Source organism: Odocoileus virginianus, chromosome 22 (genome assembly GCF_023699985.2).
Source record: "Odocoileus virginianus isolate 20LAN1187 ecotype Illinois chromosome 22, Ovbor_1.2, whole genome shotgun sequence".
Taxonomy (NCBI): domain Eukaryota; kingdom Metazoa; phylum Chordata; class Mammalia; order Artiodactyla; family Cervidae; genus Odocoileus; species Odocoileus virginianus.
The window spans coordinates 55,403,614-55,458,662 of NC_069695.1; the positions used below are offsets into that span (position 1 = coordinate 55,403,614).

Consider the following 55,049-nt stretch of genomic DNA (forward strand, 5'->3'; position numbering starts at 1 on the left):
AAAAAGTCTCAGCGTTTCAGTCTGGGAAAACCGCTTGAAAGAACCCCGTTTGCCTTTGGGGAAGGGCGAGAGGGCGTGGCAGAGCCCTGATACCCCGCGCCGGAGCGCCTCTGTCCCCACCCCCATCCCGGCACAGTGCTGGACCAACTTCGCAGAGAAATTCGCTGAAGGAACGTCTCCATCTAGTGGCAGAGACCTGTCATTACAGCCGGAAGGCAGCTCTGGCTAAAAGGCGCCAGGGGTTTCCTTTGACGGGGGGCCGAGTTCTGGAGAGTGAGGATGGCTGCTTACCAAACTGAATATTCTAAAACCCTCTGAATTGTACACTTTAGAGGAGTGAATTGCCTGGTAAAAATTACATCTCAATTTTCAAAAGCAGAACGATTACGGGAGGATTCAATATGAACAGAAAGAGAAAACACTGCCTATGCCTTCTCCTGGTGAAATTATATCATCTGAAGCGTGGCAGTGAGGGCGTCATTTTCTTCGCTGTGTCTTGGGGATGTGAAGTTTACATCCAGGGGCCAGAAGTCTTACCAAAAATCGATTCTTTCATTTGTTTGTTTCATTTGTTTGTTTGTAAACCACAGCTGTAGCTCCTATTAAACACAATTTTCCCATGATTCCTTTAGCTGATATTCTAAAAAGTTGTCTCTCTTTAAGGCCGTTTTACCCTAAAAAGTGCTTTCAAGCTGCAATTACACAGATCTGAAATGTGCCTGTGCCTTCACATTCACTTCACAGTGGAGTTGGTGGGTGTGGTTAAATTATGATGTTTTATTCTAAGGGGAGGCTGAGAAACATCTGCTCCTTGATGGAAACCATGTGTTGTTGCAAGACACTACGTCAGGCAGTTTAATACGATGTATCCCTTAAAATTACAAGTGCTAAACAGAACCCGTTACAGAATTCCCACTCATGTTCTCGTCACACACCAACTCAAGAATCTTCCCCTGTAACTCGTAGGGGATTGATCAGTGCAATTATTTTGTAAAGGTCTTTGTCAGTGGATTCAAAATAACCAGAAACAGTAATTATTATTATTTAGGATTCAAGTGTTGATTTTCCAGCTGAGATGCAGCCTTAGCCTCACGCGGCTACAGGTGTGGATAAAGCAGATAGCAAACCCTTCTGTGTGCAGCACATTTTCTGGGAGGGCCTCTCACCCTGCCGGGCACATGCTCCCACTGCAGTGCGTAGGAAGGTGGTCCCAAGACTTCCAGACAAGCCAGCGTGAGCTCAGTTCCGCACCGGCCACAGCTCACGTCCTCACGCCCTAAGCAGGTCTCCCTCATTGGGAGGCTTGAGAGAAGGTGCCTTCCCCAGCCCACCCCCTTCCCCTCCTCCCCCCCCCCCCCACTCAGAGGGCTTTGCTTGCCCTGCTGCTGCAGGAGTGAGGCAGCCCCTCCAACCTCAGTGCCTCAGCCAGAGCTGTCAGGACAGGGGGAGAAGCCGGAGCAGCGTCTGGCAACAGCTCTCACAGCCCCAACTCCACTTCCCCCCACCTCAGTCCTGCTTCCTCTCCTCTCCTCTCACATCTCATACCCCGAGGCCCGTGTGCACATGATGTCTATAATGTACAGGAAGAATTATTTAGCCCAAAATGTCGTTAGTTCTCTAACTAAGTTGAGAGATCCGGAGCTAAACTGGCCAAGGAAAAAGAGAGGAGACAGTGAGCAAAATTGATAATGAAAGAGGAGCTTTCACAAGAAACCATGCCGGAAATAAATGTTACGATGAAATGGACAAATCCCTAGAAAGACACAAATGACCACAACTGACTCAAGAGGAAACAGACAACTGGAATGAACCCACAACAAGCAAAGAAATTCAATTGGTGATTGTAAGTCTTTCAACAAAGAAAAACTCAGTCCCATGTGGTTTCAATGGTGAATCCCATCATACATTAATATTTAGAGAAAAGCCATGAAATTAAAAGATGCTTGCTCCTCAGAAGAAAAGCTGTGACAAACCTAGACATAGGTTATTAAAAAGCAGAGACATCACTTTGCTGACAAAGGTCATTAGAGTCAAAGCTATGGTCTTTTCAGTTAGTCATGTATGGATGTGAGAGTTGGACCATAAAGAAGGCTGAGCACCAAAGAATTGATGCTTTCGAACTGTGATGCTGGAGAAGACTCTTGAGAACACTTGGACTGCAAGGAGATCAAGCCAGTCCATCCTAAAGGAAATCAACCCTGAATATTCATTGGAAGGACTGATGCTGGAGCTAAAGCTCCAATATTTTGGCCACCTGATGAGAAGAGCCGACTCACTGGAGAAGACCCTGATGCTGGGAAAGATTGAGGGCAGGAGGAGAAGGAAACAACCAAGGATGAGATGGTTGGATGGCATTACTGACTCAGTGGATATGAACTTGAGGAAACTCTGGGAGAGAGTGAAGGACAGGGAAACCTCGTGTGCTGCAGTCCATGGAGTTGCAAAGAGTCGGACACTACTTAGTGACTGAACAACTGTTGGGGAAGTCATATTAGGAATTTATATTTGATTATGACTCTTCGGGCTGTTTTGTGCTGTGTGTTCTTGCATGAGGGCTAGTGTCAGTTTAAGGACCCCACAAGCCACTTGGCCAAACAAAATGGGTGCTGAGATAGCAACAGTATGGAGTAGCTTCTATTTTATAAGAATACAGTATATAATACTTACAACGTACAAAATATGTATTAATCGACCAGTCGTGTTATCAGTAAAGCTTCCAATCAACCTTAGGCTTTCAGTAGTTAAGTTTGGGGAGTCAATAGTTATACACAGATTTTTGACTGCACAGAGGGGTCAGCGTCCTGTTCTTAAAAAGTCAAGTGTACTATCATCAAATAACCAGAAATGAAATTAAGAAAATAATTTTAAAAAAAAGAAAATAATTCCATGTAAATAGCATCAAAAAGAAATAAAGTACCTATCATTGAATGTAAAAAAAAAAAAGAAGTTCAAAATTTATTCACTGAAAACTATAAAATATCACTGAGAGAAATTATAGAAAACTTAAGTGGAGAGATATCCCATGCTCACGGATTGAAAGATTCAATATTATTTATATGTCAGTTCCCTACAAATTATAGAGAAACAGTGCAGTTATTATCAAAATTCCATCATGTTTTTGTAGAAATTGACAAACTGATCCTAGTAAATATGTGGACATGAAAAGGACCTAGACTAGCCAAAATAATTTTGACAAAGAACAAAGTTGGAGAACTTACACTATTGGATCTCAAACTCACTATAAAGCTACAGAAATCCAGATCAGCTAGTGTTAACATAAGGACAGACATAAAGATCAATGGAACAGAACTTGAAATTCTAGGATGTTCATGGTCTGTATCGTAAAATTTAACACAAAATAACATTTTAAAGAGTCATTGGAGAGAGATTTCTTCCTATTAAGGACGCTCTCAACCCCATAGTTTATTCTCATGTCTGTCTTGTGCTGGATTCAGAGCAGGGACCGGCAGGAGATGACTCCAACCCATTCTCTGCTGTGAATTACACGAACGTGATTGTCTTGGGACCTGCTTTTTAGAAACTCTCTCTCCAGCAGCTGTAATGGAAATTTGGTCATAAGATGAGAAGGAAATTAGGAGGTAATTTGTACATAAAATCATGTGGAATTCATGCAGGAACATTACTTCCTATCACACAACATCGTACTTTTTATTAGGAAAGTTTTCAGATATGCAAAAATACCAACGTTCCTGATATTCCTCTGATCAGGACAGAACCTACCTTGTTCAATCACACTTCCCATTCAGTAGGCCTGATTGATTAGAAATAAATCCCAGGTATCCTATTATTTCATCTGTAAATATTTCATCACACATCTTTAAATGATAAAGGTTGTTCTTAAAACGATACTCAAATAAATCACCAGTAATCTCCTATAGGTGGAGAAGGAAATGGCAACCCACTCCAGTATTGTTGCTGGAGAATCCCATGGAAGAGGAGCCTGGTGGGCTATAGTCCATGGGATTGCAGGAGAATTGGACACGACTTAGCGACTGAACAATCGTCTCCTACAGGAATTGAAACAGTAAAAGGAAGCAATCCTCTGTAAGCTGCACAGATTCTGCCTATAAAGTCTAGCTCTCTTTAAACAGCCTTTTTATACCCATCTGATGATGTAAAATCAAATGAGTCCCATGTTCATTTTTCCAAAAATAATAAACTTTTCCAAGCAGCACAGTAAACAGCAGAGCGTGCCGTGGTCCGGAGCCTGCTGTCCCAGGGGGACACAGCAGTGCCTGCCGACGCACCCCCTTCTATGGAGCACACCAGGCCCAGCTCGGAGGTAGGAAAGTGGACATGGCAACCCACTCCATATTCTTGCCTGGAAAATTCCGTAGACAGGGCTGGCGGGCTACAGTCTATGGGTTCGCCAAGAGCCATGAATTTCCATGCCAGCACCAGGTTTGAAGGAAGCAAGGGACATCCTGAAAGTGAAAGTTGCTCAGTCATGTCTGACTCTTTGCAACCCATGGACTATACAGTCCACTGAATTCTCCAGGGCAGAATACTGGAGTGGGTAGCCTTTCCCTTCTCCAGGGGATCTTCCCAACCCAGGGATCAAACCCAGGTCTCTAGCATTGCAGGCAGATTCTTTACCAGGGACATCCTGAAGTCTTTCAAACCGAGGAAATCCTTATGAACTTGACCCAGGGAGGGAAGTCCAGTAAGAAAATACAAGAAGCAGAGTGGCCCTCAGGGAACTTGCCAATATCACAACTACTGATTATATATTATGCAAATATTTCAGATATCCATCATGTGGTTGGACCTGTTTCTTTTCATTGGAATGTAGCTCTTTCATAATAATTACCCAAAAAAGGAAGCTATGAAATGTAAAAACAACGGTGAGAAACAAATCGGTTAATATGGTGGTAGTTCAGTCACTAAGTCGAGCCCATGGACTATAGCCCTCAGGCTCCTCTGTCCGTGGGATTTCCCAGGCAAGAATACTGGGGTGGATTGCCATTTCCTTCTCCAGAGGATCTTCTTGACCCAGGGATTGAACCTACATCTCCTGCATTGCAGGCAGATTCTCTACTGACTGAACCATCAATTGGTAAACATAGGTTAAAGAAAAACAGTCTATAAAACAATGACTAACTTGGGAGTTGTAAAAAAATGCAGAATTAAAATATTAGATAATTATAGTGTGTAAGTCTGAAGAACAGAGGTATAGTGTTTTGAGATCTATATGTTGTTTGGAAGGAAAGTGGAATATTAACTTTACATTTAGTAAGTTAGGAATGCAGGTTCTTTGGGTTCCTGAACTCAGTTCCAGTGTGTGTGTGTGTGTGTGTGTGTGTGTGTGTGTGCAGGCTTCCCTACATCAACAAGCAATTCTTGGATGCCAGCAGGATATCCAGGAATCCAACTCAGTCCTTATACTGTCTCCCTAGAGACAGAATCAGACTACAACTTAAAAGGCTCAGTCCCACAAGACAGCCCTCCACTTCAGACTCCAGTCGAAAGCCCGGGTTCTGTCCTTACAGACTCAACATCCCGAGGACTCCTCCAATCAGGATGTCAATCACAAGTCCAGTTGTCACGTGCACTTCTGACCAGCTGGCTAGAATCGGAGGTTCCCACAGCCCCCTCCTCAGGTTGGGTCAATTTGCTAGAACAGCTCACAGCACCTGGGAAAACCCATTTTCTTACTGGATTACCAGTTTGTTTTAGAAGGATGTGGCATCAGATGGAAGAGAGGCACAGGGTGAGGCATGGCGGGGGAGCAGGGGGTGTGAAGTTTGCATGCGCCCTGCAGGTATTAATATAAAACTTGGAAAGGAAGTAATTAAACAACAATTTGTAAATTATATGAAAACTCTAAAGAATCTACTGATATACTACTTAAAATAATTTATTAAAGTAAATGGATCATTGGACAAAAATCTGCATTTTTACATACCACCACCAGTCAATTAGAAAGTATCAATTTTTTAAAGTATCATGCATTGACAAAAGTATCAACAATGAAAAAAATGGACAAAAGTGTCAACAACAAAAAATAAAGTAACTAGAAATAAATGTAACCAATATACAAATCCTACATGCAGAAAATCATAAACTCTTATTGGAAGATTTTAAAGGGGACTGAAATAACTAGAATAAACTCCGGGAGTTGGTGATGGACAGGGAGGCCTGGCCTGCTGCAATTCATGGGGTCACAAAGAGTCGGATATGATTGAGTGACTGAACTGAACTGAACTGAACTAACTAGAGTGATATACTCTTTATAGATGGGGAGATTCAAATCACAAAGATGTCTCTTCTTCCCAACCAGAATTATAGATTCCATGTAGTTCTCAGCAAAACTCTTAACAGGTATAATCAATAAATTTGACACATTAATTTAAAAATTTATGAAGCAATGGCCAAGAATAGCCACAAAACTTCTTTCTAAATAAATATACTACTAGGGGCAATTGCCCTCACAAATAATATGTCTTACTATCACTCTATAGCAATGAAGACAAGGCAAGAACCCAAAATAGAAAGTCCAAAATAAGCCCATGTATTTATAGAGACTTACTGAGTATCAGAGGTGGCACTGCGCTCAGTGGGAACAAGACAAGCCTTTCAACAGCAGTAGGGCTGGTAGTAACAGCCAGTCAAGCTCAGATAACTGGTAACCCATATGGGAAAGAAGCCATATCCCTGCCTTACACCATATACAGAACCTCCATTTCTTATTAAAGACTGAGCTGTGAAAGGCAAACTCTTATAAAATTAAGGAGTAAAAAAGGAAGCTATCTTTATACTCTCAGGTTAGGGGATACATTCTTAAAATTAAAGACTTCTGTTCTCAAACGACCATGAAAAATACAAGTCAAAAACTGCTGGATGATATGGGTAACATAAACAATAAAAGATGTTTCAGGAACCACAAGAAACTAACACTGCTCAACAAGAAAAAGACAAACAACCCAACAGAAAAATGAGCGACAAACTTGAATAGACATTTTGCAGAAAACACAAAAGGCAAATTTATTTTAAAAAATAGGGAGATACTAAGTCAAAATGGCTAACAGATGAATACAAATTAAAACCACAGCTTCATTTTAACAATTTTCATTTAGATTGGCAAAGATTAAGTAGGATAAAGCAAGTCATTGAGAATGTGGTGAAAATATAAGCTGAGACAACAATTTTGACATATCTCATAAATCTGAACACTTGCATATCCTGATTCAGCAATTCCACATTACTATACATATTCTCAGATTTCAACTCATTATACTAAGAAACATGCAGAAATATGTTCATTGTAGCAATTTCCATATTACCAAAAAGGGAAAACGATCTAAATGTCCTTCTATAAAATAATGTATAGATGAATCCTGTAATATTCCCCCAATGAGCTATTATATAGAAGTCACAATAAACTGTACCCATATAAAATAATACAAATAAAATTTGGATACATAGTGATGAATGAAAAAACCATTCACAGATTTTAAAACATATGATGCATTTTTAACATCAAAAACAAGCATGACTAAACAGTATCCTTGTGCATGCTGCTGCTGCTGCTAAGTTACTTCAGTCGTTTCTGACTCTGTGTAACCCCATAGATGGCAGCCCACCAAGCTCCCCGTCCCTGGGATTCTCAAGCCAAGAACACTGGAGTGGGTTGCCATTTCCTTCTCCAATGCATGAAAGTGAAAAGTGAAAGTGAAGTCGCTCAGTCGTGTCCGACTCTTAGTGACCCCATGGACTGCAGCCCACCAGGCTCCTCTGTCCATGGGATTTTCCAGGCAAGAGTACTGGAGTGGGGTGCCATTGCCTTCTCTGATCTTTGTGCATACATTTATACAAATGCAGCAAAACATCATAAAACAGGAAAAAGACAAACATGAATTTGAGGATGGTCAATACTTCTGGTGGGGAATCAAGGGTATGAGATGGGATTGTAAGGAGCACATAGGTAGCTGTAACAATATTGGTCATGTTCAACATTTTCAGACCACGGATAGGTTCATTTTAGGATTACATCGTCTTTGGTATGTACATAATTTACAGTTATTAAATGAGGGGAGGGAAGAACAAAGGTCGAAAGAAATCCAACTAAAGACCATGACAGGTCTACCTTGGAGATATGAAGGGTTTGGTTCCAGACCACTGCAGTAAAAGTGAATATTGCTAGTCTCACAAATTTTTGGCTTCCCAATGCATATAAACATTATTTCTACATTATACTGTAGTCCATTACGGGTGCAATAGCATTGTGTTTATTTTAAAAAAAAGTGTACATACCTTAACTTAAAAATGCTTTATTGTTAAAAAATGCTAACCATCATCTGAGCCTTCAGTGAGTCGTAATATTTTTGCTGGTGGAGGGTCTTGCCTGGATGTTGATGGCTGCTGACTGATGACGGTGGTGGTTGCTGAAGGTTGGTGTGGCAATTTCTTAAAATAAGACAACAGGGATGTTTGCCACATCAATTGACTCTTCCTTTCATGAACAATTTCTCTGTAGCATGCAATGCTGTTTGACAGCATTTTACCCACAGTAGAACTTCTTTCAAAATTGGAGTCAATCCTCTCAAATCCTGCTGCTGCTTTATCAACTAAGTTTATGTAATATTCTAAGTCTTTTGTGGTCATTTCAACAATCTTCACAGCTTCCTCACCAGTAGATTCTGCCTCAGGTAACCACTTTCTTTGCTCATCCATGAGAAGCAACTCCTCATCTGTTAAAGTTTTATCATGTGATTGCAGCAACTCAATCACATCTTCAGGCTCCACTTCTAATTCTAGTTCTCTTGCTATTTCTACCACATCTGCAGCTACTTCCTCCACTGAAATCTTGAACCCCTCACAGTCATCTATGAGGGTTGGAATCAATTTCTTCCAAACTCCTGTTAATGTTGATATTTGAACCTCTTCCCATGAGTCACGAATGTTCTTAATGGCATCTAGAATAGTGAATCCTTTCCAGAAGATTTTTAGTTTACTGTGCCCAGATCTATCCAAGGAATCACTATCTATGGCAGCTAGAGCCTTTCGAAATGTATTTCTTAAATAATACAACTTGAAAGTTGAAATTACTCCTTGATTCATGGGCTGCAGAATGGACACTGTGTTAGAAGGTAGGAAAACAACATTAATCTCATTGTACATCTCCATTAGAGCTCTTGGGTGACCAGGTGAATTGTCAATAAGCAGCAATATTTTGAAAGGAATCTTTTTTTCTAAGCAGTAGTTCTCAACAGTGGGCTTAAAATACTCAGTAAACCATGTCGTAAAAAGATGTGCTGTCATCCAGGCTTTGTGGTTCCATTTATACAGCACAGGCAGAGTAGATTTTGCATAGTTCTTAAGGGCTCTAGGATTTTCAGAATGGTAAATGAGCATTGGCTTCAACTTTAAGTCACCAGCTGCATTAGCCCCTAACAAGAGAGTCAGCCTGTCCTTTGAAGCTTTGAAGCCAGGCATTGACTTCTCCTCTCTAGCTATGAAAGTCCTAGATGGCATCTTCTTCCAATATAAGGCTGTTTCATCAACATTGAAAATCTGTTGTGTAGTGTAGCCACCTTCCTTAATCATCTTAGCTAGATCTGGGTAACTTGTAGCTTCTGCATCAGCACTCACTGCTTCACCTTGCACTTTCACATTATGGAGATGGCTTCTTTCCTTAAACCTCATAAACCAACCTCTACTAGCTTCAAACTTTTCTTCTGCAGCTTCCGCACCTCTCTCAGCCTTCATAGAGTTGAAGAGAGTCAGGGCCTTGCTCCGGATCAGGCTTTGGCTTAAGGGCATGTTGTGGCTGGTCTGATCTTCTATCCAGACCACCAAAACTTTCTCCATATCAGCAATAAGGCTATTTCGCTTCCTTATCATTCGTGTGTTCACTGGAGTAGCACTTTTAATCTCCTGCAAGAACTTCTCCTTCGCGTTCACAACTTGGCTAACTGTTTGGCGCAAGAGGCCTAGCTTTCGGCCTATCTCAGCTTTCGACATGCCTTCCTCACTCAGCTTAATCATTTCTAGCTTTTGATTTAAAGTGAGAGATGTGCGACTCTTCCTTTCACCTGAACACTTAGAGGCCATTGTAAAGTTATTAACTGGCCTAATATCAATACTGTTGTGGCTTGGGGAACAGGGAGGCCAGAGGAACAGAGACAGGGTACACAGGTTGGTAGAGCAATCAGAACACACACGGCCGTTTATCAGTTAATTTCCCTGTCTTACCTGGGCGCAGCTGCCAGCACCCCAAAACAATTACAATTGCAACATCAAAGGCCATGAATCACAGATCATTGTAATAAATAAAACAAATATGTTTGAAATACTGTGAGAATTACCAAAATGTGACATTCAGACACAAAGTGAGCAAATGCTGTTGCAAAAATTGGTGCTGATAGACTCGCTCCATGCAGGCTAGCCACAAACCTCCAAGTGGTAAAACAAACAAACAAAAAACATGATCTGGGAAGCATAATAAAATGCATTAACAGTATGCGGATACTGAGTTGTCCGCATTTCTGAAATTGTGTCAGTTTTTGCTTCATGCACCTGCGGTGGGGGTGGGGGCTCTTGCTGTTGGGACAGGTGCTTCTGTCCAAATCTCAGCAGAGAAAAAGCAGAAATCGTATCAAGAAAGACCTTTTGAAGGCCTCCGCAAACGACTGCTCCCGGACTGAATCAGCTCGTCTCCGCGGCGGCTCCCGCTGTCTCCGGGCAGTGCACCAGGTCTCCCAAAGCGGGGTAAAGGCGAGGCGGACAGTGCGGTGAAGGTCCAGCCGGAAGAGACCCCAGAACACGCACTCCGGGGCGAGGAGGAGACCTGGCGACCAAGCCCCAACCTGGCGACCAAGCCCCAACCCGGCGACCAAGCCCCAACCCGGCGCCGCACGGGGCACGCTGGGCCAGCGGCCCACGACGCCCGCTCTGCACGCCGGGGTTCACAACGCAGCCCGGGATTCCCGGGGCAGCGGCACGCCGGGCATCGGACGACCGGACTCCGAGGGTGATGGGAGAAGTCGTGGGACGACGGCCGCTGCGGCGTGCCGGCACCCGCGGCGCCAAACGGGGCGAGTGCCGAGTGCCGGGTCTCCGGCCCCGCCGTCCTGAGACGCCAGCCAGCCCTCAGCGCGGAAAGGGCGGCGAGGAGCGCTGCATACTGGTACTTGTCGTTCTCCTGGCACCGTCCCCGAGCCTGCGATGGGGTCTGCGGGGCAGACACCCCTGTTGCATGCCGGCACTCCCGGCGCCAGATGGTGACTCGTGATCCCTAGGGGCGCGCTGCATGCTGGTACTTGTAGTTCTCCTGGCACCGGCCCCGAACCGGCGATGGGAGCTGCGGGACAGACACCCCTATTGCATGCCGGGACTCCCGGTGCCAGACGGGGATTCGTGATCCCGCGGGGCGCGCTGGACGCCGGGACTCGTAGTCCCAGGACTTACAGCCGCAGCGCCTGACACGCTTTGCGGCCCGGCGGCTCCGCTTTGCCTGCCGTCGCCAGTCCCGGATGCTGGTGCTCACGGGGTGAACGCAGCGAAGGTGCCTCGTTCCCAGCAGGGCCAGCCCCGCCCGCGCCCTCCAGGCAGCGGCCGGTTCCGGGGACCAGCCGGCCTCTCAGGCCCCGCGTGGCGTGCGCCCGCCACGGCCCCCGGCGCACGCGCGCGCGCGGCGACACGTGACTACGCACGCTGTCCCGGAAGTCGGCGCGGGACGGGCGGTGGGTGGAAGCCGGTGCGGGGCTGAGGATCGCAGCGTTACCGCCGTTGTCCCCTCCTGGGCCGGGGTCTCCCGCCCGCGGCGAGGGGCGCCGGGCCCTGAGCGTCTGCCGGCGCCCTTCCGTAGCGTCTCCGCCCGGCTGCGATGGAGGCGCCGCCCGGCGGCCGCCTTCCCGCCGAGGGCTCCCAGCCGCCGGCCGTAGCCGAGGTGCGCTGCCCCGGCCCCGGGCCGCTGCGCCTGCTCGAGTGGAGGGTGGCGGCTGGCACTGCCGTGCGCATCGGCTCTGTGCTGGCTGTGTGCGAGGCCGCCGCCTCCACGCAGCCCTCCGGGCCCGCCCCTGTCCGCACTGGCTCCGGAGGTTGCGTGCGCGCGGAGCGCAGGCTGAGGTCGGAGCGCGCGGGCGTGGTGCGAGAACTGTGCGCGCAGCCGGGCCAGGTGGTGGCCCCCGGGTGAGTGGTAACGGGGGAGGAAGCCAGGTCTGGAGGGAGCTCTGGGCCTGGGCCGGGAGGGGGACCTGGGCTAGGCACTGGGTGGGACAGGGTCTCCCGAGCTGCAGCTGAAGGGGCTACGCTCGGGGAGAACTTTGGAAGGTAGGGCGCACAGTTGCGCCTCTGCCTGTTTTTCGAAGGCTGGATGACAGTCCCTGCTAGTTATCTACTGATCGGAGGCAGCAAACTTGAAAAAAAAAAAAAAAAATCCCTGTGTCACCGAAATTGCACTTTTTGAAAGACAGTTGCATTCTTTTCTGTCTGTGACAGGTGTCTCCACCCAAGACTTCACGTTTATAAGTCAGGAAAACTAGGGGTCATAGCGCATACAGGAAGAAGCAGGCGTGCTCCTTGCTTGTTGTCACAGCGTTAATTGTTGGGAGGCGTGCACTTGTTAAGGTCCTAGTAAACCTTGTGAAGCGCGGTTGTAAAACCTGGCAGTTCTGCTTCATAGCTCAGGAAGGGGGTGCGGCTCTGGCAAGGTAGGTCAGGGCAAGCAGTAGTGTCTTCTCCTGCCATCGGCTCTTGCTGTCCTGCCCCTGTTATAACTTTGTGAAGGGATTTTTTTTTTCTTTTCTGAAGTGTATGAACCTCTTTATAAGTTGACCAGTGTTGTGCGCAAAGTTGTGTACACATGACTGGTGTTTCCGTTGCAGGGACGGAAACCTGGGGCAGGTGAGCATCCCTGCCTCCTGTTCCGTGGCTGGGGTGCAGTGTCCCTCTGTGGGGCCCAGTGCCCTGGGCACTCAGTTCCCTTTCTCCCCATCCTGGCCCTCCCCTGGAGAGGTGGGCCCCGGCCCCTGCTGCTCTCCCAGTGGCACAAGTTCATTCTCTGACTGTTGAACATTTTCCACCTGGTTCCACACGGCTAGAGCCTGCCTGCCTCGCAGTCCGGGGCACCTTATCCCGCGTCCAGTTCTCTTCTCTCATCTTTGGAGACGGAGCCAGGTCTTCAGCCATCTGTACCTGCCGCAGAGTGCAGGGGAGGTGGCTGGGCTGCACTCTCATCTGCCACCGCCAGAGCCATCCGCCTGGCCTTACGAGGGAGAGGCTTGCTGTGTGTGACACCCTGGTGTGCTTTCAGCATTGCTTTGAAGTCAGGTCTTCCTTGACCATTGCTTGGGCCCTGAGGAGCCTGTAAACCCACCACCTGGACAATGGACATGCTGTTTGATGTTGCTGTTTCACTGGGTAGAAAACCCTGAGGGAAAGACCTCTGCTCCATGTTGTTCTGTTACTCTGACTGCATGGAAACGACCCCGAGGCCCAGGCAGGCCGGTTACTGGTCACAGCAGCTAGTGAGCCTTCACGTGCAGCCGTCCTGCAGAGCAGAGGAGCCCAGTCAGGTAATGCCAGTCAGCCCAGTAGCTGGCCTAGTGATGAGGTCCCAGCTGTGGGTAATTTTCTCTTCTGTGTGTTTTTGGTGTTTCAGGTCTTGGGGTATCTTACTGCAGTGGTTCATCCCGGGGCCTTTTGAGACTCTGAGCAGTGGTAGCATTTCTCCTGGAACGCAGGTGTGAGAGGGTGTGTAAAGCACCAGCCCAGAGCCAGGCTCTGTGGCCGGAGTTGTCCTTGTGTTCGTCATCACTGTCACCAGCTGGCCTCCTCCTGACCACACCAGAGGTTGTTCTCCGGCAGGGAACAGTTCCAGGAACACAGAGACCTTGTCTCTGGATGTAGTGGAGATGGCAGACGCTCTTTTGACCTGTGATGGGATTGCGTGTTTCTGTAGCGCTCACACTGTCGGGGAGAGTGGGGATTGTTCTGACCTTTTAGACAGAGGAGGGGACGGGGTCCCAGCAGGTTCTGACACACCAGCCTGGTCCCTGCTGGGCTTCCCCGGGTCTCCTCCACACTGCTGTCTGCTTAGGCTGCATTTCACCCGGAGCATCCCCGTGCGGGAAGTAGATGGAATAAAAGTCTGTTTCTGTTCTCGTAATGCGTATTTATGTGGATTGAAATTATTTTGATTTGGAAATACTCTGACAAGGCACTGTTAGCAGAAAGTATTTCTGTTAATTATTTGTCCTTTCTTTTTACTTGTCTGCTTTTTTTTTCAATTCATGTGGATACATTGAAGTCTCCAAAGGAAAGGAAAATATACACATAAAATAATAAGAAAACAAGCCTGGTGATGGATAAGGACCGGCACAGGAGGAGGCTGTGTAGGTGCGTGCTTGCGTCTTTTCTTGACATCCAACTAGCATTATCTGTGCCCGGTAGCCTGTCTGTCTGAATCTCCTGTTTGTATCAGGATTGTACAGTGGTGATGTTTTTAATTCCTTCGTTTCTTCTTCCTTTCTTGGTTGGCTTTCTACTGTAAGAAAAAGTAACTTATTGGCGTGGACTCATGGGTGCTTATTCAGTGAATTATAGTCCATTCCAGTTACTTTCTCAACACGCAGATTATCCTGGACTAGGTAGCAGGCACCCTTCCAGGTCCTGTTTCCTGACACAGCCCTGGAATCAGCCTTTCTCAAGTCCTGCTTCCTTTCAGTGGAACTGTGGTCTGAATGTCTTGCCACCCAGTGCTCTTCAGTAGTCAGACATTTACCGCTCTGAAGAGGTCCCTTCACCCCTCACCCGTCTGACCCGCCCAGATCCAGTAGCTGGCAGCGCCCTGGGACCCACTCCCTGACGCTGCACTCCTTCCAACACAGCTGGTGCCCTCTGAGCTCCCCGTTAGAGCAGACAGACGCTCCTGAGCACAGAAACCTCCAGAGAGCTTGGTCCTTGTGTGCTGAGGGGAGTACCTTGTGTGGGGATTGCACTGATGATTGTCCTGTGGCCTCTCCTCAGGTACCTGCTGGGGAGGTTGGCCTGTGTTGGTGACTGGCTTGCCATTCTGAGGCTCGTCTCCCTGGTTGAAGTGTTTCTGGAGTTCACAGCACGTCAGTCCCTTGACTGTGCAGTGTATTGAGGGTAGAACGACCCTGCCCGTGGCAAGGTCTGCAGAGCTGAAGAGGGAGGACATCTCGTGCTAAAAGGATGTGGCTCTTGCTCCTGTCTGACCCCCTTTCCCTCTCTGGGGACTGCATCTCTTTGGGGGGATATTTTTTAAGCCCAAACAGAGATACAGAAGTCAGCTGGACAGATAGTGTCGTACCCAGCTCTGACCCTGGAGGGCAGATCTGAGTGGTCCTGTAATTTACAGCAAATGTAATCGGCCCTCCCTGTCCACAAGTTCCCCACTTGTGTGTTCAGCTGACTTTGGGTCAGAACATCTGAGCAGTGAGGGTAGGGATTCAGAAAGTTCCAAAAAGCAAAGCTTGAATTTGCCACATACCAGCAACTGTGATAGTGCTGACCTTGTGGTGGGTGTCACCAGTGACTGGGAGATGGTCCATGTACACAGGAGAGTATGTGTACACAGGAGGGTGTGTGGAAGTTGTGTGCACACACTGGGCTGTTTTCTGTAAGGGACTAGGGCACTCTCCGACTCTGGTACCTATGGGTCCTGGGAGCAGCCTCCCACAGATACACACAGGTGACTGTCAGGTTGGCTTCCCTCTAATGTGGGCTGGGCGTTCCTGCAACCTACTCAGCAAGTGTCAGCCCGAGCTGTGCATGCCGAGAGGAGCAGTGTGTCGGGGGCCCCCAGCCCGGGAGCCCACTGGCTGCTGTGTCCCTGTGGCCTCACGGGCAGCAGGTCTGTGGGGCCTGTGACCACAGCGTGAGCAGCATTGGCGACATGGTGGAAGAGCAGTTACTGTTTCTTCCCCGCCTGCCACCTGCGGGTGTCCCAGGAGGCAGGCAGCAGGCTGTGCTCAGGTGCCACAGGGCCCACAGCGCCCCGACCCGTGAGCAGATGCTGGAGGGCACCCTCGACCTTGAGCGGAGCACCTCCATCCACTTGCCAGCTCCACTGTGCGGTCTCAGACAAGTCCTAGACCCTTTCCCCCCTCACCCGCAGGAGGGTCCTTGGCAGGAAGGGATCCGGGAAGGTGGGCGGGGGCCGTGGCAGCAGTGGCCTCACCCCACAACTGAGGGTGAAGCGTGCAGGACCCCAGGCCGGCGCTGCTGACGGGCAGGGTCACCTGGAGGAGCTGCGTGTGCTCAGGGCAGGGGCTCATCCACTCCCCCAGCCTGTCTAGGGTCAGGGTGAGGGGGCAGTTTCAGGGAGGGGTTGAGATGGCGCTGACGGTGGGCCCTCAGTGAAGGGGCCGTGCTGCCCGTCCAGCACAGGCCTTGAGGTAGCCTGGTGGGGGGCACGGGGAGCCGGGTCATGAACAGCAGGGATGGGGCGGGGAGAGGCAGGAGAGGCCTCAGAGAGTCTGTGAGGAGACACCCCGAGGGCCCCCCACGCCGGGCGCCGGGGCCCTCACCCGCTGGGTCGGGAGGTGGGACCATGCTGACCTGCCCGGCACGCTGACCCACAGCCATCAGGTTGGGGAGCTGAAAGCCCCCTTCAGAGGCCGCTGCCAGGCCATGAGGGCTTGAGGTGAATGTACAAAGAAAACGGCAATTTCTGTGTTTATGAAAACTAGGAATATTAGTCCTGTCAGAAAAATTTAATCACAGCCTTTCTCTAGACCGGGAATGACTACGGGAGACAAGAATCATTTATTGTCTGTATTTTAATGAGTTGTTCCTTGTCGTATTAACGTTTCAGTTTTTCTAAGCTGCTTATCAGAAACCATAGGAGAATCCCATGTAAGCTTCTCATGCATTTTGAGACAGTTTTCTGTTATCTGACTGGACATCCTGAGTCCTTTCTGTTGTTCCAAAGGTAGTTTTGCTGTGTTTCATGTGAAGGACCCACGGAGGGGAAAGTCCTTCACTTTATCACCAGAGAGATGGCCTGGGGGTGGCGTGACCCCTGCAGTCCTGGGGCACCGATGAGCCCAGGGGTTGCAGCTCTTGCTGACATATGCTTGTTCTCCCCCGTTTCCAGGGCGGTCCTGGTACGCTTAGAAGGATGTAGTCACCCCGTCGTCATGAAGGGCTTGTGCGCCGAGTGTGGCCAGGACCTGACCCAGTAAGTGCTGGCGGCTCGGGAGCGGTGGGGCCTGTGGGGGCGAGGGCCGAGGGCTGGGGTGCAGGCCACGGCGCCACTGTCCTCCACACGCCGCGGGCCGGGCTGCCTCCTGGGGAGGCGCGCGCCTGGTGTGGTGCGTGCAGCTGTGACGAGCCCTCTTCCTCGTCCCTGTGGGCCGGCCTGGGCCTGGCCTGGACTCCCCGCCTGGGCGTGTCTCAGCCTGGGCGGCTTTGCCCCGTGGTCGAGGGTCCCCTGGCGCATGTGGAGCAGTGTGGACCTGTCTGTTTCTCATGCTGGGGGCCTCTGGGACCACCTTTATTTTCAAAGGGAACTTTGTGAGTGTGACTTAGTTTCTTCATCAGTGTTCCTGTGTTTCCAGACGGGGAAGACACTTTAGCATTAGGCCTGCGGTGCACGTCCACTAGAATTAAACCAAGCTGAAGTCCCCGTGTGAGTTAGCGAGCTAGAGCCCTGGCCTCAGAGCCCATCTCTCCGCAGGCTGCAGAGCAAGAACGGGCGGCAGCAGGTGCCGCTGTCCACGGCCACCGTGTCCATGGTGCACAGCGTCCCCGAGCTCATGGTTAGCTCCGAGGTAGGTGTCCTGGCGGGCCAGGGCTGGGAAGGTGGTCCTGGGGGCACTCCTCAGTTAGGGCGGGGGCGGGGGAGGAGACGGCAGGCCTGTTCTTGTCACTGTCGCGAGTGACCATAGTGCACGCATGGTCTGTGGAGCAAGCAGCCTGCCTTGGACGGGGGCTGCGCCTCTCCTGTTGTCTCCCTGCCTTTGAGTTGGGAGGTCTCCGGGATGCTGCCGCCGGAGCCTGGGCTCAGAGGGGAAGACAGCCTTCGTTGGGGAGCCCCGGCCGGGCAGGGTCGTGAGCTGGGGGCACTGGAAGGCTCCTGCCTGGGAGCAGGGCTGTGCGGGAGGTGAGCCGTGTCGGCTGAGTGGTGCTGGCCACAGGGGCGTGGGGGCCCAGTGCATGCTTTCACGAGCAGACGTGCATGTGCTGCGGGGAGGTCTGGGAACGGAAAGCTTGCTCTTGTACATTGCGAGAGTCATGTGGCCATGCTGACCAGAGGCCTCCTGATGCTGAGTCAGGGCCCACACGGGCACAAGTGTCGCCAGGACCGGGCACCAGCACGGGCCCCGTGAGGACTGGCTTCTTGTCTTGTTGAAGGAGCCTTGGAGCTCTGCGTTTCTGTAAGCTGTTGGTAAAAACACTGTGCTTGTAAACGACACATGCCTACTTTGTGTTTCGTGGAGAAGACGAAATACCAGAGACGTGATTCTGCCTTCTCTGAATTACTGAAATCTAAGCATAAGTATGTAAGCGTGTTTAAGACAAAACAAGGAAGTCTGAGGTAGAAAAGAGAAGGAAGTGTTTCCGCTGTTTCTGCTATAACGGGGTAGCTCTTGGCTTTCTGCATAAACTCTTTGGGGAACACAAGGTGGGATTCCTGTCGCTCATCAGGACGGCTGCAGCCGCTCCGCGGCTCATGGCATCTCAGTCCTCGTGCACCCCGCCCTGAGTGACTCTGTATAGACTCAGCCTCTTGCCTGTCCGCCCCCTATCACTGGTCCATACGCAACTAGAAGTAGTCACGGTCAGAGTGGCTTGAGGACATTCGAGCAAATGGAACAGGCTTCAGGCACCAGGGCATCAACTCCGGGCTGCTGGGCGCATGGGTGTGGTGGGCACCCCCACCTTCCTGTTCTGTTTCCTGAGAAGACGGAGTGTCACCTTGCCTCTGCACGGCCTTCCTCAGTCACTTCTCTTTCCCTCCCTGGCTGTAGCAAGCTGAAAAGCTGGGGAGGGAAGACCAGCAGCGCCTGCACCGCAACAGGAAGCTGGTGCTCATGGTGGACTTGGACCAGACGCTGATCCACACCACGGAGCAGCACTGCCAGCAGATGTCCAACAAGGTGAGCGTGGGTGGGCGCGGCCAGCAGGGCGGCTGCGGGCGTCCTCGGAAGGAGCCTGGGTGTTGGGCTCAGGAAGTGAGCAGGCTCTGCCCCGAGCTCATGGCCACGGTGGGGGAACAGTGGAGAGCTGGTGGGGGCTGGAGTGGACCCTCTCCCACAGAGCAGCGCCGGTGTTCGATGGCTAGTGTTTCTGTGTCGTGGGATCTTCTGTCCCGACAGGTCTCCATGCTGGCTGTGCCGTCACCTGCGGATGTGTCTCAGGGTTTCCTGCATCATGACCACTGCGTTCACAGGCGGCAGAGCTGGGTGGGCAGGGATGGGGCACCGCGGTGGCGACTGCAGCCACTTGGGGCTTGTCTGCCGCGGAGCGGGACATTTCCATTCATTTCATAAGAGTTTGAATGGTTGCATCACACCCAGTATGAGCATGTGTGGTAGTAAGGTGTTCCCGGGGCCACGTGGACCATGCCCACTGCTGGCAGCTTCCCTGTGCCCCCCTGATCCCCCGCCACTGCTGCTCCCAGACCTGCAGGACACCTGGCAGGCAGGACCTAGAGAGGTGGGTTGAACCCTTAACCTCGGAGACCCTCACTTGGGATTTGAGGATTTTTCTGTTGCAGCGTTCAGACGATTTACCGCTTAGCGTGGGGCTGGGGTGGCGGGGGCGGTTGTATCATCTCGACTCCCAAGTGTTTTACCAGAGTAGCCCCACCGTGAACAGTGTGACAGTTACAGCCCATGAAAACTTAACAATGCCTCAGTCATTTCCTTTTCTTTTTGAGTTTATTATTACTGGGAAAATGAATGATAAACAGAATTAAAAGGATCAGAGTTTAACTTTCTAAGGAGAGTAGACTCTCGTGCATGTTGGTCACGTGTGAGCAGGTTGGAGTTACTGATCTCATCTGTCTCCTAAAGGTGGACCTGGTTTTTGTGCCGTAAGTCAGTGGAGTTGCATCTTACAGCTATAAGGGAGTTAGGCTGAGTTGTGTGGGGCTCTTCGCTTACCTTCATCTCTGACTCCGGGAGGTGCTGTGGATAGACCCTGGAGTCTGCGGTGGTTGGCTGCCTGCTCCTTGTGAAGTGACCCACTCAGGGTGCTTGTGAAATGGTTAGGACATGCGTGTCCACCACTGTCCTGAGACACTTGGCGAGGTCCCTGGTGCCTGGTCCTCAGATAGCTGAGGAACCATAGTTGTCACAGGAAGCTATCGCAGGTCACCTGGCTGTTCTGGGCAGTCACTGTGATTGTCCGGAGTGCTCACCCGGGCGGTTACTGCAGGAAAGGGCTGAGCCCCCTTACAGAGTGTGAGAGAGGAAGGTGTTTGTGGCATGCAGGCTGTGCTGCCCTGACTCTCCCTGTAGCCCCCGGCCGGGCAGCGGTCACCTGCCGCCCATCAGTGCTGCCCTCTGACCGGACCTCCGCTCTGCAGGGCATCTTCCACTTCCAGCTGGGCCGGGGCGAGCCCATGCTGCACACGCGCCTGCGTCCCCACTGCAAGGAGTTCCTGGAGAAGGTGGCCCGGCTGTACGAGCTGCACGTGTTCACGTTTGGCAGCCGGCTGTACGCGCACACCATCGCAGGTGAGCACCCCGCGGTATTCTGTCCTGCTCCAGACACTCACGGCCGGTGTGCGGATGTGGTCCTCTCCTTCTCAATGGTGGGCCCTGCAGATGGAGCGAAGGTCAGAGGCTCTGCCTGACTCTTCCTCGGCCCCGCAGTGGTGGTGGGGGCGCGGGCAGGCCGGTCCTCCAGAACCTCCACTCCGCCCAGCCAGCAGTCACGCTCCAGTCCTGAGTGCAAGCCCCTGTCCCTCTGTCAGCTGCACACCACGGACCCCTGGAGAGGAGGGTCAGGATCACAGACACGTGGGGAAGTAGGAGCTCTCTGTAAGGGCTTTCTTATACAGGCAGAGGCCCTCAGGGCTGCCAGCCTGGTCACCGGGGACATGTCCATCTCGGTTGACATAGACAGCAGTCGACATGGGTGTCGAGTCTGACCTCGGGGTTCTGTCACAGGGCGGGGGGTCTGGTGGGCGCACAGTGAGCCCAAGAACAGCTGAGCGGTGCTGCATGCCGCTGGTTAGGTGCTTCCTCGTCCATGTCCACGAGGTTCTGTTGTCGGGAGCGAGTTTCAAAGCGCTGCCCGGACGCCCTGCTCTCCCCTCTGCTGTACGAATTCACTGGCCTGGGACGCACAGAGGCCGTAGGCCCCTCCCGGGAGCCGTGGCACAGGTGGGGTCCCCGTGCTGGTCACCAGCAGGCCCTGGGCTCCTGGGGCCGCACTGAGCTATGTTCACCCCACCTGCTGAGCCAGCAGGATCCGGGTGGGGGGCGCTCCATCAGCATCTGGACCGATCCCCTTCTCCTAAGGCGGGGCAGGCTCCGTGTCTTCCCGTCTCGCATGCGGTGGGACGGCAGCGCGTCTCAGACATGTGACCTTGTCCTGTTTTCTTCTCAAAGGCTTTTTAGACCCTGAGAAAAAGCTGTTTTCTCATCGAATATTATCGAGGGACGAATGTATTGACCCGTTTTCCAAAACAGGGAACCTTAGGTAGGTACCTGGCTGTGCGCTTCCTGTCGTAAAGTCTGCATCTGGAGCATCAGGCCTCTGGTTCTGTATCTCCTCTCCCGGTCCCCAGCGTCCACTCCAGCATGTGGACAGCCACTGTCTTCTAACCAGATCCCTCCCTTCTCTGCTTTCTCTGAAAGTCCAGGCAGCGATGGCTCCTGGGGGGCTCGGGCCGGAGCCCGGGATCGCACGTGTGGGAGTGTGCGTGGGGCGGGGTCAGAGGTGTGTGGCAAGCGCCTGGGGTGGGGCTCCTGGGGCACCCCAGCCACCTCTGGGGCCTGATTCCTTTATGGCCTCGCATGTGCCGACCCTGACATCAGTGTCCTGCCTCCTTCCACCCCACGGGCCCCTCCCGTCCTGGCCTCTGATCCTTCACTGAAGGCCTGTTGTGCGAATTTTTTGCTCACCCTATGTAAGGAATTTTCCCGTTTCTACCCAGAGAGAGGCAGCCTCCCCCCCGATAAGGGGGTACATACCGCTGTCTCGGGTGTGGTCTTTTGGCCAGTGTTGGTCACCCTTAGCTGACATTTCGAGATTCAGATTTAGGATGTTCTGTTCACGTCTGTGGTACATAAGAGAGCCTGAGAGTACTCATCCGGAAACAGTGCTCATGTTTACCAGTTGAGCATCCGAATGAGCAGATACAGAGACCAGGGAAGGTGCGATGCTTGTCAGGGGAGAAGCTGCCTGAGGACAGGGTGTCCAGGGACAGGGTTCCTGGCAGCTCCAGGCAGGGGTGCTTGGCGGTGCAGGTTTCTGGCCGCGAGCTGTTCCTGGTCTCGCTGGAGTTAGATGTGCTGAAAGCATCCCCAGTGTAGGTCATTGTTGGTACCCTGTGCCTATGGAAACAGACTCACAGAAAATCATTTCGGACATGTAAACGTTTTTCCTGCCTTTAGTGGCAGCTAGAAAACCTGAGCAGTGGCAGGTGCTTCTGCTGGGTTTGTTCCTCGGGCCTGGAAGACGGGCAGGAAGCACTTGTCCTCTGACTCTCGTGTCTTCACGCTTGCCTGTCAATGTTGGTGTTGGGGGCAGAAACCAGGTGACGAGACCCCAGAGCGGGCCTGTGTCCCTCGGGCTTTCTGGATCCTTGGTGACATGTCTGCCCCCCCAGCACCCCAGCATCACTGTTCTGTCCTGATGTCACGTACACGCCCAGCTGAGATGTGAGTGGGGCTCTGCATCCCACCTGGAGCCGGTAGCTCTCACGGAGCGTGGGCCGATGGTGTGCTGGGCGGGGACACAGCCAGGCTCGTTGGTCCACTCCAGCTTCCCCTGGGCAGAGGGCTTCCTGCTCCTGCCCTGAGGAGCGCCACAGTGGAGAAGTGTTAGTGATCTTAGTGTCACTTTCTCTGGAAATCTTGAGAGTCTTGTGTTTTAAACAAGCCCTTCCATGTGGCTCACGCCTGGTCCAGGTTAGTCTGCTGTCTGTTGGTTCCACCTGAGAGACAATATAAATGCTTGGTGGGTGGTGACTTTCATAAGAGGTGATAGTGATGCATGTTTACTTTCAGAAACCTCTTTCCCTGTGGAGACTCCATGGTTTGCATCATCGACGACCGAGAAGATGTCTGGAAGTTCGCCCCCAACCTGATAACTGTGAAGAAGTACGTCTACTTCCAGGGCATTGGGGACATCCATGCCCCATCTGCGCCCCGGGAGCCCCCAGCAAGGAAGAGAGGTGGGTGGTCCCCGGCCATCGGGGAGTGTGCCAGCCTTGGTCCCGTCTCAGCTGTGGCTGCTGCTCATTTGGGGCTCCGTTTGGTTTTGTTCCGTTACTTGTGTTTCAGTGTCAGAGAGGTTGTGTGGGTTTGTTTGTTACACTGATAGTATTTACTTTCAGTGTAACAATATTAGCCTGAGCGTTTTTTCCTGTTGAGTCAAGAGTGAAGAATGCTGCTTGACTTAATGCATCTGAACGCTCCCTTTCCTCCCAGTTGTCCCTGGAAAGAACAGCTCGGCCCAGGGGTGTGGTCTGGGGGCTCCTGCAGAGGCAGGGCCGCTGCGTCCTGCCCAGACCTGCACAGAGCCCCTCGGGCCAGTTGAGCCCGGATTCTGGAGAAGGTTTGAAGTTTCAGCTTAAAGTGTTTCTGATGATCTTTAGCTTTTAAATTATTTTCAGAATACAGTTATCGCTGCAGGGCTGAAGCAGAACTTTGAGACCTGGCAGGGGGAGGGAGGCCCCAGGGTGCCCTGCATGGCTGAGGCAGGGCCCGTCTGACCACAGCCTGGGAGCCAAGAGTGGTCCGCACATCTCGGACCCTGTGGAGCCCCTAACACAGTGACCGACGAGGCGGCCAGCCTGGAGTGGTTGCCTGCCGGCCGCCTCCCGGTGTGTGCCGCCGTCTAGAGGTGGCTGGAGCTGCAGGCGCAGGCAGGCAGCATGTCCACAGGAGGCTTCCTGTCGCTCGCTGAGTAATGGTGGCCTTGTCCCCTGTGTCCTCGCCTGGTCGATCCTCCTGAAGGTGCCGATGCCGCAGAGCAGCCTCTGTCCATCAGGGACTCCGAGGAAGGAAGACCAGCGTCTGCAGTGGAGAGTAATGGCCTTGGGAGGCCCACCCGGGAGCTCAACGGGGGCCTGGGCCCTCGGGGGGTCTGGCCCTGCCAGGAGGAGGAAAGGGCCGCCCGGCCCACCACCTGCACCCCCTCGACTGACGGCCGTGGGTCTTCGGCGGGCGCCCAGCTGCGCGGAAAGACCCCGCCAGAGAAGAGGCCCATGCGGGGTCCAGCTGGCCCCGACCCAGACCCGGACGTGCCCAGCGACAGCGGGAGCAGCAGCGAGTCTGAGGGCCAGCCCTCGCCCACCCCCTCCGATGGGGAGAGCAGGGAGAGGAGGACCCGGAGGAAGCCCCAGGCCTCCCGTGAAGCTGGGAAGGCCACGCAGCAGGGAGGCCCCCCAGGTCCAGCCGGGGAGCGACTCGCGGGCGCCAACCACTGTGGGGAGCCTGGCACTGGTGTGCCGGCGGACGCGCAGGAGGACGGGGAGCGGGACGGGCTGTGCGCTCTGGGTGGCGGCTGCACCGACCGCAAGGAGGCCGAGACCGAGTCCCAGAACAGCGAACAGTCGGGCATCACGGTGGGCGAGTCCCTGGACCAGAGCATGGAGGAAGAGGAGGAGGAGGACGCGGACGACGACGACCACCTGGTGCACCTGGAGGAGATCCTTGCCCGCGTGCACTCCGACTACTACGCCAAGTACGACCGCTTCCTCAGTGGCGAGAGCTCCGAGGCCCCTGACATACGAAAGATCGTCCCCGAGCTGCGCAGCAAGGTGCTGGCGGATGTGGCCATCATCTTCAGCGGGCTGCACCCCACCAACTTCCCCGTGGAGCGCACGCGGGAGCACTACCACGCCCGGGCGCTAGGCGCGCGCATCCTCACCCAGCTCGTGCTCGACCCCGACGACCCCGCCCGGCCCACCCACCTTATCGCCGCGCGGGCCGGTGAGTCACCCTTAGCCCTTCCGCCACCGAGTGGGGGGTCCAGGTGTCCCCGAGTCCTGAAGTCCCGGGCCGGAAGCTCTGGTTGGGGGCCAAGAGGCAGCACGGGCAGATCGGGAGCATCCCAGGACAGGCCCCGCCCCTCCGGCTCCACCCCGGCCCCTCCGGCTCCACCCCGGCACCCCCGCTTCGCGGCTCTGAGTGGATGAGTTTGCCCACAGGCACGGAAAAGGTGCGCCAGGCCCAGGAGTGCGGGCAGCTGCACGTGGTCAACCCCGACTGGCTGTGGAGCTGCCTGGAGCGCTGGGACAGGGTGGAGGAGCAGCTGTTCCCGCTACGCGACGACCAGGGCAGGGCGCAGAGGTGAGCTCCGGGCGGCCGGTCTGCGGAGACGCCCGCCTGTCTCTCCCCTGTCCCCGCCACGCGGGCTGTCACCCAGAGCCCTTCTCCCTGGCACCACCTGGAGAAGGGGCAGAATCACTGCTTCTAAGACACGAGACGGCATTCCCCCGTGATTCCTGGTTTGCAGGTGTTTCGAGGCTGGGAATGCTTCTGTTGCATCCCGGGGTCTCTGCAGAGTCCAGCATGGAGGGAGGTGGTTGCTGGGGGAGGGCGGGTGCAGAGGCGTGAGGGCTGTGGTATAGGGGGACTGGGCTCGCGGGCGCCCCTCTCCATCAGAGCGGGCACTGGGTTTAGAGGGAGGGCTGCAAACAGCCCAAGAGAGAGCAGTGCCGAGAAGGCTGCCCTATGTCCGAGGCCGCGGCTGAGCCCCAGGCCTGACCAGGAACCGCGTGCCCATGTGCAGAGTCACGGTCCCGGCAGGAGGGGTTGCCGGGGTCCTGTTGGTTCCAGCCCCTCTCACGGCCCTTCTTCTCGCCCATAGGGAGGACAGCCCCGCGTCCTTCCCCGACAGGCAGAGCCTCCTCCCCACCGCCCTGTTCCACCCGACTCCCGTGCATCCCAAGGCCCCGCCTGGTCCTGAAGTCCGGATCTACGATGCCAGCACAGGCAAACTCATCCGCACAGCTGCCTCGGGCCCCGGGCCACCCGGTGCCCTGCCCCACGCGGGGCTCTCCTCCTTCAGGTACTTGCACCCACTTGCAGGGAGGTACCCCTGGGCCACGGTTGGCCACGAGGAGCAGGCTGCATGTGGGGCAGGCTGGGGCCAGGCCTTCTGCCCTGTCTCCTGTCTGTCTGGTGCAGGGCTGGGCCGGAGGAGGCATGGTTCTGCCTGGACGGGTATGCAGCCCTCCTCTGCCCAGGGCCAGCAAGGGAGCAGGAGGCAGCCCTGGCCCTCCCGCTTTGCCCTGCCAATTGCATCCCCAGGACACGGGATGGGCCTGTCGGGAGCAGCTCCAGCCCTGTGCAGACACACGGGCCCTGGAGACCATAGGCTGTGTGTCTGTCCTGATGCTGGGCTCCGGGTGTGGACAGACAGATGCACTCAGTGGTTGAGGCCAGTTTCAGTTGGGTGTTGGTTGGTGGTTTTGTTATTTGAAACTAAAAGCGTGGTCACTGATAGAGCTTTGATTTTTTTTTTTTTTTCATGACGACGTGATATGTAATCATTTAAATAGATGCATTGTGACCCTGTGTGCTGTTTTTGTTCCCGTGGAGTTGCTTTCTAGCTGGGTTAAAGGTCATGGACATCTTTGACTCTGATAAATGGGGCAGTTAGTTGTTTCGCCAAAGGCTCGTCGAGCTCCATGGTCCCGCCTGGCATGCTCTGGCCCCTCGCCTCCCGGCCCTGGCCTGTCTCAGACACACGGCTGCGCCCTGACGCACCTCCGGCCTCTGCAGCCCTGTGGACCCGCCTCCACTTCGCTGGCTGTCGTCTTGCATCCTGAGTTGTTGCTTCTTCCTGGCTGGCTTCTGGGAGCTCTGCCTGGGTCCTCCAGGGTGGCGGTCGCTGTCAGAAGGCTGCATCACTGCCTGGGTTCAGGACATGCTGGTCCGTGCTGGCAGCCGAGTGGTGCTGGCCCCTCGTCCATGTGGACATGTGACCTGCCAGGGTTTTTTTTACGGTGACCGTCGTGTTCTCTCAGGTCCTTCCTGACAGAGAGCAGGTGTTTGGGTGGCACGTTGAGGGGGGCCCTGGAGCTGTGCTGGCCTCGGCACGTGTCTGTGGAGGTTGCGCTATCTGGACAAAAGCGGCCCAGTATTTCTAGAGTAACTCGTGCAGGTTATCCTAAACAGCATTTGGATTTTGGGGTGCAGCTCTGTATTCTGTCATCCAAGAAGCTTCACGGGGCTCTCCTTCTGTGGAGCTGATCTTGTGGCTCCTTGCCCACGTGCGTGTGTGGGACATCCGGCTTGTCGCCGCGTGGTGCATGCTCACTGTGCGTGCATCCTTACACCGAGCTGTTCTCATCATGTGAGCTCATGGACAGTGAGCTCCGTCTCTGAGGTTCCTCCTTGTGAGGGTGAGCCCGACGGGGTGCAGGACTCGCCTCCGAGCGCCCGGCCCACACCACCCCCTGGGTCATCCCCCCTTTCTGGTGCTGTTTCCTGGAGTTGGCGCCTCGCCCACGCGTGTGCAGAGGGCAGGGTGGGCTGCACTCTTGGGGGCAGCATGCTGGCCAAGTTCTGAGCCGGAACCCCAGGGCAACCCGATTGTGACCAGACACCATAACCGTTGGGCAGTTGCTTCCGTCTGATGCTTGTTTGGGAGTCGTAAGTCTCGGGAGCTCCTGCCTTGATGTTCTGGTTCTGGGCTAAGGTGCCAGCCCACAAGGGGCCTGGAGTCAGAGGTCATTGGGGAACATGGGCAGAGCACCTCTCACGTGGGATCCCCACGTGCAGGTCGCCACAGGGACCGTGGCGGGGAGAGAAGCTGCCGTTCAGAGCCCCTGGGCTGGGGCCCGGGTCCAGGCTGCCCATGTGGCAGGCGCAGCTCCACGGGGTCGCTGGCCTAGGGCCGTGTCTGGAGAGCAGGGTGCAAGGTCAAGGCCACAGCAGCACACCTCACATGCGTCTCCCAGTGGGTCAGCCTCTGAAACAGCTTCTCCTATGCCCTTTGTTAGCTGTGTGCTGCGGGTTGTGAATGTCTTGTTTTTTTAAGTATAGGTTTTTGGAGATGGTTGTATGGGAAGAGGCAGTTAACAGAAATGACAGAGCACCCAGGGACCCTTTAACCATCTCCCCCCAGTGGCCACATCTCCAGACCTGCAGCCCATGTCAAGCCGAGATGCCTACCCCAACGGTCCAGACCCAGAGTGGCCACCCACTCTGGGCCCCCTGCCACCCCCCAAGCTTCCCTGTCCCCCCCCCCCACAGCCTCCCTGCCCCACCCCCACCGGGCCCTGCCACCCCCACCACTCCTTGCCTCCCAGACTCCCGCAGCCCCCCACCCCCACTCCAGTCTGTGCCCACCTCTGTCCTGTCGTCTGAGAGCTCGGGCTGGTAGTCTGACGGCTCGCAGCTCTGCCTGGCTCCGCTCCCTGGAGACGCTGCCCCAGCGTCGCTGTGCTGACTGCTCAGAGGGCAGCGTGGTGTGAGCTGTGGCAGCTCCTGTGACTATCCACCCACTGAGGATACCGGGGGCATGTCCAGCTCTGGATTCTGACCAACAGGGCTGCTGTAAACATGTGCATGTCTCTGTTTCTCCCTGGTCGAGCATGGGGACTGCTGTGGGCTTGCTGACACGGGGGCAGGGAGTGGTCCGTGGCCATGTGACCATCTCCCCCAGTCTCTGTAGGTGGTGCGGGTGTTTCCGCCTGGGGAGCCATGCAGGCAGTGTGGGATGTCGAGAGCTGGAGGGAGCGGTGGGGCTTTGGCGACTGGTGGTCGCCACGTTAGGAAACAAAGTGGAGACGTCTTTAAAATACTCACTTTTCATTCTTCTTAAAATAGCAAACCTCTGCATGTTAACACCACCTTAATGAAGAGCAACTATTTTCCAGTTCCCTGGTGCCTCAGATAGTAAAGAATCTGCTGCAGTGTTGGAGACCCAGGTTCTAGCCTTGGGTCAGGAAGATCCCCTGGAGAAGGAAATGGCAACCCACTCCAGTGTTCTTGCCTGGAGAATCCCATGGACAGAGGAGCCTGGAGGGCTACACTCCATGGGGTCACACACGACTGTTTTCCAAGTAGAAAAGAAACGTACTGAGAAGCGTGGCTTATTTGCGTTTTGGGGAATCTCTGGCTGATGAAGGGCGGGTGCCGCTCACCCACCCGGTGTGACTGCCTTCTGGCAGGGGAGGCCATGAGGGGGAGTGGTGGCCGACTAGTCCTGTCCCTGGATGAGGGAGCATCTTGGTGGTGCCTGCAGGGTCCCGGGAGCCTCGGCCTGAGGCAGTGAGGGGCAGGTGCTCGTGTGCACCGGGTGGAGTCTGCACCTGAGGGAGCTGCCCCAGTGGAGCCCCGGGCCTCTGCCTCGCATGGAGGGCGCTCATGTTCCCTCCTTTCCCTTTCTGGATCTGGAGGGAGGCTTAACAGGTGTGTATTCAGTAAAAAGATACCATTGCCGTTTCTCCACGCTCGTGAGAGCTGTGGCTGTTGGGACCTGACGTGGGGCCGTACAGAGATCTTGTGGCTGCTTGACCTCAAGTGGAGGGCAGATCCCCCCACTCTGACTTCTGGGCAAACCCTCCCTGTCCACCCCGCCAGACCAGTACTGAGTAGTGTGGTTTTTTGATGAGAGAGGAGGTCAGTGTCTGCTTTCAGCCCAAGGATAGCAGAGCCTGACCTGTCGCATTCTGGCTGGACCTGCTGGGCTTTGGTTTCATAAATAAAGACTGATGAAACCTGAGTAGGCACCACCTATGAGGCAGCATGTGTCTTCACAGCTCAGGTTTCCCATGTGTGTGCCCTGTGTGTGTACCCCGGGTGTGTATATACGCTGTGTATGCTGTGGGTGTGGGTGTGTTTACCTCAGGCATATGTATGTGTATATTCTGTGAGAGTGTACCCTGGGTGTGTGTATGCCCTGTGTGTGTGTGTGTGTACCCTGGATGTATGTATACCGTCTATGTGTGTGTGTTTATCCCGGGTGTGTGTATATTCTCTGTGTGTGTGTTTACCCCGGGTGTGTGTGTGCCCTGTGTGTGTGTGTGTGTGTGTGTACCCTGGATGTATGTATACCATCTGTGTGTGTGTGTACCCCAGGTGTGTGTATATTCTGTGTGTGTGTGTGTGTGTACCCCGGGTGTGTGTATATGCCCTGTGTGTGTGTGTGTACCCCGGGTGTGTGTGTGTACCCCGGGTGTGTGTATATTCTGTGTGTGTGTGTGTACCCCGGGTGTGTGTATGCCCTGTGTGTGTGTGTATACCCTGGTTGTATGTATACCATCTGTATGTATATGTGTACCCCGGGTGTGTGTATATTCTCTGTGTGTGTGTGTACCCTGGGTGTGTGTATGCCCTGTGTGTGTGTGTGTACACCCTGGATGTATGTATACTGTCTGTATGGGTGTGTGTATATTCTCTGTGTGTGTGTGTGTACCCTGGGTGTATGTATACCGTCTGTGTGTATGTTTACCCCGGGCGTGTGTATAACCTGTGTATGTATACTCTGTATGTGTAAGTGTGCCCTGGGTGTGTGTGCACCCTGGGTGTATGTATACTGTGTGTGTGTGTGTGCACATGTACCTGTCCTGAGAGTCGGGCTCGGGCCGGCTGTCCTCACGGTCTGTGACTTCCCTTCCAGGGCAGTGCAGCCACGCCCCCAGCAGGTGTTTGGTGATGAGCTGCCCGACAGTCAGGATGGGGAGCAGCCTGGTCCTTCCCGGAGGAAGCGCCAGCCCAGCATGTCGGAAACCATGCCTCTGTACACGCTGTGCAAGGAGGACTTGGAGAGCATGGACAAGGAGGTGAGCCCGCACTGCCCTCTGTCCACCTGGGGGCAGCTTGGTGGGACGTGACTGGTCAGTGTGTGGGCAGCGCAGGGGGCAGGTTTCTGACCCCACCCGGGGACCGCGGCGCTCTCGGGTGCGCTGCAGGCCTCCTCTCAGAGGAGATGTAGACTCTTGCAGTTCGGGTGCTCCATGTCTGTGGACGTGTGGGTCTGTTTGGGGCAGTGAGTGCCATCTGTCAGCACAGGAGTCCTGCCTCACCACCCGTGTGGGCGTTCTCACGTTTCATGGGAGAAATGGAGGCCTTCAGCTTAACTGAAGAGGGTGGATTACGTGTGAAGGCCTTGTGAAAGTGGTAGTCGGTCAGTCGTGTCTGACTGTTTGTGATCTATGGACTATAGCCCACCAGGCTCCTCTGTCCCTGGAATCCTCCAGGCAAGCATACTGGAGTGGGTAGCCTTTCCCTTCTCCAGGGGAATCTTCCTGACCCAGGGATCAAACCCAGGTCTCCTGCGTTGGAGGCAGATTCTTTACCATCTGCGCCACCAGGGATGCCTGGAAGACCTTGTGGGCCCGACAGCAAAGCCAGCCCTTGAACTGTCGCCTCAGCGTGTGCGCTTTAACTCGCGGATGCACGTGCCTTGTCCCTTCTCAGCTGTACACGTGGGTTTGCAACTGGAGACGTCGCTGATCTGAGCCCTCCGCCGTGGCGGTGGTCCCTGCTCAGAGCTGCTCTACTTGGGGGTGGGGTGGGGTGTCCCCCCTCACCCAAATTTCATCAGAGGGTTTTTAATCCTGGCCAAGCCTGGTTCCAGGGCTTTCCTCCAAGGCATCCCCATCATCCACTGTGCGTCCACGACTTGCGCAGGGAAGTGGGCCCCATAGAGCCGTGGGGGGTACACGCCCAGGACGGGGCTCCAGGGGCACCAGCCGTCATCCTGGGCTCTGGGCCCCCCTGACTCAGGGTTTAGGCAGAAATGGTGCTTTGTTGGGCGTTGGAGTTCTCCGTGGGGGTAGTGGCACAGCCCGGGCTACCCCTTCCCGCCTGGGGCCAACCCCACATCGGAGCTGCAGGGAGCTGCTGCGTGCCCTCCCGGGGAGCGGGCGGCGCTGAGACCCACCCTTGGGGAGGGGCCGCCAGGCAGGTTCCACAGGAAGATGTTGCGTCTGTGCTGACACTGGGCCCCTTGTCAGGTGGACGACATCCTGGGCGAGGGCAGCGACGACAGCGACAGCGAGAAGAAGCCCCCGGAGGAGGAGGAACCGGGGCGCGGCCTATCGCCCGAGGCCCTGGGGACGCCGCGGGGGCGCCGGCTGGAGAGGAGCACTGCAGATAGCCGGGGGCTCAGGTGAGCGCACCATCCTGTTGGGTCTTCCCGGCGGCGGGGACCCTGATGGGCGGGGGGAATCCTGAGGGGGTCCCCGGAGGGCAGAGGCCTCCTCCTGCTCTTTGAGCAGGCAGCTGGGTCCAGGCTCGCTGTGTGAGCGCCTGTGGGCGTCTGCATCTGTGTCCTCTGGGCCGTCTGGTCTGACTCACAGGCCGGCCTGTGGGTGAACTGACCTGCGGAGAAGGTTCAGCCCCTTCAGGCAGGCACAGAGCAGGGCCCTGCTAGAGCCCCGCAGCAGGCAGAGGTGCGGGACCACGCCCTCCGTGTGCAGGAGCCCCCTCGGCGCCCTGTGCTTCCCCGCTTCATAGAAACGCTGTTCCGTGGGTCGAGGCGAGAACTGTGAATTCTGTTCTGGGTGATCAGCCGCACAGGATGGTTTGACCCCATGTCCTCGCACATGGGGAATTCTGCCATCAGGGCGGAGGGTATGGGAGTGCAGGCGTCCTGCACCCTGCATCTGCGCCGGGCGTGGGGGGCAGGGGAGCCCAGTGCTCTGTCCCGCAAGGGCTCAGAAAGCTGCTTTTGTCATGAAACGCACTCGGACTTTTCAGAAGCAATCGAGCAGATGAAGTCTAGATAAGCTTTTCTTGGAGCGTGCCCTCTCACCCCGCAGTCCTTCCCTGGATCACATGCCCTGGGGCCCCGGTGCCATGTTACGCACCCCACATGTGCGTCTCTGAAGACACGCAGAGCCTCCATTGTGGCAGGGCCGGACTGGGCGGGAGCCCACCCGGGAGGCACCATCTGCTCAGCCTTTGGGCCCCAGCGGCTTTCCACACCACAGGGCAGGCGCTCCTGGGGTGCTCAGCTCAGGATTTGCCAAAACTGCTGGATCAGATCAGGTGTTTCCTCATTTTTGTAATAATGGCCATGTTTCCAAATGAGAGAGACATTCTTTTCAGGTCCTTTCGTGCCCTGGTGGTACCAGGTTGCCGTTCCGTCCCGATGCCCTGTTCCCGGCGCACTGCCCTGCACCCCCCTACCCCCGTCATAACCTCCATTTAATGCACACGTGCACGGAAGTGACCATCTACTCCACCGTGAGTGCAGCTGGGACAGCGGTGGAATACAGACCTGTTCACACACACGCGTGCACACACATGCACCCGACGTGGCCTTGATGGGTAAACTCCAACCTTAGCATGTGCAGTGCTGCCCTTTTCTTTTTGCCAAAAATACCCAGCGGGTTGTAACTAGCAGTTCAGACATATGTGCTTTATGGATTTTGTCTGATCTGGGTTAGGTGTTGATACAAAATAACAGTTTTTTATTTAGTATTTACTAAGCAGCAGACTTCAGATGTGGGTCTACATGCTTTTCTTCAGCACAGTGCTCAGACACCGAACCGTAGGGGATGAAATTTGCAAGCGTGTTTGAGTTCCTGTTCACGTTGTTGCTTTATTCCACATCAAATCTAAGATGACTCTCGGGCCTTAAATTTTCTCCAAATTAAATCTGTTAGCGTTTCCCTAGGGAACTGTGCAGCTGGTTGTGGAAACAAAACACAAATATTGCTTGTTCTGCTGGGAGGAGAGGAAGCTGGTCTCAATTACAGGCCTTTATTAACCATGGCTTGCAGCTGTTTCCAGGCTTTGAGGTAATTTAAGCACTAAAACTCAATTGTGTTGGATGTGAGATTACTCCAAACATTGTGTAACCGGGACTGAAGGCTTGCCTGTTCCACCAGCGGGCACTGCCTCTGTGGCCTCTGACCTTCGTCCCTGGCAAGCCCTCCCACTAGACCCCAAGGTCCCCCAGAGACTTCCTTCTATGGACCCCCGGGGTTCAGCAAGTTGACGTTCATCTCTGTGCGGAGGCTGCAGTAGGTTGCGGGGTCCCCCTGCCTGGCTGGCTGCGGGTATCTCCGTGGGGCTTGCGTCTTCCTGGCTCTGAGGTCCACAGGGTCCGTTGCCCTGAGAGGGGAGGGGCAGCAGTGTCTCCAAATGTGTTTGAGAAGGTTTTATCAAAAGTGGACCGGAGTGCCCCTCGTGGGGACCTGTGCTTCTGCCCTGGGGCCCTACCCGGCCCCACCCCCACCCCAGGGGGCTCACCACTGATGGCCTCAGCTCCTTGTCGAAACACCTTGGGGCACGTGAGGGTCTCTGCACCTCATGTTTCTTACTTCCAGGAAGGTTGCCCCCTCCCCAGTGACTCACTGGGGGTCTCCCAGCACACAGAGTAGAAGGTGGCCGAGAAGGACCTGGAGGAACAACCCGTGTCCCCAGGGTCTCGCTGCGGCTGAGGCCATGCAGCCAGAGGTGGGGCCTAGGAGCCAGCATCCACAGTTGAGCAGGACTTGCCTGGGGCCGTCTGTTCACTGCACATGTGTTATTGCTGTGCACACGTGTGCACACACACACGACCTCCAGTTCTGTCCCTGGGAGGTGGTACCCCTGTGAGGAATGTGGTTAATAGGGTTGTTTGCAGTGGTTTGAACGATAAAGAAGGAAGCAGTCTTTCAGAACTGTCTCTACGTGTTATTTCTAAATGTATCTGCATGTTCACCACTTGACAAAGAGAAATAATATGCGTGCTTCAGATTAATTACACTTAGTAACAACTTCTGTTCAAGCATCTCTGCACATCCAGAGTCAGCGCTGCAGTGTGGGGTGCCAGCCCGGGGCCCTGCATCTGCTCTGATTTGGTTTGAGAGCTGCGGCCCTGCATCCACACCTCCCCCCACCCGGCGCTGGACCCCAGCTTGGCTGGCACCTTTGCTGGAAGCATTGCAGGGACCCACTCAGCCCCATCCTCGTGTCCAGACCCTGGCACCCTCCCCTCTTCCCAGCCCAGCCCCCTCAAGGTGTGAACGGGGCCTGAGACGACGGGTTCTTTCCGGTCGACTTGCCCTTCCCTGTCCCCCGCCCCGTGGGGCCCAGCGCCCAGTTCCAGCTGTGGGCACGGAGGGGAAAGGCGGCTGTGGCCTGTGGCTGTGCCCTGTCCCGTGTCAGCCTGTCTGAGGTGGGTGTGGCTGCTGCAGGGCTGTTTCTAGGATGAGGCAGGACGCCCTGGGGGCCCACTGCCCTCCCAGACCCGGCTGCTCCGTGCAGCCTCTGAGCTCAGGCCCCAGAGACCTACAGTTCACGTGTCTCCTCATCCCGCCACCTCATGTTTCTCTGTAAGTGATGGCATAAAACGGAGTGGTTTTTTAAATGGAGATGCGCCTCACCCCAAGGCTGCTCTGCCTGCAGCTCTTCTTGTAACCATGACAACAGTAGAGTGTCCAGAGTGACGCTCCGCTTACCTGGTGCAGATGAAAGTCTGTGAAGACACATGTGTCCGGTGTCCGGTGCCCGCTCCTTTTCTGGGATGTGTCCCTCTGGGTGGGGCTGGAGGCACAGGATGTGGGGGACCCTCAGCCTCTGAGCTCGGCATGGGGGAGTGTGACCTCAGGGTGGCGGGCAGTTCCAGGCACCAAGCCATGAGCGTGTTGGTCGAGGAGCTGAGGGCACCAGGCTCCCGTCCAGCACCCACCCCATGGCACCTTGCTGGATGCGGCTGGGCGGCCGTCCAGGGACGTGTCTTCTCATGGGGAGACGTGCCTGCTGCACATCCCGGCTCGGGAACTCGCTTCCCAGGGCCAGTCCCACTCCCACGTCAGGCCCAGGGCCTCCCCTCAGCCTCGCAGGCAGGACCCAGGGCCTCCCCTCGGCTCCTGCCAGCCTGAGGGGTGAGGTGCTTTGTAACTGCACCTCTGTTTCACTTTCCAGTTAAGTTGCACTATTTTTTCAGTGTTTGTTGTCCTTTTTGAATTTTCTATTTTTGGGGGTCAGTTCTTTTCTGTTTGGGGAGTGTTTCTCACGATTAGATCGTTTATTGTCTGTTGTAGAAGCATCTTTGTGATAGAGCTTGAGTAATAGATGACATCGTCTTGTGTGTGTGGCTGCTGACAGTGCCTTTTGTGTCTCTAAGAGTTGCACTTTTGGGGGTTTTCTTCTCTTTGGAAGGTTTTCCCAAACCAGAGGTGTGTGTCAGGGGATGTACATACTCTTATATAACTAAAGTTTCCTTTTCAATAAATGGTGCTGCAACAATTAGAAGTCCAAATGTAAGATAGTCTTGCCCACAGTCTGAAATTTACCCAGAAATTAACTCAAAGTAGATTATAGGCCTGAACCATGAACCTGTCTTCTGGTGACTGTCCCCGTGTCCCTTTCTGGCGCCTTGTCCCGCCCTGCCCTCTCCTGTCCTCAGGCATCACAGGCACTGTGTCACCTGCTGTGGGCCCTGGCCATCAGGGCTGGGAGCATCATGGCGTGTCTGCTTCCGTTGCAGGGGCCACAAGAGGAAGCTGAATGAAGAGGATGCGGCCAGCGAGTCTAGCGGGGCATCCAGCTGCGAGGACGAGGAGGGGGGCAGCTCAGAGGCGGACGAGATGGCGGCTGCGCTGGAGGCCGAGCTGGGTGACCTCATGTGACCTGGGACAGCCCGCAGCTCACCCACGATAGGATGTGTCTGTGTGCAGAGCTCCACCTGCAGAAATATTATTTTGCAGAAATAGGTGTTTTTAGAAGTTACCACAGGAAGGCCAACTTGTTAAGGACAGCGCTGTGGGGAGCGCGGGCCACACCAGAGACCGTCATTGAGCTCAGCCGAGCCACACGGCAGGGCCAAGCATGGGGTCTGTCATCAGAGGAGGGGTGTGGGCTGGAGCGTGGGGTCTGTCATCAGAGCTGGGGGGGCACTTGTGACATCAGTGCTGTAGCACGTCACTTAGGGTGAGGCCTGGGGCCCCGACGAGACTCAGGGGATGGTGCGCGGGAGTCCAGCGGCGTCCTGGCTCTCCTGACGGAAGCGGCGGCGTGTGCAGGGTTTAAGTGAGGCTGCGCGGCACGCACACCTGCGCAGAGCGTGGATGGGCCGGGGGGCGCCCGGTGTGCTGTGGCCCGTGGGGGCCCTGACACCAGGTCCCATGGCTCCGCGCCCAGGCCGCCTCCTCACTCCCATGGGGATCGAGACAAAGGCCACTGCCTTCGGCTCCTTCGTGAGATCAGATGTAAAGTTTTGTATATCTATTTCATATGTGACCCACCGAACAGATTTTTCTTTCATTTAATAAAACTTTTTTTTGTAAGCCTGCTTCTCCGCCCTGTTCCCTCTCAGGGTCCAGCCACCCGCCGGCCCTCCCCAGCGCCGGTCAGGGAGGTTGTGGACACATACTTGGGGAGGTTCATGGGTGAGTGAGCGGGGCCTTGGGCATTGGAATGGAGAAGCAGGGTCCTCCCAAGCTTGCCCACGGCTGTTGCTTGTTCCGTACACACCAAAGCTTTAGAAAAGCTAAGGACTGCTGCTATTTCTAATAGATTTATGAAAATTAGATCTAACACCAAAGGAAAGCAGAGCAGTTCTGGTCCTAGGAGCTCAGAGCTGACAAGATTGTAAAATTCGTCATGTCCAGCTTGTCAGCCAGCAGCACGGACAGTGTGGTCCTGTCCCCAGGACCTTGTGTCTCACCCGCAGGCCTGTGCACTCAGATGGCCCCAGTCAGAGCCCCCTGGGACCGCTGACCGGAGACCCCGGGCGCTTCGCCTTCAGCCTCCGCACTCAGGGCAGTATGGGGGCGATTTCATCTTCAGGCCTGCCCTGAGACAGCCCTCTGGCCCTTGCTGGTGACCCCAGGTTGGCCTGCAGGTGGAGGCACAGAGCCCAGGAAGGCCTGAGGAGCCTGCAGCCTGCCGTGTGGGGCAGAGCGGGGCCTGGGGCGTCAGCGGAGCCAGTCTGAGGCATGGATGAGTGCCGGCACTGTTGAGCCACCAGACGTAGAAAGCATGCCCGCTTCACCTCTAAGTCAGCAAGCAGAGCAGACCTTTCTGTTCCCATTTCCTGGGGTAATCAACGGTTAAAGGCGAGGGTTGGCTATGGCTGTATCCTCACGTGCAACAGTTGTAAGTAACGGTCACAGCTCCACTGGGCTTGTCTTCCTGTATTGACGAACTCGTCTAAGAAGTGAGGTGTAGCTTCAGATACAGCTGGATCCAAAAGTCCACCAGATGCTCAGGTGTCTGGTATCCTGACTGCCTCTTCATGGTTCGTCCTCTCCTGGATCCTGACGCCTCCCTGCTGTTCTCTCTCCGAGAACCTCACACCCTCCCCGCGTTCTCTCTCCTGGATCCTGACTCCCTCCCCGTGGTTCTCTCTCCTGGATCCTCACTCCCTCCCCGCGTTCTCTCTCCTGGATCCTGACTCCCTCCCCGCGGTTCTCTCTCCTGGATCCTCACTCCCTCCCCGCGTTCTCTCTCCTGGATCCTGACTCCCTCCCCGCGGTTCTCTCTCCTGGATCCTGACTCCCTCCCCGCGTTCTCTCTCCTGGATCCTCACTCCCTCCCCGCGGTTCTCTCTCCTGGATCCTCACTCCCTCCCCGCGGTTCTCTCTCCTGGATCCTGACTCCCTCCCCGCGGTTCTCTCTCCTGGATCCTGACTCCCTCCCCGCGGTTCTCTCTCCTGGATCCTCACTCCCTCCCCGCGGTTCTCTCTCTTGGATCCTCACTCCCTCCCCGCGGTTCTCTCTCCTGGATCCTCACTCCCTCCCCGCGTTCTCTCTCCTGGATCCTCAGTCCCTCCCCGCGTTCTCTCTCCTGGATCCTCACTCCCTCCCCGCGGTTCTCTCTCCTGGATCCTCACTCCCTCCCCGCGGTTCTCTCTCCTGGATCCTCACTCCCTCCCCGCGTTCTCTCTCCTGGATCCTGACGCCTCCCTGCTGTTCTCTCTCCTGGATCCTCACTCCCTCCCCGCGGTTCTCTCTCCTGGATCCTCACTCCCTCCCCGCGGTTCTCTCTCCTGGATCCTCACTCCCTCCCCGCGTTCTCTCTCCTGGATCCTGACTCCCTCCCCTGCGGTTCTCTCTCCTGGATCCTGACTCTCTCCCCGTGTTCTCTCTCCTGGATCCTGATTCCCTCCCCGCGTTCTCTCTCCTGGATCCTGACTCCCTCCCCGTGGTTCTCTCTCCTGGATCCTGACTCCGTCCCCGCGGTTCTCTCTCCTGGATCCTCAGTCCCTCCCCGCGGTTCTCTCTCCTGGGTCCTGACTCCCTCCCCGTGGTTCTCTCTCCTGGATCCTGACTCCGTCCCCGCGGTTCTCTCTCCTGGATCCTCAGTCCCTCCCCGCGGTTCTCTCTCCTGGATCCTCAGTCCCTCCCCGCGGTTCTCTCTCCTGGATCCTGACTCCCTCCCCGCGGTTCTCTCTCCTGGATCCTCAGTCCCTCCCCGCGGTTTTCTCTCCTGGAACCTCACTCCTTCCCCGCGGTTCTCTCTCTTGGATCCTGACACCTCCCAGCGGTTCGTCCTCACATGAGTCGTGTGTGCACAGACACATTGAGAGGCACAGCCTGGTCTCTAAATAAAACGTTTCCATTTTGAAATTGCTGCCCGGGACTTCCTTGGTGGTCCAGTGGTTAATTGTCCACCTGCCAGTGCAGTGGACAACAGGTTCTGTCCCTGGTCTGGGACGATCCCACGTTCCTTGGGGCAACTAATCCCATGTGCCATATCTCCTGAGCCAGTGCATTCAGGAGCCTGTGCTCTGCAACAATGAAGCCATCGCAATGAAAAGCCCACTTACAGAAAGGAAGACCCAGCACAGCCAACAAAAACTAAATACTAAAAATCTTGCTTTAAAAAAAATGCTGCCCAGGTGGGAAATTTTTCAAGTAAAAAAAGGGAACAAAAGACACGCAGGGTAACAGTCACAGTCAGCACTTACGGCGCTTTCCTGTCATGTGCCTGGCTTTTTAAGATAAATCTGATGGTGATCTTTTAACACTGACACTGAGGGCAGAAGGAGAAGAGGGCGGCAGAGGATGAGATGGTTGGATGGCGTCACCAGTTCAGTGGACATGAACTTGGACAAACTCTGGGAGATGGTGAGGGTCTGGGACGCCATGGGGTCACAGAGTCGGACACACCTTGGCCGCTCACTGACTACAACATCGATCATGAAAGATGGAGAAGGAAAATGGCTTCAGACCACTGAGTCCACCCGCAATAACATTTCAAAGTGTTTTTGTTTTTTTTTTTAGTTTCTTAAACATACTGTTTTTATAGAATTAATTTTTAGAGCAGTTTTAAGCCTAGAGGACAGCTGAGGGGAAGGTTCAGAGGTTTTCTGTGCATCTCCCCTGCACACGGCCTCCCCCACCTCTGCTTCCCCAGCGGACAGGACGTTTGTACAAATGACGGACATCAGTACATTGTCACCCAAGTCCACAGCTCATGTTAAAATTCCCTCTGGATGTTGTACATTCTGTGGGTTTGGACAGATGTGTAAAGACACGTATCCATCACAATGGGGTCATTCAGAGGCTTTCACTGCCCTAAAAATCCTCTGTGCCCCCCTGTTCATCACTCCCTCCCTGGCCCCTAGAGCACTGATCTGCTCCATATGACTGTGTCCATAGTTTTTCCAGAACATCCTGTGGTTGGACGTTGGACACACAGGGCAGACTTTTCAGATTGCCTTATTTCACTTAGTGGCATGCGCATATGTCTCCTCTGTGTCTCCTCACCAATAACTAACGAAGGCAGGCTGCCAGAGACTCGGAGAGACACCCTCGTTCCTTCAAAAGGTAGTTCTCAGGAAAAGCCAGAGAGATGGAGCATAGGGCACGTGGCGCTGTTTGAAGACTGAAGCATGTCAGCCAATCCCGGTGTTTGGGCTTGTTTGGATTCTAATTCACACAACTTGAACATGCACAGACAGACAGCATGACAACAGAAACTTTAAACATGAACAGATGTGAGATATAGATGAATATTGTTCACTTAGGTGAAGTGCACCTCTTTGCAGAGCCCCCTTTTTAAGAGAATGTCCTGAAATATTTATGATAAATGACATGATGCTGGGGTTTGCATTGGACAGAACGAGGCACAGCGGGAGAGCTGAGACTTGGAGGGGTGCAAGGTCAGCGCTATTTTCAAAAGAAAATCTCAAGTTCTGCCTACTTTGCGTGTGTTCAGAATGTTCTGTAATAAAAAGTGACAAGGCTATGAACAAAGTTGCTCAGTCTGAGTCTTAAAGATGCACAGAACAAGGCCAGTTGCTTTGAGGTAGATGGACTGTTCTGTGGTCCCTGCACCTCCAGCTGCAGACCCACTGGCCGGCAGCCATCTGCCTGCTGTCTGCCTCCCATGGGGCCCCTGGGCCTGAGGTCAGCAGTGTCTGTGACCACGCTGGACATACCTCAATGCATGCCTCACCCTGGAGAACTTATGGACCCCCTCTAGACACACGCACGCGCATGCCACGGCCCATGTGGGCTAGCCCCGTATTCACATGATGGCTTCCTCAGGCTCCGACCTCTAACAGCTGAGTGCCTGCCGCAGCCTGGCAACAACAGGACTACCTGAGTGGAGATGAAGGCCCCTAAGGATCTGACCTTGGAGTTTGAGCTCTGCACAACAACGCGAGCTGACGAGGTCAGTGGGTAACATGCCACCTGAGGGGCCAGACCGAGCTCCAGAGCACTTTCTGGGCAGCAGCCTCTTGGCCCTTGCAGCTCCCCTGAGACGGACGTGTTCCAGAGAAGCAGGCCCAGATTTGAAGTCAGGGACAGTCTGGCTTCCTGCGTGTGCTGCAGGGAAGGGAGCCCCTGGGACTCACGGTCAGGCCATATATATATTTATATATATGTAAGTATAATGTATTTAGCAGTAGTTTCATTTCTGCATCAGAAAAAGTATACACACGAAACCCACACACCTATGAACTTAACTGCTGTTTGCGTTTGTATTTGCTACACTGTAAACACATACGTGCACCGAGAGGAGAACAGTGCCTGGACCTGGCCACACGCAGCCAGGCCAGCGGCCGGGGCAGGGCTGGGGCAGTGGGGGCCCTGACCCTCCGAGCAGGTCCACAAGCGCTCCTCTCCACTGCTGAGTCACCCCGGCAGTGCCGAGTGGGCAAGCAAACAAGTGGGCCCTGGAGACAGCTTGGCGTTGAGCTCTCACTTGAAATTCCTCCCCTGTGTTGGCTATGCCAGCCCAAGGAGCATCCCTGGATGCCGGCAGCTCTCACCAACAGCATACCCTTCGACACACGTGTTAGAAAATGTGTGAGCCGGCGAAGCTGAGCTGGTGATGGGGCGACGGTATGGGACAGCCCCTTCCGCCAAGGGGGCCTGACCCTGCTGGACCTGGGGTGCTGACCCAGGCGGCCGTGATGACTGACCTCCAGGACAGCAGTTAGGAACCGATGCATCTCCTGTGATACGTTGCTTCATGGTTGGTTCAGAACATTCATTTTAATAACAGCACAGCCATGCAGGCCGCCTGCATCTCCCTGCGCAGACGTTAAGCTGCCAAGGTTCGTCATCAGTGATGCTCTGCGGCCTGTTTGGGGAGAGACCTCGGCTCTGCTGGTCCGTTTATGACCTCTTCAGCATCTTCCTTCGTTTTGTAGAATCAAATCAACGCAGAGCTGCCCAGGGTGTAGAGACGGGAGGCCCAGCCTCTGGAACCTGGCTGCACGCGGATGAGTCGTCTGGGAGCTGGCACGATGAACCCCAGGCCAGGGCGGTGCCAGAGACCGGTCCCGTAGGCTCCGGGTGCAGCTGCCCCCTACAGACCAGCAGCAGCCCGCTCACCCGGGTCAACCCTGACACCAGACGAAACAACGCCGTCTCTGCTGATTTTCAGCTCTGTTTAGTGCGCTCACCTACACTTCCACACAGACTAAGCAGACATTAAGAATGAAGAGAAACCCCTCTGTAACGTGATCACAGTGTGAGATCCATCTGCAACCCACATAGAGGCGTGACCCTTACTGCAGACACTCGCTCTCCTGGGTCTCGCTCTGAGCCGTGACCTGGGGAAACAGGTGATGCTCAGCACCAGGACACTGTGGTAACGGCCACAGTCAGGCCTGAACCATGCTGGCCTTCCTAGACCTTTCCCACAATTTCCATGCAAGAACCAGCCTACGGTTCATCAGACAGCAAATGTCCGGATTCTGGAGCCAAATGACACCCCCCACGCACACACACCCAGACACACAGAGACACACACGCATACAGACACACAGGCACACACACAGACACATACAGACACAGGTACACACAGGCATACACACAGGCACACACAGACACACATACACAGACACAGACACAGACACATACAGACATAGGCACATACATAGGCATACACACACAGAGACACACACACACTCAGACACGTACACAGACACACACACACACATAAACAGGCACATACACAGACATACACACACATGCACACACAGACACACATGCACACACATGCGCACACAGGCACACACACACAGACACAGGCACACAGACACACACACAGACACCCACACAGGCACACACACAGATACACACAGGCACACACACAGGCACAGGCACAGGCACACAAACAGACACATACATACACAGGCACACACACGGATACATACACAGGTACACACACAGACACACAGGCACACACACAGATACACACACAGGCACACAGGCACACGTTGTGCCCTGGCTGAACACACCACACGGCATGCTCCGGGCTCGGTTTGCAGCCACGTTCTGGGCTCTGCCACCCCCACCCACCAATCCGTCCCGGCCCATGGCCCGGCACCCTGGGGCCTCCCCTGAGAACTGTCCTCTGCATCTCCCCGTGGGCAGCCCCCTGGGTGCATGCTGACACTCCGTAAGGGGCGGGGCTGCTCCCTCTGGGCTCTGCAACCACCCGCCTCGTTGCCCTCCAGCCGCACCCTGTTCAGGGCAGAGCAGGTGCATCCGCTGGCCAAGCAGGGGCCCCACACCCTCCCCTCCATCTCCTCGGGAACAGAGGCTGAGGGTGAGAGCAGGGTCCGCACCCGAGGTGGCCTCTGGGCCCTAGGACACCCTGCGAAGCTCTGGCCTTGTCGGGGTGTGCCCACCTGGGCACGTCTGCTCCTGTGATGAAGGTAGTGACTCTGGGAAGCTTTCAGTTATGTGCTGGCTATATTTGGAAGGAGTTATGGCATGATACATCATGAGGGCTCTTTCTATGTGTTTCATAACATTTGTCTTCTAGGACCTGGTATCACTCTTGAACCAGTGGGCTGTCGCATTTCCTTCTAAAATCTACATGCTCAGCTTTATAACATGGCCAGTATCCAACTTGACAAAAGAGAGGCGTCTAAAGCTAGCAGCATTGGGTATTTTTCCTCCCAACTGAACTGTTTCTCTAATTGCTTGGCTGTCTTGGAGGCCCTGCCGGGCCGTTGGAGGAGGGCTGGGAGCCTTCAATCACTGCACAGCGCCTCCTTGGAAAGCTGTGGGGCGTCTTTTATTTTTGGTTCTGATAATCTCTGGTTCGTAGGTGTTGACGGATGGGGAATTTTCCAGTCACTCCACAGCAAATACAGGAAAATAGGCGAGCAGGGCAACCCTTCAAATACTGGGCCCTGCCTTTGGAGCCTTGGTGATGCCATGATGTTCCCAAGACATGTTGGTGTCCAGCAAGGGCGGGTCAGCCATGGACGTCCTGGCGCCACTGACCCTGAAGGGGGTCTGTCTCAGCACCGGGCCTGTCCTCATGAGGGGCCGGCCTGGCCAGGACGGGTCCCTGAAAACCACTTGGAGGGACACATGAGTGTCCACAGTTAACGTGAACTAAGTGACAAGTGCTTTGGCAGTTTCAAAGGCAGCACGTGTTGGATGGCTGGGTTTAGCGTCACCCGGTGGGTGGCAGGCTGTGGGCTGGGAGGGACTAGCCCCCTGTCCTCTCAGCCCTGGTCTCTGTCCTGTGATGCTGACCCCGATTCCTGCCCTGAGGTGGCTCTGGGAGCCTCACTACATGGTGCTTGGGTGGTGGGGGTGGGCAGGGGCTTCAGGGCTCCAACCAGGCACCAGGAACTGCAAGCTGAGCCCAGAGCTGGGGCCCCAGCAGACCCCCGTCCAGTTCACCTGCAGGGACGCACACGCCTCTGCAGGATGAGAGGCATCCCCAGGGCGTCGATCACCTGCCATCAGGTTAGGGCCCACCGCTTGGTTCGGAGCTGGCCGGGAAGGTGGGGGCGGCAGGGGGTGTCCAGCTAAGAGTTGGTGGGAACACTTAGAGGACTTTCCAGCATTCTTCACGTAGGTCTTTCCAAAAAGCAACTTCCTGTCAACACTTGTTACCTTGCTGTCAAAGAGTAAAACTTTATACCCAGAGCAGACTTGGAATCAGCACCCTTGGCCTGTTTCCAAGGAAGATTTTTACTCACAGTTCCTCACCTAGTAATTGCATTTCCCACTTCTGATAACAAGTGGGGAAATTTACACCATGGGGGGAGGAAGGGACGCAAGGGGAGGGAGCGATCTGAAGGGCAGTAGAAACACCTGAACCAGCCCGAGGAGCGTCCCCTCACCCCTGTCAGCATCGCCCTTCACTGTGCGCCTGCTCCATTGTGATGTCACACAGGCTGATGATATCACACTTGCGATGACATCATGGGAGGGCATCCCATAGGATGGGGCCCATTACCTGCCCCTGAGACCCCAGTCCAGCCTCCCCCGGGGGGGGGGGGGGATGTGGCCTCAGCATCTGAGTCACCAGGTCCCATTCCCACGAGGATCCCAGAGTTACCCCACCTCTCTGTCCTGCAGTCATGGCCTACCCTCTGGACACGGCAGACCAGGTGACCAGGGCCCACCACTCCGGCCTGTTTCAGTGAGAAAGGACCCTTCTCTCCCTTCATCCAAATGCGGAGCCCGCCCTTGGGTCTGCCCTGTAGATGTCCCTGCAGGAGAGGCTGGGGCGATGATGTGTCCTGGGGTCTGCGGCCGGCACACCAGCCCATCAGAGAACACTCTCAGCATCCGACAGGTCCCAGTTGGGCGCTTGGGGTGCAGGTGTGTCCACAGAAGGACCCCACTCAGGCTGGACATGAACACACAGGAAGCTGTCACTCTCGGGGCTATGCTTTGTCCCAGAGAAAAGACAGATGGTGGCCAGGGGAGCCTGTGGCAGAAGCAGGGGCCCCAACCTCAGGGACTCCGTGGTCCCAAGCCCTCAGAGGGACAGCCACACTGGGCATGTCCCCCCAGGACACGCCCCGAGCTGGCGCCCACAGTCACCTGTGGCTCGGGCACTGGGCGCTCCTCCCAGGCTGGGTTCCTCTCTGTGGATGGTGCACCCTCCTCTCTGTGGGTGCACTGACTGCCCCCCAACGGAGGGGCTAGCCCAGACCGGGGCAGGGCCCCCACTGCACCCCAACACTATGGCCGTGAGCATCACGCCTGGCAGTGTCCCCGCAGCAGCCTGGCACCAGTGGGCCTGGGTCCGGTGTGTCCACCGCCAGCTGAGGACACGCTCACTCCCTGTAAAGAAAGCCATGCTTTGGTTTGGCTTTCCGTGGCCCGTGCATTTCTGGACCACATTTGCTCCCCTGATAGGGCAGGCCGGGTCGGGCCCCGGTCCTGCGGGAACCTGAGTGTCTGCCCCACCGCTGAGCAGAGTGGACACAGCCTCCCAAGCAGGGCATCACAGTGCAGCCTTTCTGCTGTCTTCACCGAGCTTGTGGTTGCAGAGCAGGTTCACTGGTCACCGGGGCTTCTCCTGGGCCCTTGAGGAAAAAGGGCCCTCGGTCAGGGGACCCACAGGAGGTGTGGCCCCTCGGGCGGCCTGGGGACCGGTGGGAAGGCTGTGCGCAGCGGCTGGAGTGCAGAGGCCTCGTGGGAGCCCTGGAAACGGGAGGCGGAGCAAGCCCAGGCCACCTGGCCCCGCCCGAGGCCCAGCCGCGTCCAAGGAGTGTTTGAAGGACAGTGACACGTCCGACGTTGAACTTCCCGTCCCCTCAGACACAGAGGAGTCTTCCTTGCAGGCCTTGCTCCTCAGGGAGCTGTCGCCTCATAACTGGGGCAAAGGCTGGGGGAGGCCGCGGAGCTCGGCAGGGGCACAGGGATGTCAGGAGGCATCAGGGAGCCTCGGAGCAATGCGGTCGTGCGGAGCGAGGTGTGCGCGGAAAGTAGGCCAGAGCAAGTCAGCAAAGCCAGGGCGAGGGCGGCCTGCGGGTGGGCGGAGGAGGCCCGTGGGGGCCTCGGCCTCTCACTACCCCCACTCCAACCAGTGAAAGGGAAGCTGGCTCTGCTTCCACAGCCCTCTCACCTTCCTGTAGGGGCTTGCGGCCTGGCCAGGTGCTGGCTCACCAGGGGTTGGGGGCTGCGGCTGGCTTTCCCCACCCTGGAGGAGACACGCTGAGCCAAGACCCGTGTATGACAAAAGAAGTGTGTGCCAGTGACCCAAATGCCTGCACAGCCATACCTGTCTGCTCACACAGCCACACTCTACCTGCACAACCACACCTGTCTACCTGCACAGTCACACCTATCTATAGGTCCCCCAAGACACTGCCTGGTGGTAAGTTTTCCCCAAGAGGCCCTGTTGTAGCTCCCGGATGTGGCAGGTTCCCTGTGCCTCCCAGGCCTCAAGCTGACGGTCCCCACTTCATGTGCTATCTCAGCCCTGGATCCCACAGGGAGCGAGAGCAGGGGGCTCAGGGCGATCCATCCGCAAACATGCCAAAGGGTAAAGTGCTGGCAGCTATGGCTTATGAAAGATCGTAACGGAGCTGGAATCACTCAAGTTGGAGAAGATGGCTGCATTTGTCACCCAGAACACATCTATTTTTAGCTCCTGCAGTTCCTGTTCTTGAGGTTTGGGGCTTTGAAGGACCGCTGGGGGCCGCGAGCAGCTGGGCGGGCTCCCAGGGCAGCCCCTGCCGTGGCCACACGTCCTTCCCTGTTTTCTCCTGTGTCCATCTTCATTCCTCTCAGTCAGTCCTGACGCAAGAAAAACAAACCAAGCTTTGCGGTTTCTACCACTCCAAGCTGTGTGAGACTTCGGTAACCTTCCCTCGCCTGTGAATGAGACAGGACCAGACAAGCTCTGAGATGAAGTCCAGGCGACTCCCAGCCCATTCTGGTCCTGAAAGTCATTTCCTTTCTTGGTTTAATGGAGAATTTGGGGTGTGGACACTGTTCACCATGATGTTGCTCACCTGGGGACACTTGGCCTTGGTTAAACCACTGGGGGGTCCTAGGATCTCGTGGGGGAGGGACGTGCTGAGCACCCTCAGGCACAGAGCCCCATCCATGGAGACCCTCGGCAAATGCTGAGGGAGCACGGCCTGGCCCGCCTTCCTGTGACCCCAGCCTGATGTGCCAAGAGCGCGTGCCTCTGGACACAGCGACCCATCTGGGGGCAGACATAGAGCCAGACCCCCCGGGAGTGTTGCCAGGACTTTCTCTCCCCTCAGAGCCCTGAGGGGCCTCAGTCCAGGCGCAGTCCTGCCAAGAACAAGCAGAGAGGTGGGCCAGGGACACGGGGCCTGACCGCGTTGCACGCAGCCTCAGCTCAGGTCCTTGGCCGTGAGAAGCAAGGTGTGGGTCTGTGCCGGCCCACCTGCTAACGCAACAGTTGTGTCTGGGGAAGGGGCTGCCTCAGTAAATAAAACGTCAAGGCCTCAGTGTTTAACAGTGCTCTAAGGGGAACACGTGTATTCTGGCCAGCCCGTATTCTCTGATCAGATCTGCAGCTGGAAACATGATCATAACTCCCCAAATAGATTTGAGGTTGGAAATGTGATTTTCTGGAAATTCACACTAAAGGCCTGTCTACTTCAAGAGGTAAGGAATGTAGCCCTTGTGATGAGCAGAGATGGTCGACCACTTTTGAGTGGGAAACTGCAGCTGAAGAGTCCCCAGCTCGAGACTCAGACGGGAACCTGGGAGCCAGGACCTCCAGCCTCAGGGCCATAGCTGGAGCCCGTCCAGCCCGCGGGCACGCAGCCCTGCCAGTCCTTCACACGGGGCAGGGGTGCTCCCTGACAGTGGGGCTGTCCCTCAGGGCAGCAGGCGGGTCCTCCCCACTGTGCCCCCACTCCATGGAAGGAGGAAACCTGGAGGCTGAGCCCCTCGCCAGCCCTTCAGCCACGGCCCTGCTGCCTCCACCCGTGTCCCCGCTTCCCTACCACGAGGGCCCCAGGCCCCGAGCTGGCCAGGCAGACACAGATTCTCCCCAGAAGCCGGGGAAACACATTCCCTGTCAGCCTTGCCCTTCTCTGCTTTGGGGTTCACTGGGGCCACTCTTCTAGAGGGTTCCTCCCATCCCAGCCGCTCTCAGACAGGGTGTCTGCCAGGTGCTCACACCCAGGGGCCGGCCCCCACCCACCCACCACAGCACACGTCTCTGAATCTGGGGAGGGTCCTCCCCCAGGACAGTGGAGGGGGGGCAAGGAGGTGCGGGGGAGGGGGGAGCGGCCAACTCAGGACGGAGGAGCCCCAGCAGTTCCCGCAGGAAGCACTGTGTCTGTTCTCTGAACACACACGCCAGTGCCTGCCACTCCAGGCGCACATACACACACACACCCACCTCACCCATGCACAGGCACACGGACTGTCTGCCCAGGGCTCTGGGCCTGTCCTTGACACTCCTAGGAAGCTGACCGGACTCCTGGTTCCCAGGAAGCACAGAAAATCCTAGATGACTTGGTGCGTTTCATCCCCAGGGAAGGCGCTGCACCCCGGCCGTGTAACCACTGTGGGCGGCCTGTTCCCTGGTGGCAGATGCGAGCAGGACAGCCACAGATGGAAGTGTTGTCAGAACTGTGGGAACTCCTTGTAATTAGTATTGGGTGTTGCTATTCCTCAGCAAAGAAAAAGCCCAAAGCCAGCACGGAGCACGAACCTAACATCCCCACCAGGGTCTTTGCGGAGGCCTGGAGCCATGTCGCTCGTTGATAATTAAAGACCAGACAGGCTGAGGCACCCACCTCGGAGGCTGTGAGGATGAATGTGTGCAAGGGAACCAACAGCAAGGGTGAAAAGCTGAACACTCATCCAGGGAAAAGCCCAACGAGCAGGCACTTCTGCCTGAAATACGGCACCTGCTTACAAGCAGTGATTGTGCTGAGTGCTGGGTTTAGCGGAGCGGAGGTTTAAGAGGAAAATGCAGCAAAACGGTCCACAGGCAAGATGAACGGCAGGCAGTCCTCTGAAGGTGGCACTGAGAGCCCCGGCGATGCCACAGACAGGTCTGATCTCAGCAAAAACAGCACCTGGGCACCTGGTGGACTTGAGGAGACCAGCTTAGGCAGAGGCACTGAGAACAGCAGCATTTACAGACAGACAAGGGTCACAGCGCTGAAGGTGGGGGACTTTCTGTGCTTGCTTGCCTGGCTTTCAGTTCTGAAGCTCTAAGCACCATCCTGGAGAGGAGGCGGCCGGAGCAGCCGTGGAGGGTGTGGGGGCGGTTGCAGCCTGGGCTGAAGGTGGCGGCTGCTGCCCTCTGAGGGTGAGGGAAGTGCGGTCAAGGGCGGCTGGGAGGTCACAGCTCTGGCAACTGTGTTTATTTCTGTCTTATCCACCCTGCTGACCCTTCTCTGTCTCCTGTGCACTCCCATTACTTGCTGGAAGTCTCCGTCTTTCCTGGCCATTCCTGATTCGCTCACTGTCATCCCAGGCCGAGGGACACCTGCAGCTTGTTGCTAGTCCATCCAGAACAGCTCTTTGTTCTATTGCATGCGCATGTGTGCAAATGTGTGTGTGCGTGGGTGTGCAAGCACATGTGGTGGGGATCGGGGCAGACTGCAGCTTCCTCCTATGTGTCTCTTCTCCTCACTGCTGTTCTTTGACCTCACACCACTGTTCTGTAGAGATCGGTGTGTGTGGTGGAGGGTGCAGGAGGCACAATGGTTTGTTCATGTTTTGGAAGGAAGAATTTAAAGCTCATTTAAAAGCTGAGTCAAGACAGAAAAGCCCCAAGTGTCAATATTCAGGTGCTTCCCATCTTGGGCTCTGCTCTCTGAGACCGCCCTCCCCCCGCACATGGCTACCGCAGAACGGGGTGTCCAGCCCGGCCACAGGGCGCAGGCGTGAACAAGGACTTGTGAACTGGGTGAGCGTGAGTGGCGTGTCCATGCATGGGACTAGCCCAGGTCTCTGCCCTGTTCACTAAGGCGAGAGAAGTATTTCTCTTCTGAGTGTCACTCATGCTCAATGACTCAGGAGAAAAGCAAGTCCCATTCGGTCAGACCCTCACTCAGCACTCTGTACAGGGTTAAGCAATTCAAATCATTTAAAATGTTACTGCACCCAATCTGAGGCCGCTTCCAAGAAGGATGACATGAGTGAAATTGAATATTAAATTCACAAGCACAAAACTGACAGAGGCAGAAAGACACCGGCACCATCGTATGTTTAAATTAAACGACGAGGGTCTCCCAAGGAGACCCCGAGGTGTCCTGGGGTCACAAGCTCTCACAGCGAGGGAATGCTGAGGAGTGTCATGAGAATCACTCACTGAGAACAGATTCGGAAGTTTACACACAAAACACAGCCAAACAGGGTCCACAGCCTGGACAACACACAGGTCAGGAGAAGAGGACCCCGGCCTCCAAGGGCCTGGCTCTTCAGATGCATGGGGTTAAGAGAATTCAAATATGTGGGCCCCACCCCCTAACCAATGTCCGACCCCATGGACTGCAGCACACCAGGCTTCCCTGTCCATCTCCAACTCCCGGAGTCTGCTCAAACTCATGTCCATCGAGTCGGTGATGCCATCCAACCATCTTATCCTCTGTTGTCCCCTTCTCCTCCTGCCCTCAATCTGTCCCAGCATCAGGGTCTTTTTCAATGAGTCAGTTCTTCGCATCAGGTGGCCAAAGTATTGGAGTTTCAGCTTTAGCATCAGTCCTTCCAATGAATATTCAGGACTGATTTCCTTTAGGATGGACTGGTTTGATCTCCTTGCAGTCCAAGGGACTCTCAAGAGTCTTCTCCAACACCACAGTTCAAAAGCATCAATTCTTCGGTGCTCAGCTTTCTTTATAGTCCAACTCTCACGTCCATACATGACTACTGGAAAAACCATAGCTTTGACTAGACAGACTTTTGTTGGCAAAGTAATGTCTCTGCTTTTTAATATGCTGTCTAGGTTAGTCATACCTTTTCTTCCAAGGAGCAGACATCTTTTAATTTCATGGCTGCAGTCACCATCTGCAGTGATTTTGGAGCCCAAGAATAAAGTCTCTCACTGTTTCCATTGTTTACCCCCTCTATTTGCCATGAAGTGATGGGACCAGATGCCATGATCTTCTTTTTTTGAATGTTGAGTTTTAAACCAACTTTTTCACTCTCCTCTTTCACTTTCATCAAGAGGCTCTTTAATTCTTCTTCGCTTTCTGCCATAAGGGTGGTATCATCTGCATATCTGAGGTTATTGATATTTCTCCTGGCAATCTTGATTCCAACTTGTGCTTCATCCAACCTGGCATTTCACGTGATGTACTCTGCATGTAAGTTAAATAAGCAGGGTGACAATATACAGCCTTGATGTACTCCTTTCCTGATTTGGAACCAGTCTGTTTTTCCATGTCTGGTTCTAATTGTTGCTTCTTGATCTGCATACAGATTTCTCAGGAGGCAGGTCAGGTGGTCGGGTATTCCCATCTTTTTCAGAATTTTCCACAGTTTATTGTGATCCACACAGTCAAAGCATAGTCAATAAAGCAGAAGTAGATGTTTTCTGGAACTCTCTTGCTTTTTCGATGATCCAGCAGATGTTGGCAACTTGATCTCTGGTTCCTCTGCCTTTTCTAAATCCAGCTTGAACATCTGGAAGTTCTCAGTTTAGGTACCGTTGAAGCCTGGTTTGGAGAATTTTGAGCATTATTTTGCTAGCGTGTGAGATGAGTGCAGTTGTATGGTGGTTTGAGCATTCTTTGGGATTTGTCTTTCTTTAGGATTGCAATGGAAACTGATTTTTCCAGTCCTGTGGCCACGGCTGAGTTTTCCAAATTTTTCGGCACATTGAGTGAAGCACTTTAACAGCATCATCTTTTAGGACCTGAAATAGCTTAGCTGGAATTCCATCACCTCCACTAGCTTTGTTCATAGTAATGCTTCCTAAGGCCCACATTTCTTTGCATTCCAGGATGTCTAGCTCTAGGTGAATGATCACGCTATCGTGGTTATCTGGTTCATGAAGATCTTTTTTGTATAGCTCTTCTGTGTATTCTTGCCACTTCTTCTTAATATCTTCTGCTTCTTTTAGGTCCATACTGCTTTGTCCTTTATTGTGCCAATCTTTGCATGAAATGTTCCCTTGGTATCTCTAATTTTCAAGCTGACTGGCTAAACTCTATGGTGCACACATTTCGGAAGGACCTCTGTTTCCTGGGTGAACCCCACCCTGTTCGTGAACCACAGGTTCAAGGAGGTTCAGGCCTTCCTGGATGAAGGGCTGAAGCAGACGGCATCACTTCAGCAGAGGGAGCCCCTGTGTGGAGCTCAAAGTGAGATGAGGAAATGGAAGAAGAGAAGCACAGAGTAGGGGCGGCAGTCGGGGGATGAAAGGGGTGAACAAGGGAGGAAAGCTAAGGCGGCTCAGAGGCCCATCCTCCTGTGGTAGTGGCATCTGATCATCAAAGTGGAGCACAAAGCGGATACAGGAGCCAGACGGCCACCCGCAGCTGGGGAGGGAGGGGGAGCACAGATCAGGGCCGTCTGTGGGAATTGCAAAGTGAAAAGAACATTTGCATTGCTGCAAGTGCTCTGGAGAAAGAGACATCAGAGGCGAGAGAGGCAGGAAGAGAATGGCTTCCAAGGCAACTCAGGCTGGGGAACCATGACGGCGAGAGAGCTGGCTCCCCTCCGCACTCAGGTGGGGAACCGACACGGACAGGAAGAGAAAGAGAAAAAGAAAGCCAAGAACAGGCAGACAAAGAGTCAAGTATCTGGAAGGCTGACAGGGTCCAGGAACTCTGCTGAATGCAGAAGGGACACCTGGACAGCTGGACAGATGGACACGTGGGCAGATGGACACATGGACAGATGAACTGAAAGGGGGTCCATGTCACTAGGGGCTGGGATTCTTTAGGTGGAGGTAGACATGTTCTACCATCGGTTGTGACGTCTCTATAATTCTGTGAACAACCTAAAGCCCACTGGATCACACACTTTACAGGGATAAATTATGTGGTGACGGAATTCTTCTCAATAAAGCTGTTACCAAAAAAAGCAGACTGATTGTGTCATCTTGTTTTGAAAAGGAGCCAATAAATGAAAATTCATGAAAGTTAAATATAAATAGCTAGAAGAAAATAACTAATTTGGAAAATACTGTTAAAGAAGGGAACTAGACGTCTACGTTTTAACAACTCTCATTCCCCTCGTCACTTCCACCCTCACAGTAAACACTTTCCAAACATATGTGGGTGCCAGGCCCCACCTGTGTGGAGGACAAGGAAGCAAAGATAAAAAGGCCCTGTGCAAGGGCCTTTCTGCCTGCTGAGACAGAGACAAGAAAATGCATGTCAACTTTCTATTTCTTCAAAGAAGTTATTTCAATTACAGTCACACCAAGGATTTTTCACTAATAACATACCAGTCAGTATTTACTAATATGCAACTATAGTCAAGAAAGTGGGTTAAAAAATATATATGAAAGCCGTTTTGGTCAAAGTATTTTGTAACAGGAAAAAGCTGGAGAAAACATAGATATCACACAATAGAGTTTGAGTTACAGTATGGTACCAGCCACATGACAATCATTTAAAATTATGTTGGAGCCTGGAAAACATTGAAGATGCTCATATCCTGTTAAATCCAGTGAAAATCCAGGAGCTGTTTTGATGCTATTTTTGTATAGAAACAAACAAAAACATTCTTACAATTAAAGGGTACAAAATGTGTTGGTACCAAAATAGGTCCCAAACAGTAACAATGATAAAATGTGGATGATGGAGCTGAGAGGTGTAGAGATTTCTCATTTTCTTTTTTGTGTTTTTCACA

General features: G+C 54.4%; 1 protein-coding gene across 4 annotated transcripts; it reads left to right on the forward strand.

The window, feature by feature from the left end:
• The first annotated feature begins 11,381 nt into the window (after window positions 1-11,381).
• CTDP1 (CTD phosphatase subunit 1) lies at window positions 11,382-37,357 on the forward strand. 4 transcript variants are annotated; one of them, XM_070453008.1, is made up of 14 exons: window positions 12,071-12,153; window positions 14,273-14,361; window positions 17,087-17,170; window positions 17,669-17,762; window positions 18,963-19,091; window positions 20,525-20,675; window positions 21,555-21,645; window positions 23,178-23,344; window positions 24,129-25,106; window positions 25,325-25,466; window positions 25,987-26,187; window positions 30,751-30,913; window positions 32,090-32,244; window positions 36,559-37,357. In XM_070453008.1, exons 2-14 carry the CDS (start codon window positions 14,327-14,329, stop codon window positions 36,698-36,700), a joined length of 2,532 nt encoding a protein of 843 aa, XP_070309109.1. In that variant the 5' UTR covers window positions 12,071-12,153; window positions 14,273-14,326; the 3' UTR covers window positions 36,701-37,357. The 4 variants fall into 4 exon arrangements, with proteins under 4 accessions (XP_020731287.2, XP_070309110.1, XP_070309109.1 ...); XM_070453007.1 differs by lacking the exon at window positions 12,071-12,153 and adding an exon at window positions 12,191-13,538 and having other exon boundaries at window positions 13,625-14,361; XM_020875628.2 differs by lacking the exon at window positions 14,273-14,361 and having other exon boundaries at window positions 11,382-12,153.
• The last annotated feature ends 17,692 nt before the right edge of the window (window positions 37,358-55,049 follow it).

What these genes read in the sequence shown, in the direction of transcription:
- CTDP1 (XM_020875628.2), top strand. Translation starts at nt 11,849, where the DNA reads ATGGAGGCGCCGCCCGGCGGCCGCCTTCCCGCCGAGGGCTCCCAGCCG. An exon ending in GTACGCGCACACCATCGCAG is followed by an intron (nt 20,676 to 21,554) that starts GTGAGCACCCCG and finishes TTCTTCTCAAAG; the next exon opens with GCTTTTTAGACCCTGAGAAA. An exon ending in GCAGATAGCCGGGGGCTCAG is followed by an intron (nt 32,245 to 36,558) that starts GTGAGCGCACCA and finishes CTTCCGTTGCAG; the next exon opens with GGGCCACAAGAGGAAGCTGA.